Genomic DNA, 70,561 nt, shown 5'->3' on the forward strand with positions numbered 1-70,561 from the left:
TAGTAAAAAGCTAACAGGGCTTTTTAACAAGGCCCTCAAGCTGTTGTTCTCCTTAATGATTGTCATTGATGTCAGAAGTGAAATGTTAGATTTCAGTGATAAGGGCTCTTGGACTTAGGAAAAGAGGAAATTGTTTTAACCCTAAACGGGGATTAAAGCAACCATCTTCCTATAGTTTCTTCATACCTTCCCCTGAACATATCATGTTTTTAAAGTTCTTTGAAGATCTGAAGAGCAATGCCCATACTAAGCTGTATGATTAATTAATAACAACACTGAATTCATGACTGTTTCTCCTGGGGAAAATTTTAGCCGTAACCCTCCTCACCTTTGAAAAGGAGCAGCTCTTATAACAGGGGTGGGGAAAATGTGGCCCAGGGGCTGGATGCAACCTGCCAGGCCTTTCTATCTGGCCCGTGGGGCCCCTGAAAAATTTAGAAAATTAATATTTATCTGCCCCTGGCTGCCTGTCATGTGGCCCTCGATAGCTTGCCAAAACTCAGTAAGTGGCCCTTCACCTGAAAAAATTGCCTGCCCCTGCCTTATAACCTCCAAGCCGAGGAGCCTGTCATGACTTCCCCCTGGTCATTACACTGGTGAGCACTTGGGGAAAGTTCAGATCCAGATCAGCTTTGAATTGTTCTCTGCAGATCAGGCCCCTCTCTAATTACAGATGAAGAGGTGAGAAGGGTGTAAAGCAAAGTCTGTGGAGGCAGCATGTCAGTTAGTGAGGGGGGCCTGAATACTCATTAGGCTGCAATGAGAGAAATCCCCAGACCGGCTAAATTATAGCCAAGGTGCAACCATCCCTTTGAGGGCCTTTAGCACAAAATGGGAGGGTAAAGAGTCAACCTAGAGTTTAAGCTGTTCCAAAGAAACTAAACTTGCTGGAAGGGCTCAAACTTGTTCATCAGCAGTTTCTTGTTGCAGATTTTCTGCTGAAGCATTCAATGAAAACAATGATCTAATTCTTCAATCTGTGATAGGATTAGTGATACCTTCTGAGTGTTTATGTAATGGGTTTCAGAGGTTCAATTCTGAATATTATTCCCACTGTGGATAACTGGCTCTTGTTCATGTAAACAGAGTTCAGGACAGACCAAGTAACAGAATCTCTTTTATCCGGTAAATGGTTGTTTTGCTGGGTTGGAGAACTCTCCCTCATTTCCTGTGCACCTTAATATAGCTTCATGGATGGGATGCAAAGGGAGGAACTCAAAAAAAAAAAAAAAAGCCCGTTTGCAAATCTGGGTTGAGATTCTGCCCTGACTTACTCCCCTGCAGGGGTAAATCAGTGAAGTGCCTGGCCAGCACATTGCACAGTGACCTTAGCCCTGATTCCCTTCTTGCGCCGTTCCCAACAGTGCAAGGAAAGGCTGGGGGCCCAGCGGTTCGCTCAACAGTACGTGGAGCAGCCCAGCAAGCCCCTTTCAATACCGTCTTCCTACACTGTGACGCACAGAGCCAGCTTCTCTTTCCTTCCCGGCCGCTCCATAGCGGCAATGACTTATTTTGCTGTTTCGATTCCCAGCGGGGCGGGTTGTGGTTAGGTTATCTGGGAGCCCCTGCTGCCAGGGGGCTGCTTCAGAGGGAAGGTCTCTGTTGCAGGGTGGTGGGAGGGCATTGCCTGGCCAAACACAGCAGGCATTGCTTAGCTCAGCCGCGAGTAAACTGGGATCGGGTCGTGCTCAGCAGGGGAGGATCAGCATGACCCTGGCATAGTGGGCACCTCTGTGCCCGTTCACATTTCTTCTATTCAGGGAAAGGCCTCAACACTTAATCTTTGCCCTGCACTCCCTTCTTGAGGGAAAGACATGGAAGAGGGAATCCATGGATCCATTGAGTATGCTGCTCCTTGTCTCCACTTCTTAGGTGAGGGAGAAAGGAGGTGTGCAGCAAAATCCATGCTGGGCCTAGTGCCAATGAAGAAGACCCCAGCGATCTGTCTCAGCATGGAAGGAGAGTCCTTCAACATCTGCATTTGCTCGTGCCCCAGTTGTTGACCTGCCAGCGCTGCAGGACTATGTCCTGCTTTGCTCCCATGGTTGGATGCCACCTTCTAAGAGGTCTCCTGCTTTTACAGCAGAGCAGGGGTTTGACCTTAGTTGCTGTGGCCGTGAGGGGAGAGGGTGCTGCACAGAGCAGCAGTTCGCTCGACGACTCCTGCAACAGTGCCCGACTCAGTGGTGAGGTGTGGACTCCCCTTTTGCGGCTGAAGCGGTGGCAGAGATTACGTCCCCGCGCACGGCTTTTCTTGGAGCAGTGGTTTTCAGCTTCTTTTCATTTGTGGACGCTTAAAAAGTTTTGAATGGAGGCGCGGACCCCTTTGAATTGTAAGTGCGAGTATTTGCATACTTCTGATCGATCATAGGGGTCCGTGAAAGATGACTTAGACATAGTCTACGGACCCCCAGGGGTCCACGGGCCACGTGTTGAAAACCACCGTCCTAGGGGGTCTCTACTTCTGCTCTGTACTGCATGCTGAACACTGGGGACTGCTTTGGGCCATAGCAAAATGTGTCACAGAGGGTAAAGGCCTGAGACTACAGGGTACAAATAGTCTCTCTTGGACCTAAACTCCAGCCGTGTCACCTGCATTGAACTAGCACGCGGCGTGTTTCCGATGGATAAACCGCTCCAACACAGAAGCTCAGTGGGAGGTCAGGAATAGCACTTCAGCTTCAGTGAGGATTACTAAACATCATCATCTAAGTTAGGCCCACAACACTGAGCCAAAACATTAGTGTAATAAGGGAATTGAGAAGCAGCTTCATTTCTGTGCAAAGCCGAGCGGTGCCAGATATCTACAAAGGGTGGTCCATCAAACCCAGTAAAAATGTCTCTGCTACAGACTCAGGTGGCACAGCTAAGCAAGGTGGTAGGACACTTGACTGGCAGAGCCATGCCAGCAGAAGCCCTTATTATGGACATGGTGGGTTTGGCCACATCACGGCAGCAAAGAGCTCGGTCTCACCACTGAGCAATTAATCCTGCCTGTCCACTTCCACTCCACCCGTCAGCCCCCGAAAGGAGACAGCAGGGCTGCCCCAGGCCATCAGTCCAGTCCTGGGCATGATGCTGGGGTTGCTGAGGTCCACACTGCAGCTGCTGCTTCATGCAAGCAGGATGCAATGAGTCTACCCAGAAATATGAGGTTGCTTGACTGAAATACTCTGAAATCTGGGGGAGGGGACAGCAGTATTTATGGTGCTGTGTCAGGGCAGGGACTATGGGCTGCTGCTGTTTGTTTTTGTATCGGTGCAAAACCTTGTGCAAGGCCACTAAACGAAGCACAAGTCAAGACCTGGAAATGCGGTGAGATCGCCTTGCAAATCATAGGATTAAAGAAATGTTGGGGTTTGAGGGGTTTTGCCTCCTGCTTTTGAGCAGGTAGAGTCTGCTTGCATTGCAGCTTGTCTTGTGTCCAGGGGCTAACAATGTATTTTCTGGGGGGAAAGAAGCAGGAAAGAAGGATGCTGAGGTTTTTCTCACGTTCCCTTGGCGGCGGGAAGTTGAGCTTGCAGCAGAATCTCAAATATGAGATTGTGGCAAAATCAGGATTAGTGTCAACGTGGCCGGGGATCAGCTGAAGTAACTAGGACCGTAGCGAGTCCCTGTGGACTGCTCTACACGCAGCTTTTGTCCCAGTGTAACCGTGGCTCTGGGCTGGGGTGTTGCGCTTTTCTTGGTTAGCCAGTATGGCTGTATCAGTAAAATCCCCCGGCATGGGTGAGTTACCACCAACGTGAACACACGTCTACCGGTAAAACTGCGTAACTACGTGCAGGACTCAGGTGTGTTGGTAAGCCCGACGTTGGGGGCTGAAATTACACTGTGCAGGGAGACGCCAGAAAAAGGTCTCGTGTGCTTCGTACATCTCCTCTGAGTTTCAGTGGCATTCAGCTGGCGCGCAAGCCTTTTGCAGCACAGGGATAACTGGTTCCCCAGCTGCCTTGCATCGCCTGCCTGTGATGCAAGTAAAATGCTTCCAGCTCAATAAGCATTTCCAGGCCTATACAGGTGGTGGCCCACGGGTTGCATGGGGCCCATGAGTGGTCAACTCATGGGCTGGGGGCTTTTGCTGCCTTCACTTCTTCAGCTCCCTGTGCTTCTCACCATGGGGCTGGGCCCCATTACCCCGGCCCTCACCATCTCCCTCCATCACCTTCCCCTGCTCTGTCTTCTCACTGCTGTCCCTTCTCTGCCCCCCACGAGGGTCTCTGGGCTCCCCCTGCCTCCTCTAGCTGCTTGGTCTTGTTGCTGCCCCTGAGGGGGTGCAGCCTTGGCCTGGGGGCAGCCTGGCCTGGTCTGCAGCCCACGGCCCCTCCGAAGTCAGCTGGCCTTGGTGTAGGCTATTCATGCTCTGCAATGCACTTTTTTGCCCCAGCAATAGGGGACTTGGCTTATGAGTGAAATGCGTATGTAAGTGCCCCTTTATAGGTGCCTCATTTAAGGAGTTAGTCGTCATTGATTAAAAGCTATTCCCCCCTCCCCGCCCCTGAGTTCTTACAATTATTTGAGATAACAAAAAAAAAAATCCTATTGTTCCTTTTGGGGGTTTAAGATAACATCACGTGGTGGTGGTCAGGGAGTGCATTCGTTAAGTGGGGGAGTGAGTGACCTGGAGGAAGCACCAGCGGGAGGTGACATCGGGGGAGGCGCTCTCATTCTTCCTGAGAAAGTAGGGCCATCGGCTTGTTATCTCACATGTCTGTACATGAATGCGGAGCCTGGGAAACAAGCAGGAAGAACGGGGAGTCCTCACACAGTCGCACAGCTATGCCGTGGTTGGAGTAACGGAGACCGCGTGACTGGGGCACTGTCATGGATGGGTGCAGACTGTTCAGGAAGGACAGGAGGGGAGAAGAGGAGAAGGCGTGGATCTTATGTAAAAAAACAAAAAAAAGACTGTGATTGCTCAGAGCCGCGGTATGAAACTGGAGATAAGTCTGTTGAAAGTCTCTGGGTTATGGTCAGAGGGGAGAGCAACAAGGGGGATGCTGTGGTGGGGTCTGCTATAGACTGCCGGACCACGAGGATGAGGCGGACAAGGCTTTCTTCAAAGGACTAGCAGAAGATCCCCGATCACAGGCCCTGGTTCTCGTGGGGGACTTCAGTCACCCTGACATCTGCTGGGAGGGCAGTACAGCAATGCACAAGCGATGCAGGAAGTTTTTAAAGAGAGTTGGGGACAAATTCATGGTGCAAGTGCTGGAGAGGCAAACTAGGGGCCGTGCTCTTCTTGACCTGCTGCTCCCAAACAGGGAAGAATTGGTGGGGGATGTATAAGTGCATGGCAACATGGGCAGCAGTGACCACAAGAGGATCGAGTTCAGGATCCTGAGGAAGGAAAGGATGGGGAGCAGCAGAGTAAGGACCCTGGACTTTGGAAAAGCAGACTTGGACTCATTCAGGGAACTGATGGGCAGGATCCCCTGGGAGGCCAGTCTGATGGGGAGAGGAGGCCAGGAGAGCTGGCTGTACTTTAAAGAAACTTTACTGAGAGTGCAGGAACAAGCCATCCCGATGTGTAGGGAGACTAACAAGTATGGCGAAAATGAGCTTGGCTTAGCAGGGAACTCTTCAGTGAGCTAAAACGCAAAAGGGAAGCGTCCAAGTAGTGGTAGCTTGGACAGACGACTAGGGAGGAGTGTAAGAGCATTGCTCGGGCAGGCAGGGGGAAATTGGGAAGGCCAGAGTGCAACTGGAGTTGCAGCTAGTGCAAAGGGTAGCAAGAAGGGTTTCTACAGGTACGTCAGTAGCGAGAGGAGGATCAGGGAAAGTGCAGGTCCCTCACTGAACGGGACAAAGGATGCAGAAAAGGCTGAAGTGCTTAATGCCCTTTTTGCCTCAATCTTTACAGGCCAGGTGAGCTCCCAGACTACTGCACTGGGCAGCACAGTTTGGGGGGGAGGTGAGCAGCCCTCCATGGTGAAAGAACAGGTTAGGGACTACTTAGAAGAGCTGGACATGTACAAGTCCATGGGGCCATATGCAACGTGCCTGAGCATGCTGAGGGAGCTGGCTGGTGTGATTGCAGAGCCACTGGCCGTCATCTTTGAAAACTCATAGCAATTGGCAGAGGTCCTGGACAATTGTAAAAGGGCAAATATAGTACCCATCCTTAAGGAACTGAAGAAGCTTCACCTAAGTCCCTGGAAAAATCATGGAGCAGATCCTCAAGGAATCCATTTTCAAGCACTTGGAGAAGGTGATTAGAAAAAGCATGGATTCACCAGGGGCAAGTCATGTCAGACCAACCTGATCGTCTTCTATGATGAGATGACTGGCTGTGTGGATGTGGGAAGAGCAGTGGACATGATGTACCTTAACTTTGGCAAGGCTTTTGATACAGTGTCCCATAAAATGCTTGCAAGCAAGCTAAGGAAAGTCCGGGTTGGATGAATGAATTGTAAGGTGGATAGAAAACTGGTTAAATCATCAGGCTCAGAGAGTTGTAATCAATAGTTCGATGTCTAGCTGGCAGCCAGTATCAAGTGGAGCGCCCAAGGATCGCTCCTGAGGCCACTTTTGTTCTGTGGCTTCGTCAGCAATCTGGAAGATAGGATGGGGTGCACCCTCAGCAAGTCTGCAGATGATACAAAGCTGGGGGGAAGTGTAGACATGCTGGAGGGTAGGGCTAGGATTCAGAGCGGCCTTGACAAATTGGAGGATTGGGCCAAAAGAAATCTCATGAGGTTCAACAATGACAAGTGCAAAGTCCTGCACTTAGGTCGGGACAATCTCATGCACCAGTACAGGCTGGAGACCAACTGGCTAAGCACCAGCTCTGCAGAAAAAACCCTGGGGGTGACAGTGAACAATAAGCTGAATACGAGCCAGCAGTGTCCCCTTGCTGCCAAGAAGGCTAATGGCATACTGGGCTGCATTGCTAGGTGTGTTGCCAGCAGATTGCGGGAAGTAATTTCCCCCCTCTTATTTGGCACTGGTGAGGCCACTTCTGGAGTGCCGTGTTCCCCAGTACAGGAAGGATGTGGACAACTTAGAGAGGGTCCAGCGGAGGGCAGTGAAAATGGTTCATGGGCACATGGCTTCTGAGGAGGGGCTGGGGGATCTGGGCTTATTTAGTCTGGAGAAGAGACGACCAAGAGGAGGTTTGATAGCAGCCTTCAAGTACCTGCAGGGGGGTTGCAAAAAGGATGGAGCTGGGCTGTTCGCAGTGGTGACAGATGACAGAGCAAGGAGCAATGGGCTCAAGGGAAGGGAAGTTTAGGTTAGATATAAGGGAAAATTTTCTCAGGGGGAGGGTAGTAAAGCACTAGGACAGGCGACCCAGAGAGGTGTGGTTTTTAAGACCTCGCTAGGCAAAGCCGTGGCTGGGATGATTTAGTTGGGGCTGGTCCTGCTTTGAGCAGGGGGTTGGACTAGATGTGACCTCCTGAGGTCCCGTTCAACCCTAATTTTCTAGGATTAATGAAATTAATGTGAAATGATGCTAATAGTCTTAAAGTTTTGGGAGAATTCACAAGAAAAAGGGTGATGTCTGGATTTTGAAGTGATGGATAATCTCTGTTTTGTAATGAAATACAGGCAGTCCTCAGACTCACAACACAATCGGTTCCTGAAAACGGCGTCTTAAGTTGAAACGTTGCAACTCAGAACCGATTTTTCCATAGGAAACAGTGCTATAAATGGGGGGTTGGTTCCTGAACCAAGGCCTGATACTCTATTTTCACCAAAAATAACGCAGAATTTTATATTCGGTCAATTATAGATGAGTAATGTAGCTACATTAATGTATTTATATTGTAAATAGCAATCGTATTGATTAGGAAGGACTTCTTTGAGGTGACTTTGCTGGACTTTTTGAAGGGTTTGTGGCTGGAGTCTCGGCTGCAGGTTTTTCTGGAGTCTTGTCTGCTTTCTTAAAGGAAGTGTCCACGGATGTTGGGACAGATGTACTCCAGGGAGATGGGTGGTGCTATGAACTTGTTCGCCAGTGTGGCGTGGTGTCGGATCAAGTGTTGCAAAGTTGAAACTGGGTCAGAAAGTTGAAACGGTGTCAATTTATAAACGTTGTAAGTGTGAAACATTGTAACTCAAAATGTAAGTCGAGGATGCCCTGTACAGGGCACGTGTAGTACCTCGTGCAGATATGCAAGTGCTGTTGCTTAGGAAATATTGCTGATCTCACCATGGGACGCACATTTTAAATGTGTCAGGTCATCACCAGCTGGTTTGCACCAATCAATAATGAACATGTCGGGTTACGTACTCCGGGGCGGTTGTAATTGTACCTAGAATTCAGTGAAATGTGTTGTGCGAGACCCCGGGCCCGAGGTGGTTGGGGAATAATGATATAGTCCTTTGCATTTCATAGCAGGGACCCAGCCCAGTCCTGTTCCCATGCAAGTCGATAGAATATTTTTTCATGTTTTTTAATGGGAGCAGGACTTGCCTTCACTTTTAATTGCAACTGGGTTCATCTGCCGGCTGTGGTCTTGCTCTGTCTGCTAGTGCTGGAACCCAGTGGCAGGTGCTAGTTGAGCCCTGCTAACTCATTGCAGGAGACGAATTGAGTCCCATTCACCCTGTCGGTGGCAGAGGTGGAGAAACAAACACCACGAGAATAAACCAGGCCTTCTGATGTTTAAATTTTGCGTTGTTTTTAGGAAAGGGGTTAGTGTTGCCTCTGAACGGTACATGGAGATGGTCTGAACTGAATGCCCTCCCCCCCACGATCCTGGGCTGCTCTGAAGAGGATGGATAGAGCTCACGTGAAATCTAGCAGTGATTTGAGCAAGATTATTAAGTGATGACTGATGAGTGATGCCTTTAATGTTCACTGACACTGTTGCTAAAGCACCTATCAGCCAGTGATCCCCTAGAGCAGTGGATGGTCAACCTCTTTGGTAGTCGTGCTACAGATGAGCCTCGTACCTTCCCTGATTGCCATTTCAATCCCCTTCCCCTGCTTAATCTGCAGCTCTGTTTTCTGCTCCCTGCCCAACCTGCTGCCCTGCTTTCTTCTCCCTGCATTATCTGCTGCTGAGTTGCCTGTCCTCTCACTGTCGTGCTGGGTGCCACGCACAAGGGGTTGTCCATGTCATTTGTGGCATGTATGCTGCAGGTTGGCTACCACTGTCCTAGACCTTCAAAAACACGGTTTTTACTCTTCCCCATGAAATTTGACCCCAGTGCTCTTTCCTGCCATGGCAGGGGGTTGGACTCGATGATCTGCTCGGGTCCCTTCTGACCCTACAAACTATGGAACTAGGTGTCATTGTGCCCATTTTGCAGATGGGTAAACATGTACAGATGAGTTGCTGTGACTTGCAGGGTAGCCCAGGCAGTTAGTGAGGTCACAGACAATGGAGGGAACTTCAGTGAACCCAATTTGAGAGAGAGAGATTATGTGTGTCCTATTTGACATGTATGGCATGCCCCTTTAATTTTTATTTTGCCTGCAAGAGAGATTTTCTTCACCAAATACCTTTGGCAAACCCTTGTTGAATGAGTAAACCCTTGTTGAATTTGCTCTGGTACGAACTGCAGATCTGCTTCCGTTTAGCAGTTGTAGCAGCATTATTCATTAGGATTTGACAATTCAGTGACTCTGTAGCTTGTGAACTGGTAGGGGAGGAAAGACCAGGATACCCAGGAGTGTCCTTCTGTCAAAGACCACAACATACTTGTGGCAGGGAGGTAGTTAGTCATGCGCTTTCATGGGCAATGACCTCAACCAACAACTCTGGGGAAGCAGATCTTTGCGTCAGAAGCTCATGCCTCTCTGAACCAGTTAGTCTTTGAGGTGCCACCCTGCTCTACCTTCTGCCTACCACACTTAGAGAAGCAGTGCTGTTAACCAAGGAGCTGACCTATGGGCCGCAGAGGGTGGTGCATGCTGCCCATCTGATTGCACATCGGGAAAGAAGGACAAGGCGGCGGATAAGTGAAGAATGAGGATGCAGAAAGTGCTGATGGACCATTTCTGATTGCCAAGCTGTAGCCTGAGCTAGTTGTAATTCAGGAGATTGGTCAGTGCTTGAGACAGCCTTGGATGATGGCCAAGCAATTGGAAATCACTTCTACAGGTAGGCCAGGAGAATTTTGACTGCACTTTTGGGTGCTCAAATACTGTCCCCGTTATATTTTTTGGAAATGCAGAGACACGGAGGAAGCCCTGAAGCTTACATTTGGAGGAAGCAGTTGCTAGGATGTGCATCTGGTTTGGTTTCTCAGCTGGGGAATGGAGATTATAACTTTGATTTGGGATTCAAGGCCGCCCTAATAGAAGGGTTGGCTGCACTGGTGAAAGCCATTTTGGGACCTATTGATGATGTTATGCAGTGGCCTGAGTTGAGAACTCGAATTTGAAAGGCAGGAATCATATAGTGGAAAAACAATCGTAGGAAGGAGGTGCAAAATAAGGGTGACATTGCTACCACCCTAAATCTGCACCTGCACTACAGATGTGCTCCATAACTGCTGGTAATGTTCTGGGTGCCCTCTGAGAGGAGCTAACCTGCCTCCCCTGATCTGGAGCAGCAGCCTGTTCACATGTCTGCAGCAGCAGCAGCTTGTGTGCCTGGATAGAAGAGTACCACTGGGAGCTGGGCCTCCGGTCATGATAAAGTTGGGCTGTCTGCTGCAGAGCAGAGCTCAGCCTCATGTTGCTACCTCCGTGGAGCCACCAGTGACTGTGTCCTCCTCCCATGGCAATTCATCCGTGCTAAGAGAACAACGCACAAGTGCATTAAAAATTCAGAGACCAGCTTAATGTTATGGGACTCTTCCCCGTCGGTATTTTATTCATGGTACAAAGCTGGGCGTGCGTATCACACAGTTGATTTCTTTGTGTAATTCTCTTTTGGAAACAGCTGTTTTGTTTAATCAAGCACTTTTATTAATGGCTCCTTCCTGGGCATAGTTAGACACCGCATTAGATAGCAGACAACGGATGCCCTTTAACACACAGTCAGAGTCTCTTGAACTTCTGCGCAGAAGCAGCAGCACATCGTGAGGAGGAATGGGGAGAGAAAGCAAAAACAAAAAATCAAGGGAGGGCAAATAAAAATAGAGGGAAAAGATGAAAAAAGAGAAGGTGGGAGGAGAAAAGCATCCTTACAAGAAGAAAAAATCAGTGAGTGAAAAGACTGGGAGGGAGGAAAAGACCGTAAGTAGCAACTCTGGCGGAAAGGAGGCTGACGCAATAAGCTGGTTCGGGGTTCAGCTGTAGGGCTCGTTGAATGACAGGAACTTGTGAAAACTTTTCTGTTGTTTTAGTTTTGTCCCTTATCGGACATGAAGCCTAGGTGAGTCCGTCTCCATTGGTCCTTTTGGGATGATTGCATTATAACGCACCAGTCACTGATAAGAGAGCCCGGAGAGTGACTCTAGCCGTAGGTGTAGCACTCGCTGAGAATATAGGAGATGCAGATGAAGCCCCCGTGCTGCCTGCCTTGATGCAAACCAGTGCAACTCAGCTGGAATTAGTATGGCTTTTCTTGGCCAGAATTTACCCTCTGCCATCATTGTTCAGTGTGGGGTGTTTTTCCGCCCAGAGTACCCACAGTTGAAGACGTTGAGCATAGTCTCCCTTACACTTACCAGCCCAATCTTTACCATTGCCAACAGGCCCTTTGGTTGGAGAAGTCCAACCCATCCTACGCGGCACTGTGCCCATGGTCATTGGTGGCACCTTGCAGCATGAAGTGCTATGCCTAATAGTGCATTTATGTTAGGTAAGATCCTGGGGAGCCCGTGGGGTGACAGATATTCTACCAGTATAGAAATGGAAACTCAGTAGGCCTTATTCATACGTCACACCAAAAATTTGCTTGCCAGTGGGCAGGTGGGAAGGGTGAGTCTGGGAAGGGGACTCAGCAGTGGGGCTGTAATGGAGAGGTTGAGAGACCCTTAATTTGGGAAGGGCATCGTGATATTCATCGGAAGGCAAAGAAAAGCCCCTGTGGCACTGAGTCGTTTGAGTGCTTTGCAAGCCCTCCTCATCTCTCTCTCTCTCTCTCTCTTTTTTTTTTTTAAGGGAAAAAGTAAGTCCGTTGTCTGTTCAGAAAACTGAACAGCTTTGTGTGCATTTTCTCCTGCCATTTTGCTAAAGTTCAGAGTTCCTGGGCTAGAGCTGCCGGCTCCTCAATAAGGTTGTTGTTTGAACTTCCAAAGAAGCCTACGCAGAGCTAGTTGGGTTCAACCGTTCAGTTCATGTCCTGCAACCAAGAAGACACATTGTCTGCCCCTTTCCCTCCACTATTCATACTTCGCAGCAAAGGAAAGCCAGACTCTTCTAGCTTGGGTGCATGGAAAGTCAGGCAATTAAGCATTATTTGTGCATCTCAAAGAGGTCTGATTTTTCTGACAACATTTCCAAAAAGTGGACAACTTGAATTTAGTGGGAAAAGGTGGTCATAGGTATCCTGAGCAGTGGATTGACTAGGGGGAGAATTACAAGCTCCCTTGTGTTGTTATTTTACAGTGGGGAACTACACCATTTTGCTCCCTTTGATTGTTTTTTAATTTTAATTATTTTATCTAAAAACATGATCAAAATGGTCATCAACACTGACAAATCTTTGGAGATTTGTTAACGAATACGTTTCTAAAATGTTTTTTTAAAATAAAAATATTCTCAAGGATATGGGGGAGGGGGAAATGATGAGTTATGAAGTAATAAACAGATTTTTACCATAAGACATAATGAGTGGGGAAATTCCTTTTCTTAATAGAAAGTTTTTTGTTCCAAAAAAAGGTCAAGTCTGTTAGTTTCAAACTTTATGTATCCCCCAGATCGGAAAAAGTCGGCTCAAGTTGGCTTGTTTTAGTTTCACTCTACAGCATAGCCTTGAATTTACACACACACAAAGTTAGCTTGTGCATTGAACGGTTCAGCCTTCTGCCGTCTCATTCCTGGCGCAGTGGTATGCGTGTGGTCTTTAGGAGCAGCGCATCTTCCCATCTCGTCCATTACTACAATGTTTACCGTGAATGCATTTGCATATTTATTTCCTCGATGCAGCCGGCTGTTACAGTGAGCCCAGCCCAGTCTCGTTTCCACCAAAGTTGTCTTAATCCTCGTGCTTTCCTGCGGCAGACATCCCACCATTTTCTTAGCCTGTTCCTTAGAGGATCCTCATGTGGGGAGGATGAGGACGGAGTCAGCTTGTCGGAAGAAGCAAATGCTTTGTTCCCTTGGAAGACGGTCTTTTCTAAGGGTCATCCAGCTGTTACCGTCATCGTTGTCAACACATCTGTCTCTCCTCTCAGTTAGAATCGCTTTCTTTTGCTGTTATCAGAGAATCCTCTTCCTTTTTCCAGTAACAGTCAGCCCTTATAAACCTCCAAATTAGCCTGGTTGGGCTGGGCTGGATCTGTAGGATGTGCTAACGACACTATAGCTGTTTAGTTATGTGAATGCTTTCTCTATATCATCTCTTACCCTGCGCACAGGCATCAGCTGGCCTATTGATTTTGTGCAGCAAAGAAAGAAGAAAGAAAGCAACTGCTTTCTCCCAAAGCAGCCCCTCGGGAAAGCGAATGCTGCCAGCGCCAAGCATTCAGCAAGGGAAAGCGGAGGCTGAAAGGCCGCTATGGGAAGCTCCTGCTTGGCTTTCTGTTGAATAAATGCTTTCAAGGGAAGTGTGCTTCCCTCCGTGGAGGACTTGCTCAAAAACCTCTGCAGTGCTGCATCCTCTTGCCGTTCGAAGAACCTCGGGAGCTGCCTCGGTTGTGCCATTTCTCTAGGTGCAACCACCGGGCTTGGACCTGCGCCCATCAGGTTGGGACACGGGACAAATTCGGACTCCCAGGCCCTTCCGTATTACGTGGGAACAGTGCCTGAATTTCTTCCCCTCCCCAGTCTCTTCGCTGGGTCGCGTGAGACGAGCTCTACTTTCACTGTGGCTCCAAAGTTGTATTATTATCGGGCACTTGTACACATGACGGGGGTTTAAGCCCCGAGGTCTTATTCTAGGTGTCCTAATTGAAACGGTGGGTTTTAGTCGAAACCCACCACTTCAATTTTTCCATCATGTTACAGTGAAGGGCCTGATCCTTAGTTTAGGGTGGGGTTTTTTTGGGGTGGGTTGGAGGTGGAGGCTACCTATGGCTGGGGGTCAAGCTGCCAATGGGCCGAGCGGCCCATGAGCTGTGGGGGGCCCTGGGCCTGCCCTCTACGGCGGTGGTGCTGCCTGGGCGGGCTGCTAGCGGGCTGGGTGCTGTGTTAGCTCGGAGGCAGCATCCACCCTGATCCAGCTCTTCTCCGAGCCCACCCGGGGAGCAGTCCCCGAGCTCCCAGCAGGGAACAGTTGGATCAAGATGAGTGCTGCCTCTGAGCTGGGGCAGACCCGGCAAACTAGCTGCCCACGCGGGCAGCCCCAGGGTGCGCCGCCTCTATGGAAGGAAGAATCAAGGCCGCCTGCAGCTCCGAGGCCACTGAGCCCGCTGGCAGCTCGCCCCGACTGCGGGCATGCTCCAGTGCAAAGAAAAGGATCAGGCCCATCACTGCTTCTGCTTTTAGCCATTGGCTGCTGAAGGCAGAAGCAGCCAGGAGCCCGATCCTTTTTTTCTGTGGAGCCTGCCTTCCTGTCCCGCGGCCAGGGGGGCAAGCTGACAGCGGCATCATCGCAGTTTTGCAACGTGGCAAACTAAACGACATCCAGGTGTAGTTTAGTTTGCAACGACGCAAAATCATTTTGAAACCCCAAGAGTCTTGCACACGTGCACTGCGACACCATTAAGCCACACAAAGTGACGTTTGCATCGCACGTCCATGTTAACGGCGTCACGTGTACAAGCGCCCATCCTCCCTGTTGTAAGGTCGCGATCGGTTGGAGGGTGGTTTATTTTTACAGGTATCAGGTTTGGGTAGACTGTCCCAGGACCTTGCTGCTGGATGAAGAGGAGCTGAATGCTTGTGTGCCTGCGCCAGCTCTGCAGAGTCAGTCGGAGTCTCTCTACTGACTTTGGCTGCTGGGACAGGCCTGAATTGAACTGCCTGAGTGCATTGCGAGCCAGAAGCCAGATTTGCCTTCTTAACTCCCCTGCTGGAAAATGTAACCTACTGTACAGCAGTGTTTTGCGGCAGGGCCCTGTGTGCTGTCCTCCTTCTGGATGCTTGAGAAACAAATTAAATCATTTTCCACAGTCGCAGGGGTCGAATCATTAACCTCAGGGGGGAGAGCCGAGTCTAGCTTGACTTCCATGCGGACAGCTGTTGGAAAGCTGGCCTGTTCCTAAAGCTGGGAGATAAGATGAGATGTTGTTATGGGCTGTCGGTTATCATCACATGTAAACGGGCATGTCCAGCAGAGTGAGCTCATAGGAATGTACATTTAGGCCTTTTCTACCGCGGGAATTGGTCTCAACCTCAGCAGTCGGTTGCCGTTCACCAAAGCAGATGCACCTGCAGTGTAGGCAGGAAAACTCCACTGGCATGCATCATTTCTGGAAGCCAGGGCGAACGGGCTCCTCGCCGGACTAGGGACAAATCCCCAGTGCCAGGTGATGCCTGAGAGACGCACTGGACAGCAGCCAGTCTCTGTTCAGTTTTAATCCTGCTTCTTGGTGACCATCTTATTCTTTACCCATTGCCATCTGCTTAAGGAAAGTACTGCCACTTCTTGAAATTATCCGTCCCTGGTTTGCAGCGCAGTGGGTTATGTCAAGCCACGACATGAGCCAAGCTTGCAGCCAAGGCAGCGAAGACCAATGCAGACATTTTGAGCTTCCCATTGGTCCTGAGGCACATCAAAATAGCGTTAATCTGATGTAGGGAGGGTAGAATAAAATGCCAAGAGCTACCTCATAATAGCACAGGATTTCCAGAGCAAACTGATTCAATTAAATGTCGGTGTGGAGTCAAGCTGTTGAGCATTCGTAGATGTTCAAAACCGATGGTTTGTTGCTGGATACTCTAGGTTTAGCAAAAGAAATTACGTGGCACATAAGAGCTACCACTTGCTTGTGTTTCTTGACTTCTAAGGTGCTCTTGATAGAGAAATTCCTCGAGTTACATTTGGCATTAATGGTTTTATTCTTGATCCTACCATAAACTTTCTGTGTAAGCCGAGTATGTCTTAGTTTCCTTTTCGATGAAATGGGATATCACTGTACCTTATGGCATGCTGGGAGGATAAATGGGATATTACTGTACCTTACAGTATGCTGGGAGTGGTAGCTCCTTCATACTTTGTGAGATATGAAAGTAGATAGTTGGGAGTGCCAAGTATGTAGTTAAAGAAATGACATAATTGCCAGTTAAAGAAATGAAATAATTGCCTTTTCCCAGTTTAAATCTTCCGTATTTCATAGCCGCACGTTCCCTATTGACATAGATAGGAACACCAGCCTACTGAACAGCATGGTTATGTTAAGCACAAGTTTGCTGCCCCTCGGTCCTGCAGCTTGTTAAGATCAGGAAGTGATTGAGCGATGTAAAAGGGGGACAGCCCAAAGTCCGGGAATGGCCAGAGTTGGCTCATGCCTTGTGCTTCCCATCATTGTCATTCTTACTCTGCATTTCCTATTCCCACAAACCACTCTGTTATTTCCTGCCCTGTCCCTAATTAACCCAAGGCAGAAACAGGAGCAAACAGAAGTGAATAGCTGAACATCAGTGAATTCAGTCCGATCCCTTCCACCAAAGCCATTTGGCCATGGAGCCGTTTAAACAGAGGGGCTCCCCGAGAGCTAAAGGAAACCAATCGGCGTTGCTTCGTTTTAGGTGCTGGGGCCCGTTCCTGCCCTGTTTCCCACCTGTTCTTTCCAGGTATCAAGTGCTGGTTTTCCATCATGCGTTTGTCCAGGAGGTAATCGGATCCGGCCCTGCTTTCAGTCCCCAGCCAGTATATTGTTGCTAGCCTTTCCAGCCAAAACAGTCTTGGAAACTATTGAGTAATGTGATGCCAAAAGCGTTAGCTTTTTTAGGGGACAAATTGTAAAACTGAATGGAAGAAAGCTTGAAAGAACCTAGAAAAGAGAGTTAAGCTTAGTTCAGAGCTGAAGGCTGTAGATAAATAGACCCTTTTAAAGTTTTGGATCTCAGTTAGAATCAAAATAATCAGAAAGGTGAGTCCAGTCTAGAAATTGAAATTCTCATTCATCCTTACTGAGGTTTGGAATAGAGGTCCCCTCTCTAAATAAAACCAGATTACTCTCAAAAGACATGCTCTCACTTGCTTTCTGTGTCTCTCTCAGCTCTAGAGCAGCTGCTTACAGAGCTTGAAGATTTTCTGAGGATCTTGGACAAGGAGAACCTGAGCAGCACAGCTATAGTGAAGAAATGCTTCCTCTCCGACCTCCTTCGGGTGTACACCAAGTCAAGCGGTAGGTACAGATTGGGGAATCGCAGCGGGGAGTCAGTCTTGTGGTGCTGTCTTTTCCTTCATTGGGACTTGAAAGAGGGGATGATTTTATATTTTTATAAAATCGGAGACGGATTTTATATTTTTATTCTGCATCTAACCAGCAAGCGGAATAACTGGTTAAACGTACATTTTTACGAGCTAAGGATTCCCATAATTTCCGATTTTTTTTTTTCCTGCATTTCAATCTCGTTTACTTAATCCGCACTAGAAGAGACACGGGATGTGCCACTTTGCTGAGTTAACACTGAAGTAGTAATTTTAACTTTGGAATTTCCTGGTTGTTCATTCCTCAGCTTTAATGTTTGATTACCACTAATTTATTTTTATTTTTTTGCATTTAGCTGACGCAGAAGCTTGAACATACTTATCAGAGATGCTTTTTGCTTTTGTTTGCATGAAAACTAAGAGGTATAAGTACAGATGGGTCAGTAAGGAGCCTGTTCTTCCCTTGGTGCACAGGTGGCGATGAGGAATACATTTACATGAACAAAGTGACCGTCAATAAAGAGCAGGGTACGCCGCAGAAACAAGACCAAGGTATGCAATCTAGAGTTGCTGAGACAAAGGGGCAAAGGAGTCGATCTCGTCCCATCGATATCAGTGACAACACTCCTGGTGACTTCAGTGGGCGCTGGGCTGAGCCGACAGAGGGAGTGAAATGATTTGCATAGTCTGCATATTCTTGAAATCGTGCCCTTGCCAGCACAGTGAAGTTATTCCTGGAAGTAACATTTTTGAGTACTTTGGGATAAAAATGTCACCTTCCTCCCAACCCTGCTACCCCACTGTAACATTTCAAGAAGTCCACAGATTTCCTTTCAGTGCAAAACAAATCAGTCCGCCTTTAAAAGCTGCAGATGCTCACACTTTTTTTAGTACGTTGCTTTGCACCATGCCAGCGCTGTTTCAATTGGGCTAACCCAGTGCAGTACATCAAGACGAATTATTTGCGTTCTCGCTATGCACTATGCCATCTTGTACTTAAACAGCATCCCCCCTCCCCACTGGAAGCTGCTGAACAGTGCCCTTCAGCCAGGGTGCTGGGACATACCAGGGTGCCACCAGATCCTTTGAAGGGTGCCACGAGGTGTCAGGAGATAAGCAGATAAATTAAAGGTAATCACAGACTCAGGTTTGCCCCTGCTTGGATGATTTCCAGCCTCCACTGCTCAGTCTCTCTGCAAGGAGATAAGCACTTTAATATATAAAGTAGTGTTTGAAACTGGGTGCCACTCGATTTGCAAAAGTTATGGAGTGATGCCTCAAGTCCAGGAAGGTTGGGAACCATGGTGCTAGACCAAACAGGCTGTATACACTGAGAACAATTGAACCTAGAAGAAGTGCTCATCTTTGTTTTCAGAAGAAATTTTCTGATTATACCTGCCCGGCTTTGACCCTGCAAAATGGGAAGGAAACTTGCAAACTTTCAGAATGGTTCAGTGAAGGTTTGTCACTCCCACAGTGTTTATGGCAATTCCGAAGGTCACAACTGATCAATGCTTGCAAATCTGAGTAAGGCTTTTAGCCCCTTGGCATTCTTATCATCATGCTCCTTGCAGCTGTACGGGAACTGTCTTACCATGCGAGTGAACAGCCCTGTCCACAGGGAGCCCAGCATCTTGCCTGTGGTTGCCAGGCTCTATGTACTGTAGTACAAGCAATAGCATTAAGCTGAAGCTGAAGAAGCTTGCAGCTCAGAGCAGGGAGATCGGTGGCAGCAGAAAGACCTATGGAGTCTCAGTGCTGGGTCCGACTACCTGAATCGAGTGAGAAGGTTTGCTCGGGGCAGCCATGCAGAAAGCCAAGGCCCTGTGTAAAGCCTGCCGTAATTATTTTTAGAGATCCTGTTTTTACTTCAAGGACCATGAGCCTGCTCACTTCCCTAAGGGACAGGGCTCTTTTTTCCCCCTGTCTTTCAGCCACCTCCCCAGTTCAAGTTAAACTTCTAAGTTTTATTTGGGAAGATTGAAGACAGTAGCTTAGGTTATATGTACAATTGGCCAAAATGGCAGGCAGAGCTGTGCACAAGGGCCCCAGTCCTGGGCAGGACCTGTCTATGCAGCTTTTAAATCTGCAGAGTCCTGGTAAAGTAAATGAGGCGTGTGCAGGGGCAAGGATCTGCTTATGGACCAGCTGTTGCAGGCTTGTGGCGATGATTTGTGCAGGCTTGGAGTTTGAGGGTGGTGTCACACATTCGGCTTAAGTGCAGCTAAAACTTGAGCAGATGCACGGCCAAGCAGTTAGCCACCCTTAGGGTGATAGAGAAGTGGTGCTGGAAGGGACCTCCAGAGGTCATCTAGTCCAGCCCCCTGCCTGAGGCAGCATCGTAGAAGAGTCGTTCCCTTTCAGGCGAGGGTTGTCTCCTAAAACAGTGGTGCCCAAATTGTCTGCCCTGCAGACTTGTGCAGGGTGGGCCCCTGGGCCAGATCCACTCTCTGAGCAAAATCTGGTGTGTACAGGGCTGCACACCCAGGATCAGGCCAAATTGCCCACTGCAGGATCGCGTGTTAGTTGCCCCTGCTCCCCCCCTCCATATTTTTCGACCCTTGTGGAGGCCTGCCAGCCGGATCACAGCTCTGCAGGCCAGATGTGGCTCCCACGTTAGGGGTCGAGCACCCCTGTCCTAACACATACTGACTTTAATAGGTAAAAACCTTCCAGGGACCATGTGACACCACGCTGATGGTGGCAGCTATGATACCTGAAGCAAACTCAGTGAAATCAGAGGTAGGCACTGAGTGGTAGGTGCTCACTGGCACTCAGTTCAGGGCCCTTTCACTGTTTTAATTGCACTCGTGCTCATGTCTAGGAGCAGCATGTTATAAGATGCTCTTAAAAACAGGAATTGCATGAGCTTAGAAGAAAGGAGAGAAACCCAGACAAGCAAATGCCCTAAAAAGCTTCAGTAATCTCTGAGAACAGCTCTAAGCTCCACTCCTAAATGTGCCTGCCATTGATTGCCTTAGGAGGCCTCCAAGCTGAATGATGAAGTCCTTTCTAGGTCTCTTGGTGGCAGCACAGTAATTGAATTCACCATAATAAAGAGACACAAGTTACGTGAGAAACCGACGCCGTGCCCTTCAGTAGCAGCAGGTAAAATGCAGCCAGCGCAGAGACACGAGAGCAGGGGTGCACGAGGTGACGTTCTCCAGCCTGCCCCGAGCAGCAGGTCAGGTTGCGTGATGGCAGGGACCGCGCCGGCCCTCTGATCTATGAAGTACTTGCTTTGTTCACCTGCACGAGACAGCAGGGAGAGATGAGAGTGAACCATCAGTGCCCCATCTTATTTCTGGTAGAATTTGTGTTTTTATGCCCAGTTTTTCACTTTCTTCTAAGTGTCACCTAAATTCTGGGTTTATGAGAATTATGAAAGGAGGGGAACCTGGTGCTAAGCACTGTTGCATTTGGGACTATTCTTCAATGTCTTTTGTGGATGCCACCTCTCCAAACCAACTGGGATTGCTACACCCTTGACTTCCTGCTTTGGGAAATTCTGAAAAAAAACATTTTTTCCTTATTCAGGAAAAAGTTAAAGAGCAGGCAATGCCACAAGTCCAGCAGGGATCTCAGCATGCAGCTCCAACCTCACCTTAAAAGGGGGTGTACTCTACAGGGATGGGATACAGGCTCCCCACGTAGAGCCAACCTGTGCTGCATCATGGTCAGATACTCACTGGCGGTAAATCCGCGTAGCTCTGGGGAGCGGTGGCCATTTACACCAGCTGGGGAGATCTCGTCTCCATCCTGTTTGTGAGTCACTGTGGAGACGAGGGGCAATTAATATGCAAAGCAAACAGCATACTCCCGGCATGGCAAGATTCATTAGGGTGCTGGCTGGGTAGGAAGTGAAGCCAGGAGCTCACTATTTGTAAGTCGATGCTGGTACCACGCAAGTAATGCAGAGTTTTGCTTCTGTTATCATGGCATAGACTGACATTTGTCTCGTAGCTGATCCTGCGGAGCTAGAGTGGGCTCCGCTCTTTGCAGCAGGCCATGTGTTGGCATTGTGCTTTTATACACCTCTGCAGGAAGCTTTCCTGCACATTTTTCCCTGTTTGGAAAACCCTTGGTGTCTGTGAATGGGGAGGTGACCAGGCAGTAAGTGAAGAGCTAGGCTCTTCTAAGCAGTGTTATGGCACCATCCTTTGAGCAAAGCTCTTCGGGAAGCATCACATGATTCCCAGTCTCTTCCAGAGGCACATGGCAACCATCGATGGTAACATGACATGATGTCTGCCCTGCCAGCAGCTCTTCCTTCTCCCTTGTGGAAGAGGGCATCCCCTCGTGACAGCTAGGAAGCAGGGCATTTGCAGTGCTACCAAGGAGGCCTTTGGCTGGTCCAGCTCCTTTGTCTCTACCTGATGCAGGAGAGCAGTGTTTTCAGGCTGATGGTCACAGTCTGTGCCTTACATTTCCCCTGGTTTATTGTAAGGTTAAACCGCAAAAGAAACCCAGCATCCCTGCTTGCCGCAGTTGTGCATAGCCCACAGATATTTTCAGCAGGCATCAACTCACCGAGCAGTATGGCCTACAAACCATGCTGGAGTTTAATGAACTCGTCCGGCATTAAAAGCAGAGACTGTACTGTGAGGAGCAGACGGCCTCTCGCTGCGGGACATGGCCCTTGTATGGTTTGCACTGTTGTGATCCTGTGCCCTCACACCAGAGGCTCATTAAAGGATGCAGGTTCGGGGATGTCATTGCGGCTTCTGAGACGGAGACTGAAATAGTGCAGTGTGGTCCCAGCTTTTATTTTTAAACATGAAATATGCAGCAAAGCTCGTGCCAGCCTCTTTTGAGCAAGGAAGTGCATGATGTTGCCAATGTTCCCTTTTTGCACGTGGGGAGAGGCTGGGATTTTCAAATGAGCCCAAGGGAACTAGGCACCCAACTCCTATGGAATCGATTGGTTTTGTGTGTCCCTCCCAAGGCTGCCATTGCAGTGTTATCTGAGGGTGCCTTAATCTCATAGCTAGGTACTGGTAGAGGGATGCTGCGGGACTGAGAGCAGAGGCAGAGAGAGATTAAGGCTCAGACCTTCAGAGGTGGGTGAGAGTTGAACTCCCATATCTACCTTTGAGGACCTGATCTCTATGGCTTATCGCTCGGGTATTCTGTGGCAGAAGTAAATATTGAACACGGATCTCGGGTTACTTCCCTAACCACTGACCCTTGCTTCCTCCTTAGGCCCCTGGGAAAATCTCAGCCTCTACCTGTTACCGGGTTCTCGGTGTCACTTGGTCCCACTAAGCGGATATACACCCTGCACTCCTTTCCTTTCCTTTCCTTTCCTTTCCTTTCCTTTCCTTTTGCATAGCTACAAAAATGTTATGTAAAAGTGTCAGTGGTTAACATTACAGCTCTCAGCCTATTAGTAAGAAAGCAACCAGACTCTGCTCTCTCTCTCTGTCTAAAGTCTTTTGTGCTATACAAAGGGAGTTGAATGTCATGATCCCATGCTGAGAAATTGGGACATCTGCTTGGGCAGACAGAGGTTCAGGAATAGAGCAGGGGATAGACTTTTTGAAGCAAAAAGGTCCTGGGTTGTTACGTGCCCAGGTCTCCTCAGGAGGTAGCACTGCCTTCTACGTTCCAGCAAGTCAGTCGTAGGATCTAGTTACGCTGACCCTCCTTTAGCTACAGCTTTTTTGGGTGGGGGATATAGAGACCCCTTTTGTGTACCAAATACAGCAGTTCCTTCGTTTACAGCTGTAGGGCCATCAGTGGGAAGGAGCTCTGGTGCACACATTCCCCAGGGGGAAACAGGTTAGGAAATGCTTTCTGTCCAGGCCAAGTTCCCCTCTGAAGTCAGCAGCGGTACATGTTTTGCACCACTTGAACATCCCCTACCCCCTTTTTTCTTAAGTGTGTTTGTAGAGCAACACTGGGAGAGGGAAAGTTATTTGTCTGCAACTTGCAGCCACATGCCACCCAGTAATAACAGAGTGAGCATTTAGGCCTGCTCAATATAGACAACTTCATTGCAAGTCGCGGGATTTTGTTTTTGACAGCTGTTTTGATCTTCATGGTTTTCATTCCAGAAGGAAAAAAAAAAACATGCCAGAAAATAGCAGCTTTCTACCAGGAGGAGTGGCCCTGTGGCTGTGGCCTGTAGCCCTGGCTGAGATGGTGGGCGCAGTGCAATATACTCTGTTATTGGCACCGCTTCCTCTTCAGATATAATGCAGCACGCGTCTGTGACTGGGTAATAAGCACTTTGCTGGGAAATGCCACGTGTCCTCATTTCTGCTTGCTTCTGTGTTATAGCACTGGTTCGCAGAGACGCGGGGCCCAACGGGGAAGCAGGACAGCATTCATCTCCTCCTCGGAAGAGCCTGCCAGACCTTCCTCCACCAAAGATAGTACGTGTTTGGTTCCTTGTCTTCCCTTCTCCCATTGCTTTCCATCGCTTTTCACAGTCTCATACTTGAGCAGATCTAACCACTTCTACTTCTGATGACAGCATTTGAGAGCCGTAAATGCTCCACAGCCACTACTGTCCCAGAGCCAACGCTCTTTTCTGGCATAGGTGATGCACAGAACGGCTGCTGATGGACAGTACTAAGGGAAATACTTAGTCGCAGTGACTTTCGGAGGAGGGTTGAAGGCACCTAGCAGGCCTTTTGACCATCTTCTCCTAGGAGTGTGAGAGCAGCTGCTGGGGTTAGGCTGCCTGGGATAAACACGTACAGGCCAGCAGTCCTCAAGCGTTAGCACATTTGGGTCGTCACTGTGTGGTGTCAGGAAGCTCTTCTCTCCTGCATGGTTTGATCATGGCTGAGGAAGATAAGTGCTTGCTTTCATCTGAAGCATCTGGCCTCATCCACTTTTATAATCCCGCTAGCAGACACTAGTCTATTGTTCCCTACCCCTGGGCAGCGTCTTATGAAACCTGCAGCCACGCGGCCCTGCGAGAGCGAGGAACAATGCCCGAGTGTCCGAAACCACAGGGGAGGTAGTTCGGATTATTCTTCTCCTTGCCATGCTGCCTTGTCTGACCCAAGAGAGCTTGCAAGAGCCAGGCCTGTTAGTACCTGGCATCGGGATTCACAGGGACTGTAGGAGTTAGACGTGAGGATTTTGTGAGTCTCTTGCCTATGATGGAGGGTCACTTTGCCCGCAAAGGAGAGAAGTTCAGTGTTTTGCCCCTTCTCTTTCTAGGGGCATTTAAGTGAAGCTGCTAACCAAGCTTCCTGGCCACCCATGCATCCGCTGTGGTGGATGTGGCATATAACGGGTTGGAAGTAATGGGATGCCACTTGCACTATAATTTTGGGGTGCAGATTTCTTTCCAGGGCCTGCTTTTCAGCCCTCCCGGGCTGGTGTGTAAGACCCGTTCTGTATGACTCCAGCTTCCCTGAAACTTAGCTTTAAAAAAAAAAAAATAAAAAAAAAGTCCACAAACAAAGTTGCTTTGGACTTTTCCACAGGGCAGTTATAAATTTAATTAGGTTACAGTTCAACGCGATCAGCTTTCAGTGGGATTTTGTTTCCTTGCCAGAAAGCCAGCTCTTGCTATCCTCCAGGGACGCTGACAGCGGGTCTTACTGTTCAAGTGCTGATCGGACATGGGAATCGCAGCAGCGAGGACTTTCTGATGTAAAAGCACAGCAGACTTGAAAGGGGGAGGGGTGCAAGGGGCTCGCTGGAGAAGCTGTTCCCCTGACAGGAAGCAGAAGTCAGAGGGCAAGCTGCAGGATTAGTAGAAAGGGTCTTGCAGGGGCTCTGCTGTAGGGGAGTTTTATGGATGGGTGTTGCCTAGAGGTGCTGGGAAAATGAGGCCAGAGAAGGAAAGAGGTAGGGCTGGATTAATAGAGAGGCCTTGTCAACATATTGCAATTATCAGAACAGCTAAATTCCAGCGCCCGGGGGGTTTCCAGCGAACCCATCCGGCTTAGCGGCTTACGCGGACTGTGCTCTCCATGGACACGCTGTACTGAGAACGCAGGGCTTCCTCCAGCCGCTCCCGGGAGAGCGATATGTCTGGATGTTTCTTATAGCTGGGGGCTCTTCCTTAGCAGCGAGATGGGTAGAAGAGGCCCGTGAGCTGGTGCAGCAAAAGAGCCGCATGGCAAAAGAAAAGCCTGCCTGGGTATCAGTAAGCAGATGGAGCGGTTATCGGGCAGCTGGAGCTGTGTGACAGGGCTGGAGGAGGCCCAGCTGCACACTGGCGCTGGCTGTGGGAAACTTAGAGGCTGCTTCTCCTGGTTATTCAGTGGAACAAATACAGGAATGCACCTCGGGCCCCGAGCAGGGCAGGCGCTTTCCCAGCCTCCCTCTCACTTCTGTGGCTCTTTCCTGGTGCCCTCCATGAGCAATGTAACAGTGGCTCCTGCCTCATCCCTTTCTTTCAATTCCTGACCCATTCAAAGCTGACTGCCCGGGTCTTAGCAAAAGCAGGAGTTGCATTTGCACTGACTTTCGCACGTCTGCCCCGTCAGCTTTCAGCCGGGGACTTCAGCAGAGACCTGTACAACTTGAGCGAAGGCTGTAATTGCAACAGTAGGCTGTTTTCCTCCAGGTCGGGGGTCAGCATCCTATGGCTCGGAGGCTCAATCCAGCCTGCCATGGTCTGATTCAGACAAGGGTGGTCCGGGGGATTGCACTGCCCATCCCCTCCAGAGACCCCTCCTTCCTGCTGCTCTCTCACGCTTGCCGGAAAATTTGCCCGTCTCCATTGCCGTAGGGGATGGAGGCTGGCAATGAGGGTAAGTGCAGATGGTTTGGGCTCTCTAGGGCGTGGAAATTTGTGGCCTGTGGAGGGGGCTGGGTCACGAGCCATGGTCCATGGGTTGCTGCTCCCTGCTCTGGGCAATCAGCTCTTGGAGAGGAACATCATGAACCCTTTACCATGTGTGCTGTATTTTAGCTTTATGGGATTAACAGCCCCAGAGACATGCTCTAGGCTGGAAGAGCAGAATGATCTCGGATCTGAAGCATGGTGCATCGGTAGGGTCACTCGGGGCAAGCCTGCACCGCACCTGCTTGCTCTGCCCGGGTCCAGCCTCATGTCATGGTTTATAAACACACAAATCAGCTGCCTATTATTTAAAGAGAGGTGAGTGAGCAAAAGAAGGAGAATAGACTAAGTGGGGGGAGGCAGATGAGGAGGCAAACAACCCAACTATTGACTTCAGCCAGGGAGTCACTTCGCAGTGAATCAACCCGTGGTCACGTAGGCTGCCTCCGTGCCGCTCGGGGAAGTGCCACCGGGACTTGCAGCCTGCCCCTTTGCACGGCGATATAGAGCTGCACAAATAGTGCACCAGTAAACACATCCGAGGCAGAAAGCCTGAGAGCTGCTCTGGGCACAGGCTGAGGACACCTGCCAGTTCCTGTGCCTGGTGCCTGTGCTGTGGCAATGTGAGAGTGGGGGGGCTGGGGTGAGCAGTGCTCCGCGGTCACCGTGTGGGCATGGCCCAAGGGTTGCCAGCTCTTCAGCTTATGGACTCTGCTTTGGGTTGACTGCTCATCTGAGTGGAAATGGGGCTTCTTCCCCAGCTTGTAACACAAAACCAGGCAAAACGTGGTCTCGGGAATGAAAAAATATGAGCTCAGAGGCTGTAACGGGAGTGAACTGCTGAGGGGGTGACAGGCCTACAAAGCGCTTCCAGAGTTTGTGCACGGTGCCCTGCAAACAGTTCCTCCAAAAGGGGCAGATTTTTTCATCCTTTTAGAAAGGCCTTGTCCACAACAGACCGGCTCTCATTTAGCACCTAAATTGAACCCAGACTTTTGGATGCTTATCTTGCTGGGACCCTTTGACCCCAGCTGATGTCCTGCCCCTGGGGCAGGGGGCTGGACTCGACGATCTTCAAGGTCCCTTCCAGCCCTAACGTCTATGAAATGAAGCCTGTGACACCGACGGGTCAGGCTTCCCAAAGACGGTGGCATCCAGTGGACTGAGCTCCTTCGTAATTCTCACCCCATGGGTGCTTCGAGAGGGGGAACCTGTGCCGAGTGCAGGCAGATACGTCCACTGGCATCTGAATTACACTCCCTTGCAGCAAAGCAGGTTAGTGGGGCTGTGAACATGTGAGCAGGCCTGTTAAATTTTCAGGATGGCAAAAGTACGCGTGTTTGCAGAACTGTGGTCAGGGAGATCGTTCAAGGAGTCCCAATTAGGCGGTGAGAAATCGCCACCAGGAAAAGGCAAATTCGCCATCTTGCAGCTGCTGCCACTCGGGCGGATGACACAGCTGGGTGCAATGGAAGAGACCTGCAATGTTTTCCTCTTTGGGATTTTTGCTTTTTCTTGCTGCTAAGACAGTAGGAAGAGTTTTTCTCTGAGGACTCCAGTCAGCAGCAGCTACAGCTGCTGGGCCTATGGCCTGGGGGAAAGAGGCAATAAAATGGGTGTGCTCTCATTTAACTTCTGGTTAAAAAGTAAAAGGGATGCGATGACAGCTGAGCATGCTCTGAACATGAGCACGCTGGGGCTGTGCTGCCCTGGAGCCCTCCGGGGATGCCAGCCTGCCTCCCGCTTGTGTCCAGCGGTGACTTGAACAGAGCCGGGAGCAGGCTTCTCCCGAGCGTTGCAGCCCGGCGGCTCGTCTTCGTGGAGCGGGAAGGCTGGAAGCCGTCCAGTTGTCCCTTAGTCACCATCCAGCTCATCTTCCTCGGACTCGCTTGTGGACGTATCTGTTCTTGAAAATGGGCAGCTGTCCTCCAATGGCAAAAAGGGGCTTCGGTTGAACCCGTATCTCCAGTGACAGAGTTCAGCAAACCAAGAATCTCCCATTTTGGGGGGGAAAGTGCAAGTCTGAAAACTAGAGCACAGCACAGAGCCACTTATGCCAAGGGGGACAGAAGACAAGCATCACATACATATCACACCGAATCCCAAGCCTATGGCAGCATTATGGTTGTTCAAGACTTATACCGGGATAACACCAAGGACAGGACCAAGGATACCAGTGGGCTGAGCGCTGTGCATACGTGTCGTCAGCAAGCATGCTCCCAATTTTGGGGCACGTGGTTCTCCTTCAGCAGCCCCTGCTTTCCCTGCCGGCGCAGCACATGCCGCAGCAGGGGTCTGTGATATGTTGGAGGTTTAAAGCAGGGAGGCTTTGAGTGAAGGGAAAGCAGCCAGAAGAAAATCCCTGGGAGTCTGGCTTTCATGTGCGAGGGAGGGGGCTGCACGGCCTCCTGCAGGGAAGCGGAGATCACAGCCCTTCAGCTTGTGAACTTGGACCCCCGTTCCTGAAAGGGCAATGACCAGAGAGTGCTGTTTCTATAAAAGCTCTGAGATTAATGGTCAGAGAGCGCTGAAACCGAAAGCTAAACCCTCCCGCACCCTTAAGCCCAGCCTGGGAAGCTGATTACAAAGCGATGATGTGATGGGATATGGGTCTGTTTATTTTTCTGGGGTTTAGGGATCTCTTTTGATTATCTTACACTTTTTTTTTTTTGGTCTCCTTTTCAGGGGGTGGAGGATTTTAAGGTGCAGGTGGATTTCAGTGAGAGAGCTAGGCAAAATGGTGTAAGTCTTGAACAAACATAATGCCTGCCATAGGCTTGGGATCAGGTGTGATACGTATATAATGCTTGTCTTCTGTCCCCCTTGGCACTAGCGGCTCTGTGCTGTGCTCTGATTTTCAGACTTGCACTTTCCTCCAAGAAAAAACACTGATGTCCTCTCCTGCTGTGCCAGCTTCTTAAAATAGATGTTGGAGCTGCTGGGGTCCTGGAATTTATTTGGGGTTGCATGGTCTATTGTGCACGAACGAAAAGGACAGGTGTCCTGGAGTGACTGAGATTGGTTTAGATAACACAGTACAATGCATGTTTGACCTCTGCGGGAGACAAAAGAAAGCCACGCCTTTAGGGAAAGAGAAAAAATATAACCTTTAAAGCAGCTGAAGCCTGACAACTTCTGTCGTCTCTATTAAGCAAACAAAGCAACTTCCCCTACCCCTTCCCCGACACTTGTTGGTCAGCATCGGAGGAAATCGCGGTGGGCCTTTGTGTGGACGGAGATGCCCTCCCAACCTGTTTATTGTTTTTGCCACCGTGTTGGCTGGCTCTCGCAGCCAGCCTGCCACAGATGGAAAGGATGGAAATATTCCCTGGCTGAGGAAGTGGAGCCAGCAGATGTACTGAGCGTTTGTCTTTCGGTGCAATGCTTTAGCTTCAGCTCTTCAGTGTGAAAGCATGATGGGGAACGGTTTTCCAGCAGCGTGGTCTCCATGCCTACATGCATGTTGATGTACGTGGACACGTTTACTGAGAGTTTATAGACGGACAGGGCTGGGAGAGACCTTTCACCCAAGTATGAGACGGTTTCGCCCACGGGTTTGCAGAGACCCATGTGAATGGGACCCAAAAATCTGATCTTCCGACTCCACCGGGATCAAAGCACCAATCCAGATGGGCCAGACTGGGACTTACTGCCCTATTGCCATAGACATCTGAGTGTCCCAATGCTATTGCCCTTACTAGGTCCTAATAGGAGAACAAAGGAAAAGGCCTAAGACTTAAATGTACTTAAAAAACTAAGATACAAACTATGCTGAAAAAATTGTGACTTGGTCTTTTTATTGTGTACACAAAAATACCGCAGGTACAAAAGTCAGGACTCTCAGGGGCTCGTCAGCCCCACAAAGAAGTAGAGTGTGATGCTTTTGGCGTAGCTAAGAAGATGGACCTGTAATTGGAAGAGTACAGTAATATTTTTCCTTTAGTGCTTGGTAGGGAGAAGGGGCAGCTTTAATTCCCACTAGTGATAGTGTACAGGGCCTTTCACAATATGTCATGGCCCTGCCCCATGTCTTCTCTTCTTCCTTGGCTTTGCATCATCAAGGGGAGCACATAGCCATGAATTAGCTGAAAGGATAGGAAAGAGTAGTTGTTGACATACCCCTAGTTGTCTCCTAGGAAGATCTGCCAGATCTGCCTGTCTCCTGGCAAGCCATTTTCAGCATCGCTGCTGCCTGGTCCCAGCCCAGTTCATACACCTGTAATCTAAGTTGCACCATAAACAAGTGACTGACAGAATAACCACCCCCAGCTAAAATAGTGTCATTGGCTGTTTCGAATGGGGAGCAAGAACACGATGCGTGGCGCGTCGTAGAGATGCGCTGTGCGGTATAATGTGCAGCAAGCGACAAGGAAGACTTGTTGCTGGACTTAGTTTGGAAATGGCTGGGCAGAAGGATAGGAGCGCTCCCGGTTCCCCTAATGACAGGTGTCACGCCGTCCACTCCAGTCTGCAGTCACGTGAACGGCTTGGACAATAAAAAGGCTTGGTTTTACCCATCATCTTCACTTGCACGTTAGTATTTCTAACGACTCGGGGAGCTGTTTTCTCTGCCAGGCCTTGCTTGTGTGTTGGGAGGGGTTTGGCAGACGCAACAGGGATTTTCCAGCACTTGGACTCTTTTCAAAGGCTCGGTTCACATTAATGTTATTTATCCACTTCCTTCATTTATGCTCAAATCAACATTAAAGATATCCGGTATGCTTCTTAAGATAGAGGCGTTGGCTGCGATGACCAACTGGCAGTGGACTGTCAGCTGTGGGGTTTGAGATGGGGAGCTAAAGGGCTGTTTGGGCTAATGGTAGTAAATCCAAATTCCAGCTGTCCGCAATTCAGGTCTCCATTAATATTCTCCTTGGGGTTGAACAGCAGCCCAATTAAAAATAAGTTTACGGGCAGGAATTAGGGGGCTGGACTTGATGATCTCCCGAGGTCCCTTCCAGCCCTGGTGTCTATGATGTCTATGAAATCTGTATTGAAGGACCAGGGAGGAAGCACATTCAGACAAATGACATTTGGTAGGAGAGCGAGAGGGGGCTCTGGGTTAGTATTCCCATCCATTTAGAAATCCACCTGGTTTTCCCAGTGTTTTCAGGAATATTGAAGACACGATCTATTTTAAGTGGACACAACATGGTTAGATGGTGGGGCAATTGCAAAGTGCAGCATCAGAACAGCCCTTGTAAGCTGGCTGTATGGTGAAGCCCAGTTAAGTTACTTGCCAGTCTGTCTCTCCTTGTCTCTGGACCCATTTGCCTTCAAGTCATGAGTCACGCATGGGGTTATTCCTAAACTCCAGCCTGTTCACATGCTTGTTTGATTTCTTCCTTCTGCAGATTCCAGAAGTGAAACAGCCCTTGGCCTTCAAGACTGAGTCACCAGAGGGATATTATGAAGAAGCTGAGCCATACGATGGCTCCATGAATGGTACATCAGAGCCGTGTCTCTGCTTTTTTATGGCTATCCTTAACTGCAGTGTGATACAGATCTTGACGCTTGTTTGAGCAAGGGGAAAAAAGTACATACAGTTCTGTGTTACTTGCTGATGATACATGTTCAACCCCTGTAGTGGTCGGTCACATTTAATAGCGAAGGTACCATTATAGTTTATAAAGGATTAATAAATAGCTAATAGGTGTTTTGAGCCTGTTGTAGACACAATAAGGAGCATGTTTAGTTGTAAATACATCATTGTAAACCAGTATAAGCGTGGGTAGATTTCTGTTTCTGATGCTTTCAGATCAAGATCAGATTCCTTTATCAAAGACATGAGGTCTTGGGCTTGATGCAGGGGTAACTGGGTGAAATTTAGTGGGCTATTTTCTGCAGGACATCAGACTGGATGATTTGATGCTTTCTATGGCCCTTAAAATCTGACACTGTTGTTCTGTTGGACTTTTTAAGTCTATCAGAGATTAACCGACTTATGGAAACAGTAGTCATTTATTAGCTATGTACTTGTAAATGTACATTTCTATATAGTGCACCTGATTTTGTTCTGGAAATGTCACTGATGCTCTTCTATACTGTGTAAGTTCTCGGCCCGTGTTCATCACCCCATCGTCTCAGCATCTTCCCATTGTGCCTCAAGCAATGTGACTATTACCCTGCCATCTACCCCTGGAGAGTGAAGGATGTACAGTGGAGACTCCATAAATCCTCACGTATGCTATTGTGTTATTTAGGGCAGGTGAGAAATTCAGACTTAAGGATAAGAAATGAAGCTCAGGATCTGGATCTGATTTCAGGACTGGTGCATGAGCAGAGTTGTCCTCTATGACCCAGATGTGCAGCACTGAGCTTGGAAGTCTGCACCCACTCTGGGGCCCGCTGCTAGAAATCATGGGGGGACCATGCATTGTAAATCAGCTCTTCAGGACAGCTCCTTGCATCTTCCTGTGCAGATGTTCGGCTCTTAGGCTAAACAGAGGCCCCAATTTCAAGGGGAGACTTTGGAAGTGGCAGCAAAACAGGAAGAATGGTGCAGAAAATTTCCTATTGCTTCCCTCCCATGAGCCACCAATTTGGGTGCCAGTAAAGTACAGTGATAACCAGGGAGATAACACTTGGTTTGCATGAGAGGAGAGACTAGAGGTGAGGCTAAGATGAATAGTGTCATTGTGTGCAGATAAGTGGGGTGGGTTACAATTTTAGCTTCTGTTCCTCACCACCTCTCCGTGTTTTTCTCATCATTTTAAAACGACCCCGTCTTTCCAATATGGGGCAAGCACCGCTTGCGACTGACCGTGGTGGAGTAGGATTACTTTCCATTTTTGCAAAATCACCATAATTTCAGAAGTTGCAGGTAAAAGCTTTCAAGATCAGTCCCATGAGTCATGGGGAAACCGGGGTTGTGTTTGGGGTTACAAAGGCACCTGTGGAATTTTGTCCAGGCCCTTTCCCTAAATAACTCCAGTCCAGTTCAAATACTAGAGGAAGAATTCGGCTTTGTAACCCCACATCAACACGAGAGGCATTGGGAACAGTTCCTAGACTCTCGTAGTGCAGGGAATATCCTATATCCAGCAGAACTAATGGATAAAGGCACTTTGGGAAGGAAGTTCAGAAGTGTCTTCTCAGTGCTTGGGGTCGTAGCCATTGCAGCAGCACTACAAAATGCCCCCGGGCTGGCATTCCCCCGCTGGAATAAACCCAAGCATTACAGTTCGACTGAAACTTTTTAGCACTGTTGGCCAAAGCAGAAAAATCTTTGCCAGTTGCTCATTCCTCTTGAGCAAAAAGGCAGATGAAACTTTACCCCGGTGGAGAACTGGGCAACCAGGGAACAGATAAAAGGGGAGGGAGTCACGCACCCTTTTGTTGTTGATTTTTCCAGTTGCTTTAACTTGTTTCCTGGCACAGAGCCACCTGCCAGCCTCAGACCATCTTTAATTTGCTTTGCAACCTCATGTAAGCATCTTACTTCCCAGGGTGTTTTCCAGTCACCTCCACAGTGAGATAATAGTTATGTTTTTTTGCCCTGCACATGAAAAAATGGAGCTAGCTGATTACACTCAGAGCCACGGCGTGCAGGGACATGTATCAGTCTCTTATTTAGTCTTGCGCGCCTGTTTGTAAAAGAGCTGTGTGCCAAATAAGATGGGTTGTCTAATTCGGAGCGCTTTATAAGCCAAAGGAAGACCTTGTTTGGAGTGATATGAGAGACTACCCAAGTCTCCCTGTTTCTTGATAATGCAGGTACTGAATTCGGGCAGGGTGGTATGGATAGCAGTCACTTTTAAACGTGAAGCTGCGAGGGCTCCTTTGGTCCAGGGTGTCCCTTGTAAACAGGGTGTCTTTGGTCCAGGGTGTCTCTATGATGCACTCTGCTGCAGGCACCAAGCCACAGGCTCTCAGAGGTGGTGAAGGCATGTAACTCTCATTGGTTTCTATAAGAATAAAAGCCTGAGTACTTATCTTGGGAGGCTCAGTGGTAAAGCACAGCAGGTCCAATAATACTGTACTCTACAAGGGGCATCACTGAATCGCACCTGTAATCTGATAGGGGAATAAGATGCTGTTCATCCCATGTATTCTCATCCGCCCTGGGCCACGGTGTCGTGAGTGCAGCGCATGTTGGTCGGAGACTGGTTCCCCTTGCTATGCACCACGCGCTGGCTTGGATCCTTTTTAAATCGGACGTTAGCTTTATCTTTCCTACCTGTACATTAAGTGATTTTGGTAAGGCCAAGTCCTGATATGCAGACAGTCGCTGGATTCAAGAACTCTTAGAAAATTTTAAAAAGCAAGGAATAGCGGGGGGGGTGTATACCAGGGCCCTCTCCTGGAGAAATCAGACTGCCCAACAGCGTCGCATTGCTAGCAGCTGGGGGAAATTCTCCTGCGGTTTCGTTGCAAGGGGAAAGGTCTGGATTCTGTTCTCACTTCCACCGTGGAAGCCCAGACGGCTCCGCTACGTAGCACAGTGGCTGTTGTGAAATCCCGACTGGAAGCAGATTACAGTAGGAAGCAAGAGCCCTCTTTTGGCAGGATGCTGACCCGGCCTCGGGTTTTTAAGTTTTATTTTGTACGTAGGCCGAGATCCTGCAGTTGCATAGACCAGTGTAAAATCGCTGAAACTCTTTAACAGATCAGGCCAAGCTGCAAGATGCCGATTACACCCACAGAGTGAACTGGGGTAGGAATATGCAAGTTCTGGCGGATCCTGAATGCCAGCACTGCTACCCACTTCTTAAATGCTAAACCACTCCTCAGCAGGCCCCAGCTAGTACCTTTCCCTAGACGTTAATGAATAAGCTTGCATCATGATTAAGACTAGACACCGCAGCATGGTGACGTGGGAAGGAAAAGGCTAAGTTGCCAAAACACTCCATGGTCTGATGAGAGTCGTTTTCTGACGAGATGAGCTAGGAGGCAGCCACGGCAGGCAAATGAATAATCAATAAACTGATATGAGAGTGTCAGTGATAATATGCCATTAGCCAGGTATTAAACAACTGATGCAGGTGTGTGATCTTGTGGGCTAAAGCACAATGCTTGATTCAAAACTCAGCTCTGCCGTACCTTGATCCTGTCCTTTCAATCTTCCTAAGTTTGACCTTGTTTCTGCTGCTGATGTCTGTATTTTGCTGATAGCATCAATGGGTACAAGACTGGACCCTTGTCCATCAGAGTCCTCATCTGCAAAAAAAAAAAAAGGGGGGGTGGGGGTGATGTGTTACGGCTGAAGGGTCCCTGTGGAGCGTAGGGTGATGGATGCTGTCGATGGGCAGTATGCATATGCATGTGCATCTGTGCTGGGAGTAAGTAACCTCAGGTCGTTGGAATTTGTTTCCTGGAGAAATACGATAAGTGTGAACATAACCACTCTCACTGCCCTCTTCACCCAGTCCGTTCGAGCAGAGCGGTAGAGATTCAGGCAGTCTGGGGGCTATCTCTGACTGGCGCTCGGAATTGAAGCCACACACATCTCTCCGAACAGAGGGGTGCGGTAAAATAAAGCCCCAAAAAAAGCACACTAATAAAATGAGCACGATCATCCCCAGGAAGGAGACATCAAAGCAAACCCTCCAGATGGGCTGAGGAGATAGGAGAGTCATGTGGCGCTGGAGGTGGGAATCCAAAGCACTGTAACAAACCATGGATGAATGAATTAAAATGAACAAAACAGCCAGGATTGCTGGGGCACGGGGTCTGGCTTTCATCAGCGCTGTTTCTGCCTCTCTACTGGGAACTGTCGCCTTTCATTTTACATCTTCATTAATTTCTAGGATCCCCTTTTGCTTTTTGTCAGTGCTGAGCTGTGTTAAAGCCTTATCATTCTTCTCTGGTGCTGCATTTGCATAATTGAAAGCCCTGATAAGAGACTGAATGGAAATGCAGCTACCTATTGAATAATAATTACTGGGATTGAAACATTGCTTCTGCACCAGCTGATTTTAATTATGACTTTTAGTCTGAAAGGAACTTAAAAGGAAATGGGTTGAAAATTGGTGCTGGTCCTGTTGTTCCTGTCAGCATTTAAAGTTTTGCTCCTTCCATCTTGACACGGGAAGTTAGCAGCTGAAAGGCAAAGACTGGGAGCGTGGACTCAAATGCGAACAAGTCGCTGTTTTCTGTATTTGTTCATCTGTGGCTTTCTCTCTCTCTCTTTCTCTCTGCTTTGGACTCTGCAGGTCATTTCGGTAGGCCTGCTGCCTCTGGAACAAGGACAGGGTTACAAGTTACTGAGGGAGTAATTTATGCCACAATAACTCTGGGTACGGCATGCTTTCAAAGCCTGATGGTTTCTATTGACCATAGCTGTTGCAGAGATAATCATCCACCAAAACTATCTACCTACCTTGCATGAGCACTTTTCCATTCCCTGCATGGATGGGTAACCACCACCATTCACCATGTCAGCATCAAGGGGATGGCAGGGAAGCATGCAGAAGTTTGCAGTTTTTCATACTGGCAATGAAATCTCGTTGTCTCTCATCTATTTTGTCAGAAGTAGAGGGAATACAATGCCCATCAACCTTATTTTTTGGTCAGTCAGGCAAAACTCCAACCAGCTCCTCTTACAGACGTGGAGAAGTGCCCTGAAGGCCTGTGTGAACTTTTCAAAGAGGGGAAATTATGATATAATGAGTTATTAGTTTTCTGTGTAATTGTATTAATTAACTTGGTAAGAGGATGTTGGAAGAGCAGACACACAAAACACTATTGATCTAACGCAGGAAATATCAGGACACTTAAGACTGCTAGTGCCAGGCATCTTGTCCCCAGTCTCTAGGTATAACATCGGTGCAAAAAAAAAAAAAAAAAAAAGCAATGGCAAGACAGGGCAGATCCCTAAACTGGAGGAGCTTTTTGTCCAGACCAAGAATCAGGGGCTAAGAGTTGCAATGCTTTAGGTTTAATCTGCTCGCTTGCATCTCCTGGTAACTGCAAGCAAGCTAGTACCTCTGGCCCTGCCATCCAGCGGCAAAAGTCTGCAATAGCGTTTACGGCCCTGAGACGGTTGCACATCTGTCCATTCCTAATCCTGGTGTAATTTATATAAACTTAAATTATACCAAGGTATGCAAATGATGTTTAATACGTTTTGAGCCTTATATCATTGGCATTGGCAGATCAACAGAACCCTAAATTGTTAAAACAAAGAAATAGTTTTTTCAGAAGGACGGAAGCCACTTTCAAAATCCATCTTGAGACGGTCCCGAGAGAGAGAAGCGCTTCAGAGGGAGTTTGTCTTCCCAGGTCCAGGGAGTGGGAAGCCTTAGAGGGAAACAGCTCAATGTGATCAGCTTTTCCTGCAGGTTTGAAAGTGCCTCAGCTACGAAATGCCTTTGTTGTAAAGAAATGGTACTTTGCTGTAAGGAGACTGGTTGGTCTGATTCCCAGTGGCGTCACCCTGGAGAGGCAGACCTGCAGGGTCTGAGCCCCTGACCAGATCTTTGCTACGTAGCATTAGCTGGGGAAAATATATTGGCTCGGTGCGTGAATAAAACAGATTGCACACTTTAGCTAGCACAGCTATGCTGGTGTAGATTCAAGTCTGCTGACAGTAGTACTTTTGTGGGCTTAGTTGATGTCGAGGTGGTCATAAGCCTCTGCCCAGCAGCGCTGCACCGCGATGCTCGTCTAGTGCAAACACACCCGGTGTCGGACATGCTGGTGTTATCGCGGTTGATGCGCAGGAGATTGTGGCCGAAGGCTCAGTCTGTGTGTGGGGAAACATGCCGTTGGAAGAGTCTTTGGGAGCTACAGTCTTGCTGTTGAGTCATTTTTGTTTTAAAAATGAATAAATGTACCTTCCTCAAGGGCTCTTCCATGAAACACTCAGTGAAGTCTTTCAGCTGTTTTCTTTCTTTTGGGTTTTCCTCTCAACAGCGTCGATGATGCTAAGGTAACTTACAGGAGGTTTAGGTTGGATATTAGGAAAAACTTTCTCGCTAGGAGGGTGAGAATCAACACCCTTGGAGGTTCTTAAGGCCTGACTTGATAGAGCCCTGGCTGGGATGATCTAGTTGGGGCTGGTCCTGCTTTGAGCAGCGGGTAGGACTAGATGTGACCTCCTGACGTCCCTTCCAGCCCTAATCTTCAGTGATTCTGTGGTCCTATAACTGTAGATTTGCTTGGACATTGCAGCCCAAACCTCAAGGAGAGTAACACGACAGCAGAAGGAGCATTTGAGACCCCTAACAGGTGGCAGACCTCTCTTAGGGTCCACTTTTGACAGTGCCGCATGGGCACCGCTAATAATGATGCTTATTTGGTGGCTTGCAGATTTGATCTGTATCCGAAGCACCATAGGTGCGTGTTGCAATGAAGTCTTTTCATTGATTTCCGTGGATTTTGCCCCACTGACCGTCCGTCCTTCTCTTCTAAAAACCTCCATGATGTACAGTGCCTTAGCGCCAGACTGTATCGTCTGTCTTGGGTTGGATTTTCAAGCATGCTCCGCATCAGCCTCTGCTTGCATTTGAATGGTAAAACTCTACCAGACTTCAGTGGGAAGTGGCAAAAGCTGATATTGAGCATTTGTGGAAACCCCACCCCTTCTTAAGTGTGACGGGGACATTTGCCTGCGCTTGCCAACTCTACAAAACAGTTGCCTTTGTTAAAAGCTGCGGTTTATCACTAAGTGTTGCTACAGAAAGCTGGGCTGCCCAGGGCACCAACCTCCTGCCCTGCGCTGAACGCTGAGTAGACCCAGAACTGGGACAACAGCATGGCAGCTCAGGTGCAAGGAGCAGAGCCTGGCAAGCTTCATTTCGACATCTGATAATTAGGATGCAGGGGTGGATGTGTCAGGGGCTAAACGGAGGTTGCAGTTGCCTTGCAGGGTTTTGTTTTATAGCTGAGTAGGGGGAGAAAAAGCCCAGGAGCCATCCAAGGACATCCGAGGGATGTTTTTAAACTGGAGAGCAACTGGGGAGTGCCTTTTGCAAGTTGATGCACAAAACGCTGGAGGAACAATTTGGGCTAGAAGGAGAATGTGGGTCTTGGAGATGCAAATAGAGAAGGAAAATACCCTTAGGAAATTTTCAAGACACTTAGATGTAGTGCCTGATGCAGAGCCTCAGGGCTGCTTGTGACTACTGCATGCTACATGATGCGCTCACTTGCCTGATGTGAGCATGTGTGAAGCAAGCGGTAATTGCCACTGGGAAATGCATTTAGTGACCATCTTTGCCTTTGTTGCAGAAGATGGAGAAGCAGTTAGCAGCTCTTATGAATCCTACGATGAAGAAGAGAGCAGTAAAGGAAAGTCAGCGACCCACCAGTGGCCATCGCCTGAAGCCACCATTGAATTGATGAAGGATGCCCATATCTGCGCTTTCCTCTGGAGGAAGAAATGGCTGGGCCAGTGGGCCAAACAGCTCTGTGTCATTAAGGACACCAGATTGCTGGTAGGCAAACCTTTCGTTTTCTGCCTGTGATAGTTTATTTTTAGAGTGGGAGTGGGAAGGAGCCTCTCAATTCATTTTCAAGGGAGTCTTTAGTTCAGATGCTTTAAGATTACTCATCCAAGTGGAAATTCCTAAATATTTTCCATCAGTGATGCATCTCCATGGATTCAGGTGGGTGCGGGTGCTACCACATGCCGCTACATAGATCACAAAACGGAGGCGGTGCTTGCTGTTGAGGAAAATGATGCGAGGTATAATTTTCAAAAGCATCCAAGTGACTTAGAGGTCTAAGTCCCATTTTCAAAACTGAAGCCTTATGATGTTAGGATCCTAGAGCCAGATTTTCAAAGTTGTTTAAGTGGATGAAGATACAGATAGGCACCTAGTGGTATTTTCAAAAGTGTCTTAGCAGGTTAGGCACTCAACTCCTATTAATGTTGACCCACCTATGAATTGCAAACATGGCAGTTAACATATGCGGGCATCTTCAGGCACCTAAACTACTTTTGAAATTTGGCCACTGAAGCCCAGGTCCTCTAACATGCCTGCTGTGGCCTCGAGGCACTTTTGAAAATAAGGCTTTAGCTTCTTATCTGCTTTGGTGTTTTTGAAAATGTAGTGTGTGATTTACGGGTCTGAGAACCGTCATGTTAATCATGACTCCTCTGACGGCAAAACTGAACTCTGTAACAAGACAACAGTCACTTGCTGCAGCCTCTTGGGATGGAGCTTATAGCAAGATCTGGATGGATGTGTGTGTGTGTGTGTGTATATATATATATATATGTACATGGATGTATATAGTGTCAAACATCTGGACACTATAGCTTAAGCTGATTTAGACTTTTCCCCTGTATTCTGAATACCGTTTGCATTTGCTTCACTCGTCCTGAACTTTGAGACTAGGCTACAGGTGAGTTTATGCTGGCGGGGGAGAAGCAAAGGTTCATTTTTGACACCTTTTATACTCCTCTTGTCCTGCTTTCAGTGCTACAAAAGTTCCAAGGACCACAACCCGCAGCTAGATGTGAATTTGCTTGGCTGCACTGTCACACACAAGGAGAAGCAAGTGAGGAAGAAGGAGCACAAGCTGAAGATCATTCCCACGAATGCCGATGTCATTGTGCTGGGACTGCAGAGTAAGGACCAGGCTGAGCAGTGGCTCAGGGTGAGTGGAGCTGCCTCATGGTGCGTGACCCAAGGGTCTACACATCTTTCACTGCTCAGTGGCACAGTGGTGGCCAGTGTCTGGTTAGCCAGCAAATGGCCCATTGTAGTGGAGTGGGAACATTTCTCTTTGCTCTGTGCTGACCCTGCAGTCACCGTCTCGCTGGGTTTCAAATGTTGCCTGCCTTCCCTGCGCTCCCTCCTGCTTTGTTCGGACTGGGAGACATGCAGACTGTGCTAGGTCTTGCAGCTTTCTTGCGATGGAGACAGTGAAAGAGAAAATGCAGGACCTTAAAATTGTCAGGAGCAAGGAATGAGATGGCTCCTAGGGCTCTGTCCATAAAGAGCCTTTGAATTTCCTCAAGAAGGGCTGCACTTTTTCAAGCTGACCCACTTAGCATTGCACTGTGCTGATAGGGGGCTTGCCTATCTCCTTCCCGTAACTCTTGCTACCAGGCTGTCTATGATTTTCAGTGCCACCTGTCAGGCATTGCTCCTCTCATTCTCATGCAGCCAGTCCTGAGGAATGGGTGGTAGTGGAGCAGCAGGGAAAGGTGCCCGTACCATAGTCTGCAGTTGGGGACGTGGAAGAGATGACCAGTTAGGATAAAGAGCCTCTTAAGGGATCCCTTAGGATGTTTCATTCTTTGATAAAGCAAAAAGAGGGAGAGAGAAACTGTGATGGGAAGAAAAACAAAGGGCATTGGTCTGAGGCTACATCTCCCTTGTATGCTCCCGTGGGTTGAATGCTATACCACTCCCAAAGACAAATTCCTGCGGCTAAATCCCCACGTGCCCTGCTTGCAGAATACACCTCGTTCCCCCTGTTCCCACTTGCATTTGTCTCGTTCTCAGCTACAAACACACGTGTGCTCTGCATCGCTTACATTTCCAGGAGGCTGAGCTGCCTCCCTGTAGGCCCCCGCTGCCTTCTGTATGTCGGGAGATGGAGAACCTCCCTGGCCCAACCTTTCCTGCGAGAATAATGGAGGCCTTTCAGCAAGAGACCCTGAAACTCCCAGCTTCAGCCTAATTGAGCTTTAATGGCAAAAGCAAGAGAGAAGAGCACTTAATGCCTCTCTCTGTAACAATGTGTGGGAATGTTTTGTGGAGAAAGTTCTGAACATGAAATAGCCGCGCGCGGCCTGCACAGGAAACGTGGTCTTTGATTCAAACGGCAGCAGAACAATGAACCTTTACAAAGACCAGTGATTCACTCCAAGCCAGCTGAAGAACCTTGTTTACTTGCAGCCTTTCAGTCGGGATATGGAAGGGACCAGATCTTGCCCTCCGTTACACTCGTCCATACACCACTGAAACTACTTCAGTCACAATACGTGGAAATGAAGCTGGCCTTCTTCCCTGCAGGATTTTGGGCCGCTTTCACATATGGGCTGGTCCTTATTTTGGGTAAATCAGCGTAAATCATTTCAGTGGACTGATGCCAACTTACCCGTGCCCGGGTTAAGTCGGTGGTTTTGGCACCCAAGGTTTCACATAAACCGCATCTCTGAGTTTGCACTCCTTGATATGCTTTCAGTTGGGTCCAAACGAGTCCAAGACCTCCAAAAAGAGCGCTGTCAAAATAGCCACAATTTGCCATTCATATCAGCAGCCTCTGAAGTTGCAAATCGTTCCTCGTTTTGTTGTCAAGCACTGCCTCTGGGTCTGCTTGCACCGGGTCCCAGCTTCTCTTCTCTCCCTGTTCCTCCTTAGGGTCACTGGTTCCTGAGACTAGATGCACAAGCCCTTTGCCAAAGCTACCAAGTGAATTTTTGGGTGGCGGGGTGGTCTGCGGTGTGCGTTGTGTACCTCTGATTCTGCCCATCCTGGAAAAAGAGGAGCCTGGGTCAGTCTAACCAGACCTCACTCGCAGCTTTCTGCTTTCTCCTCCACCAGGTGATCCAGGAGACCAGCAGCCTTCAGTCTGAAGGAACTGCTGAAGGAAACCAGTACATCCCAGACTCCCAGCGCCTAAGCTACCCCAAGGTACATACAACCTGGTGTCATAAGCAGGGAGCCTGATTTTCTCCGAGTTCAAAAAATCCCCGATTTTCAGTTTTAAAAAAGTAACCTGAAATATACATTTTTTCCGTCATTCAAATGAAACACCACTAATGCATAGCTATATATAATGGCGTTTCATTTTCATCCTGGAAAAATGTGGATTTAAGGTTACTTTTTTTTTTTAAACCAAAAAGTGCGGGTTTTTTTTTTAAAGCAGAGAAAAGCAGGCTCCGCGGTCATTAGGCAGGAGACAGCAGCGCTTCAGACGTCTTCCTTTCCATCCCGCTCCTTTAAAAAAACAGCATGCAGAGTTCAAGTACAGTCACTGTATCTGGGAGGAAGGCGTCAGACTATGCTAGGACTATAAGCAAAGCACTTTTCTGATGAAAACACCATTCATGGAAACAACCTTAATTGTCCTTCACCTTCTTTAATTTTGTAGCCAGTAATTGTACTCAGTTGGTCTAATAAAAGAGATCACATCTAACCAAAGCTTGCCTGTATCCAGATATCCACCTGTACACTGAATGCTTTGCATCATGTCAGGTGCAGATTCAGACACTGAAGCACAACTCTGTCTCTGTTATAAAGATACTTTAAGACTCTTAAGAAATAGGAAGGCAAGGTGGAGAGGTCTATTTAATGGGGAGCAGGTCACCTACGTGTCAGGGCCCCATGCAGTAACAGTGGTGCCTGACTGGAGAACCAGCAGCCCCATGTAAACCCAGTAAGTGTTCAGACCTGAGCATAGCAGGAATGGGAGAAGTTGGCAGTGAATCTCATGATGACTTAATAAGAAAATTAAGAGGATTGAGGGAGCTACATGGTCCAAAAGACAGGATGTACTTCCAAAGTACAAAGCATTGGCTGGTTTCTCAGCTGACGATTTCAATAGAGGTATACTAGTTTATACTGGGTGAGGGACGGGACCTACCCATTAGTTACTATGCAAAACATCTCTGAGTATTCATTAATTCTTCTAATTTCTGATGTTGACTCCATAGTCCCTTCCTTCCTTGTCAGGGGCGGGGGTCTAAAGCACCGTCTGCCAGAAATGATATTTAGTGCCCAAGCTTGTGGTTAGTAACGTATCACCCTTAACCCTGTAGAGCTCATGTCTGATCCTTGCTGACAGGTGGAGTTATCCGAGAGGTATTCTGTGGCATCGGAGAGCGGGAGCAGCACAGACAGCCACCCAGAGCCTGCTGAAACAAAAGATGGTAAAATAAACTAATATTTTAACCTCAATAAAATGCTACAGACTGTCTTTCAGAGGTGTCGGTTGTAGCCGTGTTGGTCTAAGGACATAAGCAGACAAGATCCTTTGGGTAAATCTGATATCTTGTATTAGACCACATCAAATAGTTGGACGCTATTCTTTGCAAGCTTTCAGGTACAAATACCCTTCGTCAGGCTGAGGAACCATCTGCACCAGCCACCCACAGATGCTTCCTCGCCTGATGGAGGGTATGTGTACCCAAAAACTTGCAAAGAAGGATTTTCCCACCTATTTGAGTTGGTCTAATAAAAGATAACAGCCTATCTTTAGTATCTCGCTGGTGTGTTGCGAGGACAAATCCATTTTAAAAGATCGTGAGGGGTTTGGATGTTAACGGGGGCAAACAGAACTCCCAAAGGCGTCGCAGCGTGATCATGGCTGGTGCGTGCAGCCTGCGCGGTTTAGATGTTCGACCAAGAATAGGGGCCATCATTATGATAGGCTCATTTTAGATATTCACTGGTGGGCATTGTGGATCTAAAAAAATACAGCCACCACCAGCTGGCACGGTAATAGGATCGTATGTCCACTTCAAAGGCAGCTGTAGATATGTTCGCCTGTGAATCTTGAAAGCGTGGTGTGACTACTGCATGTTTCTTTCTTCGTTCTGACTAGTTAAGAAGAAGGGGACATCGGGACTGAAACTGAGCAACCTGATGAACCTTGGGAGAAAAAAATCCTGCTCACTGGAGAGTCCGGAGAGATCCCTGGAAACGTCCAGTAAGTGGCAGGCACGGTGTCTTATGATGTGAACAGAGCATACCAAAGATAGTGGTGCTTGAAGGCTGATTTGGGGGGTGTGGGGGAGACAGTGGGGTACAGTAGCCCCAGGAGACCACGTCACTGTGCTTTCCTTCCCCGAAATTGGCTTAGGATATTCAGCAAGAAATTTGTGTGTGGATAGTCAAGCTTTGAGCGGACAGGCCTCTACAGCTTTGGATAATCTCTGACCAAGGCTCCATGGCTGGTTTGCTGCTCTCACCCTAATCTGAACACCAAGGATCACATTTTTTACTAGGTTTCCACCTGTGGGAAAACCTAGCTTCAAACCTTTGGTGTTAACCTATACCTAGTAATCCTTCTTCCTTTTATACAGCAGTAAGCCGAGGACCGGCCTAAGAACCAAACGTATGTGAATTGAAATACTGGGCTAACGTAGAAGTCGCGAGTGTCGTTTTTATGCCTAGGTCCTGACGCAGCAAAGGACGGTGCTGCGCTGACATGTGCGTGCTTGCTTGCTTGCTTGCAGGTTATCTGAACGTGCTAGTGAACAGCCAGTGGAAGCCCTGCTGGTGTCAAGTGAAAGATGGTCACCTCCATCTCTACCAGGACAAGAACAGAAGCAAAAGTGCTCAGCAGCCCCTAAACTTGGCGGGCTGTGAAGTTGTTCCAGAGCCCAGCCCTGACCACCTCTACTCCTTCCGTGTCCTCCACAGTGGGGAAGAGCTAATCAAGTTAGAGGTAGGGTATCGACCTCCCCATCTGTGCTGCTCTAACCCATCCGCCAAGGATATCTTCTTTGCATGAGACTTCCCGCTGACCTGAGGCTTCAGGTCTCTTTACTTGCAGGACAGGTAGAAATGCTAACACTTTTAGGACTGCTGTTGACTAGAAACAAGGGGAGGGTTTCTTTATAGGATGAGGAACAGTGATAGGCATAGACAGATGACCTGTTTACACCAGTGTAATTGGTATAACACCGGTGTTAAAGAAATAACAGCTGAGGGGACTGATCTCAGACCAGGGGAATTTTGTCCAATCTACTGGAGGAAGTACCCCTGAAAGACTCAGGGAGAAAATAGCCTGGGTGTAAATTACACTGGTTTAGGTGTCATGTGTCTGCATCCATCCTGGATTAGCCATACTAAAGGCAAATAGGTTATTACCCGCAGGATAGTTATATATCTGTTCATTCCTGATAGCAGTGTCATTAGGATACAAAAAAGAAGTACTTTACACTGGGTCATGTGTATCTTTGGTTGGGATTAGTTGGCGTTGCTCCATTGACACGATACCCTTTTATACCAACTGAAGATCAGGCCCGCAAAGGGCACGTAAACCTACTTTCACTTGCCTGCATCCCAGATTGTTACTTTTCTAATCTTAGTTTTCTCTGACGACAGCATGGTTATAGTAGGAGGAGGACAACGTGAGCAATTTCCTGTATTTTCCTGCGGGTGGAATATTTATAGCCAAACAACGGGCTTGAAATGACTGCCACAGCGCCTGGAGGTGTTTTGTTTAGCTCCCGAATCACAGTCCGCCTGAGCTGTCCGGTGAATCCTGGCCAGCCCCTTTGCGCACAAGGCTAGTGGGTGCAAAAGCCAACAACAAGCTTGGAAAAACAGCAATAGCTGGCAGAGGCATGAAATGGCACTTCCTCAGAGTGCCACGCTCATGGCACAGGTGGATTACTTTGTGTCCAGGCAGCATTGGAAATTGTCCTATTTTAAAATGGGCAGAAGCTCAAAATACAGATCCCGTGTTTTCCCCCCCATGTAATTAAAACCTGTTTAATTCTAGGGCTGTAAAGAGCTGGTGATATTTGTTACCAGGCACCCTCCAAGGGTAACTGGTTTTGATTCACGTGGATTCACTTACCCTGAATTTTGTTTCGAGTTTGCTGTTTGAACCCCCCAGAATCGCAAAAAAAAAATGAAAAAAAACCCTTGCATGTTTCTGCCTGTTGCTGTATTTCACTTGGAAACCATTGACAATCATGAGTTCGCCATTAGAGAATTGCCCAGCCTGGAAATGGTGAATCCTCCAAAATATCAGGCAGTTAGTTTGTGTCAAGGGTTTTAGCTGTCTGCGATCAAGTATCTTAATCAGACCGAATGGAGACGAGATTTCAGTCCTATCCAAGTTCATTCAGCGTTTGAATCCCGTATCCTGATCCAGACTCATCCAAAACGACAAAGCTTGAACTTGGCACTTGCGAGACTAGATTTCATGGGGCAAAACTAGCAGTTTTGGAAATCTCACGACTGCCCTCTGCTGGCGAAGGGCTGAAAGTACAGCCATGCTAAAGCTGAATTAGATTCAGATTTCATCCCCTGTTTTAGGGTAGACCCCAAACCCTCAGTGCTGGCCTTGGCAAGGGGTTACATGAGGAGCAGCTTGCCAGAATATTTTGGTTTCAGATATAAAGGTTAAATCTGCCAGTTTAAATCTACGTGGCAAAGCCATTCGCTTTTATCACTGCAGATTCTGACAAGCGTACAGCCTAACGCACATCAAGCGCAAGTCCGGGTGCTCCCGAGAAGCAGGCCTTGGTAGTGACAGCAATCTGGTTTCTTTCTAGGCTAAGTCATCCGAGGAAATGGGCCATTGGCTGGGCCTCCTCTTATCAGAGTCAGACTCAAAAACGGACCCAGAAGATTTTACCTACGATTATGTTGATGCTGACCGGATTTCCTGCATCGTGAGTGCTGCAAAGAACTCCCTCTTGTAAGTAAACCCGGTCCCCGCAACTCCATCTTATGGGCAGCTGTAGTTGGTGGCTAACGGGTGCAAGCGTGGACCCTGGCCCCGAGCTGGAGGTTGGCAATCCTAGCCCTGTCTCGGGGAAGGACTTGTGAGAGCAGACTTTGGAGGGTGCAGCCCTCAGGGGTGGGCCTGGAAACTCCCTGAAGCGTGGATGGGAACACCTGGAGTCCCTGCAGCTTTTACAGCTGTGCCACCTTGGATGTTCGCAGCCTAATGCAGAGGAAGTACACGGAGCCGAACCCCTACATCGATAACCTGCCACAGGAAAGGGCACAGGAGGAGGAGCTGTACGATGACGTGGACCTGCTGGAGGTGATCACAGTAAGGTTTTACAGCCTCGCTAGCCTTCTGCTCCGGGGGCATTTTGAGTAGCCCTCTTTGCAGAGCAGCGGAGTGAGACTAGTTTTGAAAGCTGCAGGTGGTGATGAGCTCGTGCGACTCCGTGATGCTGTTCGTTTATGCATTGAGTATTTGAGACCATCCCTGGAGCACTTACCCTTAGATGATAAATTGCATTGAACCTTGTAGCCACGAGATGGCAGCCTCGGGGTTACAGCATGTGCTGCATGGCATGGGTATCTCGGGAGCAGCGCGATGGAGTATATCCGTGGTAAAGGACAAAGCCCCGTCTGTACAGCCAAGAAACACATTAGCCCTTTTTGCTCGTTCCTGCAGTGGCTGCTTTCAACCCACCCTGAGCCCACGTTGTCTAGACCAGTGGTCTCCAAACTTTTTTGATTGCGCACCCCTATCAGTAAAAAATTTTTGAGCACGCACCCCCACTATATGTATATGCATATAAATATACATCTAAATAGAAGTTCTAGTATTTTCTTCCCACACCCCAGTGGATCGTCTTGCGCTCCCCCTGGGGTGCACGCACCCCACTTGGGAGACCACTGGTCTAGAATACAGTTTGTACTTCTTGAGACACTGCCAGCGTTTCCTATTCCTAGATGCATAGTGTTGTATTTGGCTGAATCAGAAAGGGAATTTTGATTAAATGGGCCTCAAAGCAAGAAGCTTGTATCGCTTTGTGACTGCCTCTCCTGACTGTTAATTGCCTCTCCATCACGTTGTCACCTGCACATTTTAGTCAGCAGTGATTATATTTAGTTTGACATTACGGATGAGGATATTGAAGAGCAGCGGCCTGGCACTGAGCCCTCCAGGATGCCCACAGGAATACCCCCATTTGCTTGTGACACCTACCAACCAGCTCCCTGTTGTGAAGCCTTGGATTTTCCAGCAGGACAGAAATTTCCTCCACTAACTGCTTTGGGCATTTGAAAATCTCCCCATTCGTGCCTTAATTCAATTAAAGAGCACTACATTAAAATAATCAATGAAGGACACGATCCTCAAAAGCAACAGAGTTGTAAAGTGAACGCAGGGGAAGCTCAACACCTAAACACCTTTTAAAATTTGGTGCTTTGGCACATAGGTTGGTTTTCAGTGAGGCTTGAAAGGCCAAGTGATTTTCTGCTTCTGGGTTACTGAAGCACTGATGAAAAATTCACTCCCAGTCACCCAAAGCAACGCTGTAACTTCCTCGAGTCCATGCCTGCCTTTCTGTATGCACCAGGGTTTCGCTGCATTGTTCTCATATTATGTATTCTCTTCTGCAGGAAGAAATATCCCAAAGCGAAAGCAAATGTGAAGGAGACCAAGACAGGGTGTACCTAGACCTCATGCCGACGAGGTCTTTCCTGCACAGCGTTGCCAAGAAAGAGACGGAGGCTTCGCCTCTAAGTTCTCCACTGCTGGGGAGGGCTAGCAATAAGACCACGGCAGACAACGCGACAGACCCATCCTCAGCAGCTAAGGAAGCAGAGCCCTGTCAAAAGCTGGCGGATGCCCCTGACCAGGTGCTTTCATGGCCCCCGTGACGGTCGTCATCAGCTGATTTTAAAAACAATTTATTCTGAAGCATTTTTTCCCCCCTCAGCAGAAACCTCAGGAGAAGACGGAGCCAGAAGAGCCAGTGCCCCGGACAACCACTGTCAAAATCCAAATGCAACAGCAGAAAATCGCCTTCCCTCAGAGCAGTCTTGAGATCACAGCTGCCACCACAATCCTGGGCAGCCCGCCTGCTCCGAAGGAGAAGGTAGACCGTGCCAAGGTGACGAGCGCAGGTGGGTCATGTCGCCGTAGGACTACCTAGCCACAGGGAATGGCAGGAAGGGGCACAACTTCCAACGTTAACCCACCTTCCAGTGATGGAACTTTTCTGCAGAATTAACCACTTTAGCTGATCTTAAGGTTTTTTTTTTTCTTTCCCTGTCTATTTAAGCTTGTAGTGGTGGAAACGAACCTTGCAAAGCACTGAAAGGCCCTTCAGTCATTCTTCAGTCATTTCAGCCAGGGCCTAGCCTTTTTCCACTGATGCTTAGCAAAGTTTTTGTCCACTGGGAGACCTCCACTAAGGCTTGGAAAGACCCAAGGCATGACAGGAGGTGAAAGAGAGAATCCAGTGTGCATGCTGGTGGGTTTTAGAAACAATGTCAACCTGGGCCACTTCTGTAAAATGGGCTTGCAGTAGAGGCCTGTTGCAGTTGTCAATAATTTATTTGCCTCCGGACTGAAAGCCTTGACAAGAGACTAATAATAGGAAGGCATGCCCTTGTAGACTCCAAATTAACACTCTTGCTTAGTGGAGGCTGAAGGGAGGATACAAAGTTAGGTTAGGTTTGCATTCAGAATCTCCCGCATCCAAATTAAGCATGGCAAGAATAAAGGAGAAGAGCAGTAGGCAACATCTCTGAGTCACAGGGATGACTTCCCCATAAGGGATTATAGGAGGAGGCTGGGGAACATTGTGGTATGATGATAAACCGCAGTACTTGGGTAAGTCTGTTTTGGAAGAGATCCTGGATACACTGCTGGACCCTGAGAACATGCGCCGTCCCCGTGGGCCTTGAGGAGGAGGCTCTGGATAAGGACTTGTAAAACAAGACACTAGAGAGATGTTTGAGATGCAGAAAACACAGCATGTCTGATGCTGAGGGAATGGTTGGATGTCTTGAAATGTGTCGGAGCTTTTCTTTTGACTGTAACCAAACCGAGGGCCCTTTATGATACTTGTATTAGTCCTCAAGCTGTTCCTGTAGTTTAAAAATGCTTTTGTTATAGCAAGGCCAGGCAAAAGGGGTGCTTTGACTTTGCAGCCGCTGCTCCGACTGAAGGATAGCGTGAACTAGTGAGCTCAGAGCCCGGTAACAGTTTTGACTGTAGCAGGACAAAGCTTAGCACAGGCTGCAAACCATGCCCGAGAAGGGAGGTGAGGAAGGTCAAGAGGAGGATGACAAGAAAACTGAATGGTGGTTACTGAGTAAACAGGAGATTTCCTCTCCCCGTTAGGAAAAGGGGCTGAATGAGGTGAGGAGCTTGGTTTAGCAAGGTAGGGCTGATATTCAGGGAAGGGCTTTCATGCATCAGAAGCAGCCTGGAGACACCAGTTAAGACAGCCGGATGAAAGAGGTTGAAAGGAGTTTAATATGGGAAGAGACATAACACGTTGTTGAACCTGGCTCTGGCCCTCGCAGCCTTTGACCTCTCTGCCTCTGCTCCTGCCATAGATAAAATGGGGACAAGAGTGATATTAGTTACAGGCCTGGCGCTCCCTGTGAGGTCTAAGGCATCTGGTTTTAGGCTCCTGGAGCAGTTTGATTTGGGTTTCCCTGCTCTACCAAAGACCTGCCAGCTTTCCTGTCCCTTGACTGACCACTGTGCCTTGGCTCAGCTTGACTGTGTTCGTGTGTTTGAAGCAGCGGTGGAAACCAAACTGGGCAAGAACAGGACCGAGGCCGAGGTGAAGCGCTACACTGAAGAAAAAGAGCGCCTGGAGAAAGAAAAAGAAGACATCCGTTCTCAGCTGACCCAGCTCCGGAAACAGAAACGGGAACTGAAGGAGACTTTAGCTAGCTGCACAGGTAGGATATCAGGAAAGCTCCTGCTCAGAGGCACAAGGGCCAGAAGTGTCCTGATGCAGACCAAGCAGCAATGGGCTAGGACACCCGTGTAAGACTGGGAAGGCATCCTGTGGGAGCTGGGAGACTCAGCCTAGTCTGCAACATCCTGTGTAACCATGGGCAAGTCCCTTAGACCCAAACCCTGAAGGGTTTTTAGATGTCCGACTCCCAGTGAAACAAATGAGTTGGGCACCATTAGGAAGCTGGCCCTTAGTCTCTCTGGTCCTCTGTTCCCCAGCTGAGGTTATCTTTATGATAGACCTGTGCGATAGGGCAATGCCCTACACATCTGAAAGCTTGTGAATGCTCACGTACTATATATAGTAAGGGGACCGACCCATGGAAGTGCAATAGTTATCTTAAAAGTTCACATAGGTAAAGTTTACAGTCTGAACTGAACCACGTGATGGAGACTGGAAGGGTGGACAAGGGAGACACCACGGGTTTTGTGTTGTAGGGGCAACATTTAGCAATATGTTTTGCTCGCTTGCTATGCGCTTGACCTGTGAGGAGGGACTCGGTGTCTTCTCCCTGGAGCTGGCCACCCGAGGGAGACGTAACCACATGCACATTCAGCCACTATATGCTAGATGCATGTGACTATAGAGTAATATGTGATTTATAACTCCTTCTTCCACTTCAGTAACTCACACAAGTCCTTTCATTTCCTATACCGGTCCCCCCAATCCCAGCACACTGAGTTATTGAAGAACAGTTGCCCACATCTTCCTATACCAGCACCTTGTTTGAGCAGAGGTGTAGAAATCATGCTTGATTAGTCTTTCTTCTCTTCTTCTGCCCAATAAACAGAACAGCTGATTCTTGAACAATGACTTGGGCATAGGGCAGCTCTGAGCACTGTAGTGCCAGCTGATCAGCTGGTGTGTGTTATTCCCTCTGCAGATAAGAGCGTGCTGGCTACCACAGAGGAGAAGCTGAAGGAGATCAAGGAGGCATGCAAAAGGAAAGAGAGCAGGAGGGTGGACCTGGAACTGAGCCTTATGGAAGTGAAAGAAAACCTGAAGAAAGTAGAGTCTGGCCCAGTGACACTTGGCACAGCCGTGGACACCACGCACCTGGAGAACGCGGCCCCCAAGGTACGTGCGCTGCTCTGTAGCCGTTTCCTGGCAGAGCTTTATCTTGGAGACCAGTTCTGGCTCTGGGAACAGGAGTTCATTGCACCTTCCCTCCACAACTAGAGTTGGACTCAAAACCTAGAGTCCAGATCACAACACCCCAAAATTTTAAAAACATCTGGATAAGACGAGGAAGGGCACTTGTCTGGGATCCGGGAGACCAAATTGCTGTGACACAGATTTCCTGTTGAAGCTTGGACCCAAATCTTCATGCAGCATTTAGGGGCTTAATTCCCACCGAAGTCAAATCGTGCTGTTGAAGGGTCTAGGCCCGTCTGCTGGTACCTGTTACCTTTCTGTATAACCTGAGTAGAGAGAGGTAGTTAGCCATGCATAAGCATTCGTAGTCAATGAGTTATTTTGTCAGGTGCTATGAAATGACTTGAAGAGACCAGTAGTACTAAATAGAAAGGAATAAAGTAATTTAAATACAAAGGATAGGCAAAGGGGAAGAAGGGACAGCCAAGACGGAGATTTAACTCACTAAGGAACATACAGATTATAAAAACTAATCCAGGTAAGGGGAGAAGACTCCAGAAACTCGGTTGTGACCCTATTTAATGCAGTCCAGGCTGTGGACAGCATCTTGTTCTACAGTTCTGCATTCAAGTTGGATTTTAAAGTTTTGTTATTTCAGAACAGCTCCTCTGAGGCTAGTGATGGACTCGCCAAGGAGGTTCAAATATTCTGCCACAGGCTTGTGTCTTTTCTGTGTCAAATCAGCGTCCATTCATTCTTACGTGCAGGGATTGTCCCGTGTGAAAAGTAGAGGGGCACTGTAAGCAAGTATATGACATTGGTAGAGGAGCTGGTGAATGAACTGTTATAATCTGTGTTTTTGGGCCAGTGATATGGGCTCTCTTGATGAGGGGCCACAGCTAAGTGTGGAGCAAGGCCCTAGTGCCTTTTATAACCTTCACGGATTATCTTTATAACCTTCGTGGATTATAACCTTCATGGATCACCGGATTAACTGCGTTGTTTATCTCTTTCTAGCTTTTCAAACCACCTTCTTCTCTATCAGGAGTGGGGTCTCCTAGCCCTTCCCTATCCTTTGTATGCAGATGACTTTATTCCTTTCTATTCAGTACTCCTACTCTGTAAATTCATTCATAGCATCTGGTGCAGTACTGACTGTCACCAATGAAAGCTTTTGAATGAGTTAGTCTTTACGGTGCCTCCCTGCCCTGCCTGCCATCTATAACATGGATTAGCTTACGTTGCAGAAGTGTTAAGGATAGGCACAGATTGGGAGCCAGATAAATACCTTAGCTCCAAATTTTGCCATCTGGGTCCATCTCTTCTCATGTTGGTCCATATTCAAGGCTAGAACAGAAGTGGAGTAGCCGGTAGGCTGATGTGATGAGCATAGATATTACAGACCAAAACGACCTCTTTGGTCACTGATACTTAACTGTGAAGAATTAAAGTCCCACAGAGCCAAAATACAAGATGCTTCTTGAGCGTGGTTGTAATGCTGGTGTCAGGCCATTGCAGGCCAAACTCAGCATCATTGCTGTGTTGCTACCTCAGCACAAATGAGCTTTAAAATGCTCTGCTAAACATTATGGTATTTTCAAGGATTGCTAATGAAGTGTCAAAAATGTGGCAAAATCAAATCTTCAGCTCCTCAGTTACTTATCATTGTGACTGCAGGTAAAACTTGCCAGCCCAGCAAGCAGCGCGGACAACTCCCCAGTTAACTCAGCAACAGCTTTAAAGAACAGGCCGCTCTCCGTCATGGTAACAGGAAAAGGCACAGTTCTACAGAAAGCTAAGGTAAAGTGCGGTTTATCATGGTCTCTCAAAATAAACTCCTGGGAACCGATGCGTATCCTCAGCTATTTTGTACTTGTCAAGTCATCAGACTGCACTTTTCTTCGCCTTTCCTTTCCAAGTCCTTTGCTTTTCAGCTCTCCTCCTCAGTGCTGGAGGACAGTGATTGTTTTGTGTTAATAACTGACCTGGGAATGGCAGGAATGAGACCCTCTCTTCATTTTTGGTCCGTTGTTCAAAGCTGATTAACCTGACTTGTAGCTTTGATTACCTTGGCAGGCGTCTTCACCTGGAACAGGTCTAACTGCAAGTTAATTTCTGTCCTGTGGTTTTTAGAAATCTCAACATTTACACAACCAAATTTCAACTAAGCAGCGCTGTCATACTGAAGGCAGCTTGAATGAATGAGTCAAACATTACACACAAACCACTTAACTGAACCTGCAGTAATTCACACTCTGCTAAGGAGGGTGACAGGATACACACCAGCTTCACCGCGAGGGGGAGTAGGCAGACGGGGCTGGTAGATATGATAGGAGGGACAGGACAGGAGCTGATCTGGTTTACTTTCAGCAGGGCTCTTGATGCACAGGATGACCTTGGGAAAGTAGTGTCACCTTTTTTTGGTTTCCTGTAAAAGCCTGGGTAGTGATACTTGGCAACTTTTTTTAAACACTTGGCTATTTATGACTGAGAAGTAGCTTCAAACACTTGCAGTATTTATGTACTTTATTTTCATTAGTATCTAGTGATTTTGGAAATCAGGCTTAAGGTACTTTAATGGATCCTAGTTTTCAGAGGTGGGTGCACGCTGCAGTTGCAGGTCAGGTCTCTCAAGGTGCTACATGAGCTAATCAGTCCCAAACCGAAGTGCACAAGTGTACTAGACACTTGTGAAACTTCAGGCCTGTACCCATAATGGGAATCTGCAAGCTTTGACGAGTAGGAAAACATTGTCTCAGTGCAGGAAGCTTGTAGACTTCCCTTCCTAATCCTGTATTTGACACCCCATCAATCAAAGGGAGGTCCAGGCAAGCCAAGCTATTTTGGCACTTAGAAATACCAGCTTTTTTAGCCAGTGGTGCACAAGGGAGTGGCGTGGCCGGCATCACATGCAAGCCATTTTTGGCTCCCTGGCCTGAAGCATTAGGCATGTGTCCTCTCCTGGCTTGGTCAAAGTCTTGAGCTGCTCTTAGTCCATAGCTCCAGAGTCCATAGTTCTGCCACCATCCTGTCCTGGCATGGACGTATGGATAAAATGGGCAAATGAGACTATGCCCCGAGTGGAAATGGGCTGAGCCTTCCTCAGCTCTTTCCTCAAACATATTTCACTTGATTGTCTACTGTGGTTTTCCTTTCAAGAGGAAGATGTTTCCACTCTTCTTAGTGTCTGTGACATTGCCACCTTCCCTGCAAGTAAAGTGCTGTGGACTATAGCAGGTGGACAGAAGTAGCAAAGGAGAAGTTTCAAATGGCCAGCTGGACAAATGCACAAGCCCTTGGAAATGTGCAAAAGGTGGCTGAAGCGCTTCAAAACAAAACCTCTTTAAATGCCACTTCTGTCCGCACCCATAGTTAGTGCCATCACTATACACCCTTAGCAGAGGGAGCTTGGGGGGGAAAAAAAAATAAAAAAAATCAAAGAATCATAGAAAATTAGGGTTGGAAGGGACCCTAGGAGGTCATCTAGTCCCCTACAGGACCAGCCCCAACAAGTCCATCCCAGCCAAGGCTTGTCTAGCCAGGTCTTAAAAGCTTCCAAGGATGCAGCTTCCACTGCCTCTCTGGATAACCCATTTCAGTGTTTTACTACCTTCCTTGTGAGAGAGTTTTTCCTGCATCTCTAACCTAAACTTCCCTTGTTTAGGGAAGTTGCTCCTTGTTCTGTCATCTGCCACCACCAAGAACAGTGCTATAGGTGGATGGTGATGACTGCACTATATTGAGGCTCATGCTATTTGATTCCTTTCTGCAGCGCTCAGTACAGAGGTGTCTCTTCTCCATAACTTATTTTTGTTCTTTGGCAGGAATGGGAGAAGAAAGGCACTAGTTAGAAAAGGCATGTCTTCAAGAATGGACTAAAAAAGACTAGACTCGCCAACGCTTGGACATCAGCATTCAACCATCTGTAGGTAGAGGCCGGGCTAGAAAGGCTAAAATACCCACCGATGCCTCCACCCCGTGCCATTGGCTCCGAAGAAATGATGGAGTTGGACAGTCTCCCTTACCATCCTAATTCAAAATGGTCCTGCTTTTTCCAGCCAAGTCCTATTGTGTAGCTAAGAGAATAACACAAGCGGCACCCTTGCGTCATACTCCTAACCTGACCAATGTACACAAGAATGTTACTGTACATATGGATGTTTTGTGTGTTTCTACTCTGAAGTTTTATCATTTGTCTTAAGGTTTCTATATTAGCAATGGCTCCATTACTGGTGGAATCTGAGTGGAGACCTATTGCTCTTGTTGCTTACACACCAGGATCCCCAACTTTCTGCAGCGGACTTGTACCAGATCACCAGACAAAAGCCGACTTGTCTCAACCTGTTGCCAGCTGCTGCCCGTGGTCTTGTCTGCACTAAAGCTGAGTTTCTCTAGACAAATGAAAAGTTGAGAAGCCCAAACGCTACTGAGTGAAATGTGTGCAACCAAATTGGAAGCAAGCAGCAGCCCTCCCCAGAGACCCGGCACGGCGACTCACCATCAGGTTGAGATGGACAGCTAAGGGGATCAACTTGCACTTATCCCAAGACTCGTACTCAAGCCCTTGTCTCTAACTGGGAATGAGCATGGTCAAAGTGAAGATAATCAAGACTTTCCTCCTGTTTTTGGCCAGCAGGAACCTGGTACCCAGAAAGATCCCCTAAAGCTGCCGAAAGCAAGTTGGACTCATTTTCCTTCATAAAGATTTTGAGCTTCTTCAGAGAGACAAACTGAGGAGGGTAGTTGTCACTTCAGTTTTACCTGCGAGGGCTTGAAGCAGAGATGGGTCTGCACACCGTCAGGCGAGACAACTTCAAGATCTAGATCCATCTTTCACAGATGACCATTTCAAGAGCTCAGTTCCTCCTCCCAAGATGTGAACGCTCTTTGCTGGTTTGGAGATTTTGGTCCAACTCTGAATGGCTTTTCTGGCACGTCTTTAGAGAGAAATGGCTTACAAGAGCTTATGGTCCAGTCACATTTGTGACATCATTTTAACTTGTTTCTCTCTCTCTCACACACACACACTTTCAGGGAAGGTAGAGAAAAAACTTAGCAGCAGACAGACTGCAGGCCATCTCTCTGGCACTGAAGTTTACACAGCATCCCTTTCTTTTTTGCTGAAACAGTAGCACTGCAATAGCTAAGGGGTTTAGGATTTTTTTTTTTTATAGCTACTGAATTAACCCGAGTGAAACCCTGGTCTGCAGACTAGGTTGCATGCACAGTCTTTCTACTATTGATTGACGCGGCTCTTCTACAGTGATAGCAGTGAAACGACATTCAGATAACTCACCTCTGGGAGAAAAGGGAGCTCCAGGGCCAGGCCTGCTCTCCTCCCCTGGCGTCCTTCAGCCCCACCAGACTGGAAGTCTGCTTCGCTAGCCCAGCTGGCTCTGATGGTCTCAGCCTTGCTCTGGCACCACAGAGGCTAAAGCAGTGGCGATAATGCATGTTAGCTTTTCCCTGGACTCACCCTTCCCGCAGACTGCCATGCCAGGGCAGCTCCCAGGGCCAGTCAGGAGGCACAGGGCTGTTTTAGAGAAAGCCCTGGTGCTCCACAGTTGGGGGCCAGCCCTGCCCTCTCCCGCCCCCCTACCACAACACGCTCCAAGAGGGGCCTGACAAAGAGCAGGACGTCTCCCCATGAGAGGACATATTCTGGACTTCAGCACTCTGCCTTATTAGCCAGCTCTGCCATGGTCAGAGGGGCAATTAAGGACAGACGAAACCTTATTTCACTCGTTCACTCCTGCTTTTAAATAGGTGCTTAAGAGGCTTTTTTGGACCGAGGCATACAGGCTGCCTGGAAAAGGTGTTCCAAGGAGTGGCAGGTTAGAGGAAAATGGGAACAATGATCCTTTTTTGCTGTCTTATGCCAACCCTGCAGCTCCACAAGCCATCAGGCAGTACGTGCCCACAGGCTGAGATCCTCACCACAAAATGCCATGGAGCGGTACTACGTTTGCAGCTTCCACACGAGCAGCCCTAGCACAGATCCTGGGGTTGAGTGGCAAAGTCTAGAGAGAGCATTTAGGCACGTCCTTCCTGTTCTTGAAAGTTTCCCTTAAGCAGCTGGATGAATTGGAGCTTCAGAAAGCAAGGGCATCTTGCCACTGGTCTCCGATAAGAAACTAATACGAGAAACAGATCCCATGCACTAGCTGCACCATGAAGGGCTTCTTTTCCCCCCCAGAGCTCCCCCAGAGTGGGTCGGCATCCCCACCCAACTCATTTCTATCCACCATGCATTTCCAGCCTCTCTATACCTTTGCTGTAACAACCAACCTCAACTCTACAGCTTGGATGTGGAAGGGTTGTCAGTCATTTCATACTCTGCTCCCCACACAGAAAACGAAAGAACCCCCCAAGCCATCTTTCTGACATCTGGGAGGAAACAGCGCCACGAACTGTAGACAGAAATGGAAAAACCTTGCTCAATACTTTACTCCATGGCCCAGGGCAATATAGATCACACCTGTTGGTCCATCTATGTGTGTAGCTATAGTACATCTGATCATCTTATCGTGGGACTGAGAACAGTACGAGTCCAGACCCACATCCATATTACAGCAACATGTTAAAATAGTATCTCTGTTGTCCCACTGTCTTCCTAATTCAAGGCCATTCTCCTTTGTCATAACTGTGACCCGTCAAGTGGCTTTCGAGGGGTTTATAATAAAACATTGAGTATATTAAATTGAGCTGGTGGGCTTTTTTGTTTGTTTTTATGTGGTTTGTTCCAAAAAGGGTGAACCAACACCAGGAGCTTGGGTGACACTAATGTGACTGCACCTGCGCACCTCTGCCGAATTGCAAGATGTCCTCAAGAATGCCCCGTGTGTCCACTAGGTGGCAGGTTTGAGCCACTCGCTGTACGTCTTAAGATGGAAAGGAGTTTGGGGTGGGGGGAGACGGGAAGACGCACAGATAAGATGGGAAATCAGTAACAAGGATTTCTGACCCAAACCCTGGCTTTACTCCAGAATAAAGAACCTAGTTATGTCAGTTCTGTAGGTAGCATGATGCACAAATACCAAAAAAGTCACTTTGTCAGGGTAGCATCACCAAATCCATTCCTGGCTCTAGCCAGCAGAGTACATAAGACCAGCACAAGCTCTGTGGGAATACCTAGCTCACCTCACCTAATATACGTGTCCGCCTCTGATCCTCACAACTCACACGGGGCTCACTGGGGTTATTGTAAGCCTTGAGAAAGGGGCAGCCCATCACCACCTGAAGGACCAAATCAACAACACCTGGAGCTGGAGGGAACTTAACCTTACCCCTGCATGCACAGTGATACTGGCACAACTCTTATTATCAGGCCCTCAGTATATAGACATAGGATGCTACCCAGCTATCTCTGATGTGCGGTGCGACTTGAGGCACATGTAGACCAGCACAGAACCAGTGTAATTTTGTATATAAACCTGATGTAAATTAGACTGGCTCAAGAATGGACAAATGTGCCTCTATCCCAGGGTAGCGGTGCAGAGCAGACCGCGATTACAGCACCTGTTTCCTAGGTGGCAAGGGAGCAGGTCTGTTTGCCTTTAGCAAATGGCTATCCCTGGCTGGATATGTACAGATGATGCTTAAACCAGTGTCATTCAAGTAGGCAGATTTTTACTTCTCGTTCTTTTTGGAGTAGTTTTACAGTGTTTTAACTTTAGACAAAGCTACCATTAATAGCCAACATTAGTAGCCATGAGCACAGAGCTGCCATTAATAACTAACATTAGTAGCCATGAGCAGTAGATGGGCGATGCCTTTTTTACACATCTACACTGGTGTAAACGTGCCCCCTCTCCATGCCCTTCCTTTATACCTGGAAAAGGATTTGAGATGCTCAGCAGAAAGGGTCCCATGGGGTGAAAGAGCAAACCCATTACACTGGACAGGGACAGCAGTAGTCCAGCGAGCAGGGCATGCTTCTGTACACACAGCAGCAGTTACATTTGGCCTTTCCAAGCAATTCTTAACTTTTATAGAGCCTTGTCCTGCTGCTTGGTGTGAAAGGCCCAATTCAACATCCCCAGCACAAGCGTGCAAGGGAAGCATCTCCCCCTCCGAGTCATGCTGATGATAAAGAACACAGCCAGGAATAAAGGGAACGGCGCTTTCTCATACCACTGACATTAATAGGCATCTGCCCTTACGGAGGCAGGACTTGTGGGATTGGACCTTCGGACTGTCACAAGTGATTTCATAGATTTCATAGACATTAGGGCTGGAAGGGACCTCGGGAGATCATCGAGTCCAGCCCCCTGCCCAAAGGGCAGGAAGTCAGCTGGGGTCGTAGGATCCCAGCAAGATAAGCATCCAATTTACTCTTGAAATTGGATTAGCCAATTTACTTTGCTTACCCCGGCATTTTGATGAAGGAACTGGTTAATGTGCGTGTGCATGGGTGTGCGTGTGCATCTGATTTACTTTGCTCACCCCAGCAGCCTTGTGAAGGAACTGGTTCATGTGGCCATGTGTGCGCGCACACAACATCCACGTCCTGGCTGTCCATCAAAGAAACAGCAGTGGGATTGACCAGATATGTCCTGTAAAACAAACGTGGTGCCTCATTAATAAAACAAAAAGCATGTTAACTCCCTGTGAGAAAGTCCTACGCAAGTGCAGTAGGGTCCTACCAAAACCTTTTCAAAAGTATGCAGTTAAAGCCTAATTCCAAAGTCCAGTAGAAAAGCTCCCTTTGAAGCAAAACAGCCAGTGTCTTGGCCAGTTTTGAGTGCCTCTTAGGCTGAGAATTTAATATAGAAACACAACAACTGCAGCCCTGCCTAGAAACCACTTAAAGGACTGGGTCTTCATTGTGCAAGGCACTGTACAATACGCAGGAAGAGATAACACCTTTACAGTTAGGGCTGCCAGGCTCCCAAGCAAGGTGGTGCTCTCTCCTGCCATGGGGGTCTTCAAGGAGGAGGCTGGGCAGATATTTGGCTGGGGTGATATGCCCCTGACACCCGTTCCTGCCCAGGGCAGGGGGTTGGACCTGATGATCTGTTTAGGTCTTTGGACCCTAAGCACTATGATACTGTCCTCGTACAGTGCACACACCTGCCCCCCAGTATCTTTGCATCTACACATCTACAGCCAAATCCTGTGCTCACTGAAACAGGAGATGTATTTGGACCATATGTAACTGCACAGTATGCCAGAAAAAAGAATAGCTGCCGTTCCAGGAGAACACCCATTGCTACAAATCAAGGTCTTTTTCTTAATGGAGAAGTCACCCAAGCCTCTATCCTTGCTCCAGGTACCTCGAGCACTGACTTCACTGAGTGCTGAAGCAACTGGGGGCTCAGCACTTTTGAAGATCTGACCACCTAAATCAGATGCCTGCATATGGATGGGAGGAGGCTGATGTCAGTCTCCCAAGTTAGAAAAAAATCTCAGCCCAAATGTTTGGGATCTAATAAAATCCATTTTATTGACACATGGTTTACTGGCTTAGCTTAAGCAGGCTTCCTGGATTGCCCCAGAGGAAAGTTTGCAGCCTTTGGCATAAGCTACAAGTCTCAGTGAATTGGGAGTTAAAGGTGCCAGAGGGTTTGGTTCTTACCAGTTAACCAGAGATGTCAACTCGAACCTTGACACTCGTGCCCATGACGTGGGCACAACCCCACAGCTGCAACACTGCACCTTTTCTAGTGCATACCCAGATCCACACAAAGGTGAGCTAGCTCGTGACAGGAAAAGCACCAGCAAGTCAAGGAAGGGGAAAAGAAAGTAGCTTCTTTTCAGGTCTTTGGGAGAAGAGGGCTGCTGGGGTGTGGGGCTGTGTGTAGAGAAGTACACAGCACTATAACCTGAAACTACGTTCTCACTCAGTTTTTATTAAAAGGCAAGATCTTGCTGGTTTTTGGCAAAGGTGCTTGGGGCAGGGGACTGGGAAAATAAAAAAGTTTAGACCATGAAATTTGTGGCCCTTGCACCCCAAGTTGCTACCAGAGCCAACACCTGGGATGGGAGAAGCCAAGGTACCAGCCAAAATCCTGTGGGGCCAGGCTAACTCACGTTTGCACTAGTTACGCTGTCCCAAGCTCCGACTTACCAGCTGTGACACCCTGGAAAGAGCTTTCCTTTCACCCGCTGCCAGACGGTAATTTATTACCAGCTTTGCAAAGCCCCCTTCCTGGTGATGGTGCCAGGTTGAAACAACCTTCCCAGCCTCAGGGACTGAGCTTCCCGTGAAGTATTTTCTCATTAAGGGTTTCTGTTTGAATTCCAGCAAGGCTCCAGGAGTGAATTTAAAAAAGGGGGCTGGGCCGCCTTGCAGCCCCAAGCCAGTGACACTCCTTAATTAAAACGTGGGGCTGCAAGGTATTCGGGGCCTTTCTCGGCTGTTGTTTTTAAGTCCGAGTTAAAGAAACCAGCTCGGCTCCACCGACGCTATCCAAACTCTTGATTTTTTTTTCTTTTAAACAAAAGTTGCTTTCTTTCCATTTCACAAGCTGTTTCCTGCCTTGGGACATGATGACGACCCCCGCTCCCCTCCCCAAGTCATTCCTCCCATGCTAAATGCGACCATTATTCACACCTGCCTCACATCAAGTTTCAGGGAGTTGCAGGTAAAGTATTGTTTGGGGCAGTTCATTTGGTAACACTCTTGCCTCTCTCTGGCACACCACAGCCCACCTGGTTTCAACCGTCGGTCCAGGGGTAGTACAGTCGCCCGCCCTGGCAATCTTCAAAAAGCGTCTCGATGCCCATCGTGCTGGGGTCATCCGTCTTTCCTGCCCAAGTGCGGGGGGGCTGGACCTGATGATCTTGTAAGGTCCCTTCCAGCCCCTAACAACTGTGAGTCTAAATACTTCATCAGGTCTCTCGTCACATTAGCTGGACACCAGCAAATGCCTCTCCAAGTGCAACAGCGCACCAGAGCCTGTAAGTCCCGTCTTGCAAACACGACTGGGCGAGACGCACGCAATCTCCGACTGCAAGCACCGCTTGCCTGTCTGGGTGCAGACAGTAGGTACCGCGGGTGCTCCAGCGCATCTGGGATGCCGCATGTGCTCATCATTACAGCAGTTCAGATCCTTTTATGATGGATGTGGCATTATGACTCCCTGCTGCAACTCTGGACCAAATCCCGCTTTCCCTTAACACAATGGAAATGCAACAAAAAGCCAATGTCACCCACTCTGCTTAAGCAGTAATTTAGCCCTTGTGCGAGTTTCAGTGGGGGGGGTTTTCTGCTCAAGAAATTGTTCTGGAGAATTTGAATTGTCCTGCTGGAGATCCACAGAGGTCACGGGCTGTATTTCAGAGGTGCTGAGCACTGCAGCTTTCATTGACTTCACTTTGGGCTGTGGGTGCTCAGCCCCTCCATACGACAGACCCTGCGGCAATATTTTCTCTGTGGCTTTCCAGCCTAGCAAAGGGTATTTCCCCGAGAGGTTGGGTCCCCACTAGGAGCTTCCCTGAAGTTACAAGAAGGATTAATTTGACTCAAGCCACAGCTCTGGCCCTAGAAGTAACGCTATCGCCTACCTTTCACAACGCACCTCTCATTGAACTTTGCCAAGGAGGTACATCAAGAGCATAGCTGCCCCATTTTGAAGACACACAGCAAGACTGAGTGACTTACTTAAGGTCACCCCGCTGAGCCATGTCCCTCCCAGTCCAGTGCCATATTAGGCCTCTCCTCTATCTATCAGCTTGACTTTGCCCCAGCACCCAAAGGCAGTGGCCTTCTTACCTGGCTTGGAGAAGGCATCTTGTACCAAACAGGACAGCTGACCATTAGGGGAATGCTCCATTTTCATCCTTCTGGGGTGGGTATTGGCTTTATGTTACGTTTCCTACCTATTACATGCAGAAACTGTGTAAGCAGAGCATTATTAAGGTAAAGACTCAAAAGTTAGGACTGCATGCTCTCTATAGGAGAGACAGGCTCTAAGCCTCCACCCAACCCAACTACAGCACCTCGCAGCACCCCTTGCCCAGCCCCACATTGAGCCACACACAAACCTTGATGATTTTTAGTTGTTAAACAGCAGAGAAACTTCTACTGAGGATGTGTAAACTGTGGTTTTTCTATGTGTTCAGAGCTGGGCCAAGTTTCAATGGGTTTTTACAGTATCCCTGGCACAGAGGCATGGCCTCCTGCCACTTGGTATGGCTGCGATCTTAAGAATGGAAATGCTGAGCAGTCAAAAAAATATCAGCCCCAAAAAGTTAAACGCAGATTGAACAACTTATTTTTCTCTCATTTTATTCTCCAAAATGGTTGAAACCTTTGAAGTCATCCAACCTAAATGATTAAAATTTGGGATAATACAAGGGACTGAAAACAGGGCCTTATAATGGGAAATGTCAAGTAACTTTAACACTACAGGATGCTCCCAACCTCACTTATAATAAACTAGGTGAAACGCCCAGCCTAAGCCTCCCCAGCCTTTCATATAATCATTATTTTGTGTCAGGTGTTTGCAACCTAGAAGGTCCAGTCAAGCTTGAGGCCCTAATGCATAAAACACTACCCATGTGTGACAAAAGATGAGTTCACCAGAACCTGATTTAATGGTCTATGGTTCTTCCCCAGGGCCCTTGGCCCATTCAGACTTAAAAGTACACATTTGTAAGCAAAAATACTCCTGACTTTCCAAATCCTATCCCCCACTGCCCCCTACCCTCACATCCCTTATTCCAGGATAATTCAAGAAGATCAGAAATGTTCCTAGTAGCAGCGTATGAACACAAAGAGAATACACAGACAAATTACACACCCGTCATACCAACACATCTGTAATCAAGCCTAAGTGCTTACAGATTTATACCAACCCAGCGGGCAACCTATGTACAAGGGAAACGTTTAAAATACCAGTAGGCTGCTAATGAAGTGCATCTCTTACCGCAAGCTGAGGGCTCTAGAAAATAAATGCCTTTTTTGTTAAACAAGGAAGAACCAATGAAAGCAAGCTGTAAAAGGACGGGAGGAGGAAAGAGTGCGTTAGGTGAATTATACCACGGAAAATCCTGGAGTCTCGTAAAAATATGATGCAATCAAGCAGGAAGGGGTGGAAATCAAACCATCAGCACCACAGAGAGATTGCAAGGTAACAGAGAATACTTTTCATTGCAAAGTTTGGCTGGAAGGGGACCCCACTCCACAGGCATATTGACATTATAAAGAACAAACCTTAGTCTCTGGATTTTCGCTGGGAAACTCCTCTGGCCCATGTTCTCCGTAACAAGTGGCCACTGACATTTTTTACATCAGAAGCAGCATGTAGTCAGGGCCCTGCCAGGAGGAAGCGATGTTAATGGGTTAGTCTCCTTTTCTATCCCAAATGTCAGACTTGCACTTCTGCTCCTGTTTCCTCTTGCCTTGGGTGCTCAAGCCAAAAGGCCAAGCTGCTGAAGCTGTCGCAGAAAGACACTCCCCGTCAGAGCACGGCGGTTTCCACCGTAAGGTATAAGATACAGTCACTGTTGTTTCACGGGGGCAGCTTCCATCTCTGGATCAGTGTCCTTTAAACAACGAACCTGTGAAATAATGTCTGCGATTTTTTGGGGCTGCCTGGGACAGGCTGTTTGGGTGAGAGGATTCTTGCTTTTATCACAAACACCAGCAGTCCCAGTTACACTTCCTGGTAAACCCCCTAGCACAAGTGGAGCTGCTCTCGCTACCTCCCGGGACGATGGGCTGCATGGGAAAAGCAATTAAAGCTGCAACATCAGAGTGGATAACAAGCCCTGGGAGAGCAGTAGGGTCAGTTCAAGAGTTTCACAGGCAAATGGATTCGGTGATCCATTAAATGACAAGCTCCGAAAGCGCCAGGCACAGGGCCAAATTCTGCTCTTTGGCGACTAATGTATTGACATCCTGGCCCATGATTCCCTCCCACCCCCTCTAAAGCTCCTGTGATCATGCTGAGGATGAAGTCAAGAAAGGACAACTTAAAGGCAATCAAGGGCACCAGAAACTGCCTATTCCCGTCAAGCTGGCACACTGCACCTTGCTCATTGCTGTGAAATCTGAGCACTTAGAGTCCCTTTACCGATCCAAAGGGAAAACCAGAGCTGGTTTGGTGAAGCCACGGAAGGAATAGCCAAAGGCATCAGAAGAAGGAGTTGTGGTTTGGCTTTGAGAAAGGCAGAAAGAAGAACTCAGAGTGAGAAATGTAGCATAAAAAAAAACAAAAAAAAAAAAACACATCAGTGAGCAAGGAGCCAGCCTACAGGAGGAATGGAGGAGTGAGGGTGGGAGGATGAAGGAGGTAGAAGAAGAGAAGCACACAGAGATTGCAGCAGGAAATGGGTGGCAAAGGCCATTTTAAAGCCAAGGCAGCAGACAGGGCGAGAGCCCAGTATCCACAGCAGATCGGAGCCGTATTTGTAAGAGAGAGGGATAGAAGTGCTCTGCCACAGTCTCAGTCGTAGCACAGATAGACAAAACCTCTGCTGCCTTCCCCGAGTACGGAAAATAGGAACTGGCTGCCAAGGAAATCATTTTGACCCTTCAGGAGACTCAACCGCTGAGCACATAAGATCAAAACAGCCTTTCACTTAAGCCCGGGACTTGTCCTCTCCATTGCCAGAATGTTTTAAGCTACTTGTCCCCAGAGTTAAACAAGCCATTTCTCATCCAACACCTACGGTTCATGTTACACGCTGGTTAAATAAAACAACCGTCACGTTAAATGGCTGTAGCCCCAGTTGAAAGTCAGAAAAGGCATTAGGCACAAAGATAACGTTTTAATGTGAAGGCATCTTCTTATAAAAAAAATAATAAAAATGCCCGTGAAGCGAAACCCCTATGAGATCACTCAACATACAATAAACAGAGAGAGCGCAGCAAGGGAACATCAGCACATTTGGCACATAGGAAAAATAAGCAAAACTTAATGAAGACCATCACTGGCGCTCAAACCTCTCGCTTGGATTTGTTCCCCGGTGTTTAACAAGTGATTCATTCTTTTGTGACTAGCTGCTGGGATATTTTATGGTGCTGGTAAAGAGAGTCAGCACATTACAGCCAGCTCAAGGCACTCGAACTCCTCGACTGCACCCAAGTCTCTGGCTTTTTCCAATCATACTAGTATAGAGTAAGCCCAGCAGGGTCTATTGTAATCATCTGTTCTGACCTCCCTATATAATCTCGCTGCCCATTTTTCCATCAAAACCATCACTTCTGGCTGAACTTGGGCGTTTCTATTAGAAAGACACCCAGTCTTGAATGAAAGATTTCATGTGATGGAGAATCCATTTCAACCTTTGGGGTGTGCTTTGAATGCTTAATCGTACTCACTAGTACCAGCCTGCACTTCATACACGTCCACCTCCCAATATCTTCTTAGAGTTATTCCCCTTGTGCCTGAACCCCCACATTGCTAGCTTTCCCCACATATTCATGCTGATTCAAAGGTCTTTCAAGATGCCTGTGGAAAACAAAAAGTGGAATACACTAATTTCGTGGCGCGGAGAAGCAGCATGTCGATAATAAATATATAGACGCACAACAAAACGCATTACAAAAAAGTAAAACAGCACTGGCTGTGGGCCAACCCAGCTCGTGTCACACGTGAATTCTGAGCGTCACCAATTCGGCCTCCAGGAGACTAAACCAGTCATTGAAGTACTTGGTAACTGCTTGCCAGATCTTCTTGTATATTGATGACCCTAAGCAAAAGGCGACTGGAAATACCGAGACTGTCCAACTCAGTGTTGAGGGTGGGCATGTCTTCTGGCGTGCCGGAGAGCTCTGTAAAACGGCTGCAGTCCCCGACTCTGATTCCACTGTGTTCGGGGACGGAGCAGGGATCTGGAAGAATCACCCCTTACAATTCCTGTTGCAAAAATAATAATAATTAAAAAAAAACCAAAATAGAAAGACAGGCAAAAAACAGATTAACATTTCAAGGCAGAAACAAAGCCACACTCAATACGTTATTTGACAAAGAGAAGTGAGGCGACTGCAAAAGGCACGTGGCATGATGTTAACCTGCACGGGGAGGGATACCACGACAAAGTTGGGACCCCTGGCTCCTATTTGGCTCTGACCAAGCATGCAACCTTGGGCAGACGGCTCACTACAGAGGACTGGCACTGAGTCCTGCCCCCTGCACGTACGTGCAACCATTTGCCTAAGGATGCTCTGTAATTGCTGCTTCAAACCCTTGAGCACAGTTGCATGGCACAAACCCAGAAAGACCAGAGGCTCTTACCCTCAGGACTGGGCAAGGAAGGAGGGGACAAATATCAAAACCACCCTGTCCTTTCCATGCTGCCAAATGGAAGGAGAGCCCTGGTAGTGCCCGGCTGGATGCTAAGAGGGTCCCAGCATGGGAAAGAGACTGCTGGGATGGAAATTGTTGAAAGCAGTGACTTGTGACCATCCAGGGTTTAACCAAAAGGTGCAATCTCTCTCTCAGCACTAACATCTCACCTCAAGTGAGCCAAGATGACCTTCTCTACCATAACCCCAGACTTTGAGATAAGCTCAGATTGCCAGGGCGCTACACAAAGAGGGAGAGCGGTGAAAACTTCGGGGTATCTTCTTGGCCCTCCTGTCACAGCGAACATGCTCTTATGGCTTTGGGGAAAGCAGCTCCTTGAAAGGCAGCTTCCCTCCCCATGATGCTGCTGTGGGTGGCAGGGTGGGATGTCCCCAAGAGATCCCAGCAACCCAGGCTTCCCTTCTCCTGGTGGAAAGGAGCACTGTACTCTCTGAACCCTGTGCCCCGTCCTCACCAATCCACCCAGTGGATGCCACCAACTATTCACCCGAGAGGCAAGCGAAGTTTTGGGGCGAGTTACAAGGAAAGAGAAAAGAAAGGAAAAAGGAGGTGGTAGCAGTAGTGAAGCCAAGAGGTGCAGGCCAATCCTTCCCCAGGGCCGCAAGGAAGAAGCAGGTCCCACCCCAATCTCCAATGTTGCTACTGCCCCTTGCCCAAGCTCTTGCCCTTTGGGAAGTCTGTTAGCCTCAATCTGCTGTGCCAAGTGGAAATCCCAGAGCGGTCCCGCTGGCGATGCTTACTGCTTTCGCAGTGCGGTCCTTCCCAGCCGCGGCACTCGCACCGGTAGCTGCCGTTCCCGAGTACGCACACGCCCTCGTTCATGCAGGGGTTGGGTTTGCACAGGTTCACGGGGTTCTTGGCCTCTGGAGCGGACAAAACACAAACACAAGGGCATGAGATGGACCCACAGATCTGGAGGCCCTCGGGCGCATTGAGGTGCAAAAACAAGGAGACAAACACCACCGGAGAGGAAGTCTGCGAGCCCTGCACCCCTCTCTACGAACTTCTTCCTCGGGGAACTTGCAGCCTGCTGTGACCCCTCTGGGGGCATCTCACACTCCCATTGTGGGGGAGACAGATATCTTTCAAAGGGCTGCTTTTCATTTTACCCACAGCCACAGGAGCACGGTTGCTGTGACAGGGGTCTAAGGAGAAACTCTTAAGTTTTCACCACCCTCCCCCTGTCTGTGACACCTTGGTAATATGGGCCTACACCAGAAAGTCTGGGTTCATGGTAGAGGAGGTCATCTTGGCTGGCATTAGCTGACAGCTCATTAGTTCATGGCAGGGGAGAATACAAGCCATTTGCAACACTCCCAAGTTCACTGCAAGAGCAAGTCGGCATCAGAAGAGGAAGTCAGAAAAAGACAAAGATCATTACTTCAGTAGATGTCTGAATTTATAGCTTGATGTTGTTCCCAAAGTTTAAGGGAGTACAAACAACCCTGCTATTAGGCAAGGTGTCTTTAAGAAAAGCAGGAAGAGGCAGATGTTTTTAAACACCATCATCAATGCATACTGAATAGAGGACCACACAAAATCCCCAGATCCAGACGTTATAGAAGGTGGCGAGACACATTTCCTGCCTTAACCAGCTTGCAATCAAAGCCCCAGTCCTGTGCTAGCTTATTTAGCACAGATCAAAGAGCCCCCGTCTGAGATAGACTGGTCGAGAATAGGATGGGTTTCAACACAGACAAGTGCAAGGTGCTGCACCTTGGTAGGAACAACCGGCACCATACCTACAGGTTGGGGAACTCCCCTCGTGTCAGCACGGAGGCGGAAAGGGATCTGGGGGTCATCATTGACTCCA

The 70,561-nt window shown here is 48.2% G+C and overlaps 2 protein-coding genes across 5 annotated transcripts in view; one reads left to right on the plus strand and one right to left on the minus strand.

Annotated features, from left to right (window-relative positions):
- The first annotated feature begins 10,024 nt into the window (after positions 1-10,024).
- AFAP1L2 (actin filament associated protein 1 like 2) lies at positions 10,025-59,189 on the plus strand. Its single transcript, XM_019555477.1, has 20 exons — positions 10,025-10,055; positions 17,173-17,301; positions 17,802-17,879; positions 23,610-23,704; positions 31,437-31,527; positions 36,237-36,320; positions 39,256-39,461; positions 40,450-40,629; positions 42,528-42,617; positions 43,771-43,855; positions 44,530-44,634; positions 45,164-45,375; positions 47,219-47,364; positions 47,613-47,724; positions 49,032-49,271; positions 49,355-49,538; positions 51,174-51,335; positions 52,278-52,471; positions 54,167-54,289; positions 56,314-59,189. Exons 1-20 carry the CDS (start codon positions 10,025-10,027, stop codon positions 56,338-56,340), a joined length of 2,574 nt encoding a protein of 857 aa, XP_019411022.1. The 3' UTR covers positions 56,341-59,189.
- Positions 59,190-67,187: 7,998 nt separating this feature from the next.
- The window catches only part of VWA2 (von Willebrand factor A domain containing 2), a 50,898-nt gene continuing 47,524 nt past the window's right edge, over positions 67,188-70,561 (minus strand). For 3 of the 4 annotated variants that reach the window (XM_019556176.1, XM_019556177.1, XM_019556178.1), the window contains exons 13-14: positions 69,489-69,611; positions 67,188-68,298 (exon numbers count right to left, since the gene is read on the minus strand). In XM_019556176.1, coding sequence (XP_019411721.1) covers positions 68,171-68,298; positions 69,489-69,611 — 251 coding nt within the window. In that variant the 3' untranslated portion in view covers positions 67,188-68,170. The remainder of the gene's footprint in view (positions 68,299-69,488; positions 69,612-70,561) is intronic. The other variant, XM_019556179.1, reaches the window with a different exon arrangement.

This window comes from Crocodylus porosus, unplaced genomic scaffold (assembly GCF_001723895.1).
Source record: "Crocodylus porosus isolate Cpor-Errol unplaced genomic scaffold, CroPor_comp1, whole genome shotgun sequence".
Lineage (NCBI taxonomy): Eukaryota > Metazoa > Chordata > Crocodylia > Crocodylidae > Crocodylus > Crocodylus porosus.

Coding starts and splice junctions, on each gene's coding strand:
- AFAP1L2 (XM_019555477.1), top strand. CDS start 10,025: ATGGCCAAGCAATTGGAAATCACTTCTACAG. Junction 10,056..17,172: donor ATTGGAAATCACTTCTACAG/GTAGGCCAGGAG, acceptor TGTCTCTCTCAG/CTCTAGAGCAGCTGCTTACA. Junction 47,725..49,031: donor ACCTGCTGGAGGTGATCACA/GTAAGGTTTTAC, acceptor TCTCTTCTGCAG/GAAGAAATATCCCAAAGCGA.